General features: G+C 40.1%; 6 protein-coding genes across 6 annotated transcripts in view; 3 read left to right on the forward strand and 3 right to left on the reverse strand.

Annotated features, from left to right (window-relative positions):
• Window positions 1-2,425: 2,425 nt before the first annotated feature.
• nfatc4 (nuclear factor of activated T cells 4) lies at window positions 2,426-19,098 on the forward strand. Its single transcript, XM_031748294.2, has 13 exons — window positions 2,426-3,137; window positions 7,904-8,070; window positions 10,072-10,584; window positions 12,373-12,548; window positions 12,662-12,824; window positions 13,052-13,152; window positions 14,300-14,401; window positions 14,650-14,837; window positions 15,334-15,474; window positions 17,110-17,165; window positions 17,264-17,390; window positions 17,539-18,261; window positions 18,830-19,098. The coding sequence occupies exons 1-13, from the start codon at window positions 2,945-2,947 to the stop codon at window positions 18,898-18,900; spliced, it is 2,721 nt and encodes a 906-aa protein (XP_031604154.2). The 5' UTR covers window positions 2,426-2,944; the 3' UTR covers window positions 18,901-19,098.
• Window positions 19,099-25,970: 6,872 nt separating this feature from the next.
• Window positions 25,971-27,219, reverse strand: LOC116326646 (myeloid-associated differentiation marker homolog). Its single transcript, XM_031748003.2, has one exon. The coding sequence runs from the start codon at window positions 27,104-27,106 to the stop codon at window positions 26,198-26,200; it is 909 nt and encodes a 302-aa protein (XP_031603863.2). The 5' UTR covers window positions 27,107-27,219; the 3' UTR covers window positions 25,971-26,197.
• Window positions 27,220-30,873: 3,654 nt separating this feature from the next.
• On the reverse strand, window positions 30,874-34,682 carry LOC116326637 (myeloid-associated differentiation marker homolog). The gene is made up of 3 exons (XM_031747989.2): window positions 34,645-34,682; window positions 33,234-33,317; window positions 30,874-31,829 (listed from the first exon to the last, which is right to left on the reverse strand). Exons 1-3 carry the CDS (start codon window positions 34,652-34,654, stop codon window positions 30,931-30,933), a joined length of 993 nt encoding a protein of 330 aa, XP_031603849.2. The 5' UTR covers window positions 34,655-34,682; the 3' UTR covers window positions 30,874-30,930.
• Window positions 34,683-35,463: 781 nt separating this feature from the next.
• On the reverse strand, window positions 35,464-42,606 carry LOC116326852 (myeloid-associated differentiation marker homolog). Its single transcript, XM_031748282.2, has 2 exons — window positions 42,449-42,606; window positions 35,464-37,978 (listed from the first exon to the last, which is right to left on the reverse strand). The coding sequence occupies exon 2, from the start codon at window positions 37,895-37,897 to the stop codon at window positions 37,016-37,018; it is 882 nt and encodes a 293-aa protein (XP_031604142.2). The 5' UTR covers window positions 37,898-37,978; window positions 42,449-42,606; the 3' UTR covers window positions 35,464-37,015.
• A 10,580-nt stretch (window positions 42,607-53,186) lies between these two features.
• On the forward strand, window positions 53,187-58,439 carry pex19 (peroxisomal biogenesis factor 19). The gene is made up of 8 exons (XM_031748269.2): window positions 53,187-53,297; window positions 54,715-54,803; window positions 55,734-55,896; window positions 55,987-56,072; window positions 56,154-56,327; window positions 56,410-56,580; window positions 56,669-56,713; window positions 56,907-58,439. Exons 1-8 carry the CDS (start codon window positions 53,234-53,236, stop codon window positions 56,991-56,993), a joined length of 879 nt encoding a protein of 292 aa, XP_031604129.2. The 5' UTR covers window positions 53,187-53,233; the 3' UTR covers window positions 56,994-58,439.
• A 1,552-nt stretch (window positions 58,440-59,991) lies between these two features.
• Window positions 59,992-70,041, forward strand: part of copa (COPI coat complex subunit alpha) — a 12,172-nt gene continuing 2,122 nt past the window's right edge. Inside the window, exons 1-25 of the mRNA XM_031748257.2 lie at window positions 59,992-60,207; window positions 60,530-60,643; window positions 60,739-60,812; window positions 61,028-61,108; window positions 61,644-61,720; window positions 61,892-62,001; window positions 63,693-63,802; window positions 64,360-64,459; window positions 64,656-64,874; window positions 65,153-65,303; window positions 65,523-65,589; window positions 65,696-65,771; window positions 65,939-66,021; window positions 66,320-66,545; window positions 66,669-66,807; window positions 67,197-67,359; window positions 67,526-67,672; window positions 67,824-68,013; window positions 68,099-68,194; window positions 68,307-68,395; window positions 68,558-68,681; window positions 69,276-69,365; window positions 69,494-69,597; window positions 69,689-69,835; window positions 69,960-70,041. The exon at window positions 69,960-70,041 is cut by the window's right edge and continues 59 nt beyond it. Coding sequence (XP_031604117.2) covers window positions 60,168-60,207; window positions 60,530-60,643; window positions 60,739-60,812; window positions 61,028-61,108; window positions 61,644-61,720; window positions 61,892-62,001; window positions 63,693-63,802; window positions 64,360-64,459; window positions 64,656-64,874; window positions 65,153-65,303; window positions 65,523-65,589; window positions 65,696-65,771; window positions 65,939-66,021; window positions 66,320-66,545; window positions 66,669-66,807; window positions 67,197-67,359; window positions 67,526-67,672; window positions 67,824-68,013; window positions 68,099-68,194; window positions 68,307-68,395; window positions 68,558-68,681; window positions 69,276-69,365; window positions 69,494-69,597; window positions 69,689-69,835; window positions 69,960-70,041 — 2,899 coding nt within the window. The 5' untranslated portion in view covers window positions 59,992-60,167. The remainder of the gene's footprint in view (window positions 60,208-60,529; window positions 60,644-60,738; window positions 60,813-61,027; window positions 61,109-61,643; window positions 61,721-61,891; window positions 62,002-63,692; window positions 63,803-64,359; window positions 64,460-64,655; window positions 64,875-65,152; window positions 65,304-65,522; window positions 65,590-65,695; window positions 65,772-65,938; window positions 66,022-66,319; window positions 66,546-66,668; window positions 66,808-67,196; window positions 67,360-67,525; window positions 67,673-67,823; window positions 68,014-68,098; window positions 68,195-68,306; window positions 68,396-68,557; window positions 68,682-69,275; window positions 69,366-69,493; window positions 69,598-69,688; window positions 69,836-69,959) is intronic.

Raw genomic sequence — 70,041 nt, forward strand, 5'->3', positions numbered from 1 at the left:
TGCAAAAAAAAAAATCATTCAGAACGTACACGTGCAGACTGATTAAGTACAATTAATGCTGTAATGCAATAAAGGAAGCATAAACTCCAAAGGAACTCCGAAATTATGCTTATCCTCTAAGTGACAATATACAATTCACATTTAGTTTTTTATTTTATATCTTTATCAAAGTCTTAATCTATCTCATAACAGAAAGAAAACTAAAGCTGTTGGAAATAAATACCTGTAAACTCACCTGAAGTGAAAATGATGTAGAGGAGGAATGAGAGAGAGCAGACTGAATATATATTTTTTGTTGCTTTCCACACGACAAACAAGAATAAAAGACTTTCCCCACCCCTAACCTCTTTTCTTGGATTATTTACTGCATGAAAAACACAAACCCTTGGATTCATTTCAGTGACACTTCTGTGTGAACGCAGTCCTGACAGCTCCGGCACTGGATTGACCCAGATACATGCAAATGCACATTGCAAGGAGATTACTATGTAATAAAAACATGTGGTATTTTCATTGTATTGAAAAGCTAGAGGAAGTAATTATAAAATGGTGCAAAACTCTGTGTTGTTTTGTGGCCAAATGGGGGTTTCAAAAAGCAGGTTTATCTTACACTGTAAAACCCCCGTACAACCTTCTCAACAGCAGTTTGTAATTGCATCAGGTGTATCGAGTAAGTAAAGGCATTCCTTTGTATTTAGAAACTCTGTTGCACTCAAGTATAAGCATCTTTTGTCCAACTTGATATATATTTCCCATAAAAACAGTGGCTTCTAGGGGCTCTAATAACTGTGGAGGAGCTCAGGGTGGTTTGATGGGTGGACGTAACCCTGAGAGAGTCCAATATTTATTTAAGATGTTAAATAGAATATCTATCACTGTTATCTAGGGTGGTCACGATGTCAAATTTTATCCTTGTCAAAAAGGGTCACAACATTTGTTTAAATAGCAACCTAAAACTAAACTGGATAAACAGCTGATAAAAATATTATAATATGGATTGAAGGTCGTCCTGTGTATCCTGCTATCCTATGCCATTTAGTGCCATGATATTGATGTTTCATTTTTAAATAACATGGTTATCATCAGTACTCAGTTATAATGGCACCACTGTTTCTAATTCTGGGTGCTCCAAACAGGCCATTTGTTTCATTAGGAGGAAATATTTAGCAACAACTAAGCCCTATGCAAGACCTTTTGGAAATACTCGTTTCAACAGCTGGAGCAACTGGCTTCACATACTTCTGCTGTTGGAAAGGTACTGGAGGACTTTAAATATTAATCACACTGTTTGAAGCATGCTTTCACTTGTAGTTTGGACATTTTCTTGTCTCTTAGGAAAACAGGAAACTAAATGGTTGATTAGAAAATTTCAACCATCATGAGGTCACCAATCAAACCTCTATGATTTTTTTTTTTCTTTACCACAGAGAAAACTATTTCCCTGATTATAACCCAGTGGAGTCAGTGGGATTTTTTCACCGTGGTTGTGTAAAGGTTTATCAAGTCTGAGGCTTGTTAGGGCCTCAGAAATTCTTCTGTCTGCCTTGCTGGTAGCACTTTTTCCTCTCCCCAACCACACTGCAACATCTTGAAATCAGTCCAGCATCCAAGGCCTGCCCACACAACCCCAAGAGGATGACATAGAGAGTGAAACAGGCCCCCAGTTACACACCAGTATAACATACTCCTAATGATTGTGAGAACCAGAGGAGGCCGAGGAAGGAGGACAGAAGAGACAGAGTGGAGGGGAGGGGGCACTGAGAGCTGAACTGAGGCGGAGAGAGCCAGAGAGAGAGTGTTTATTTAAGTTCTTCGTCTCCTGACTCAGACAGAGAGCAGACTACAGAGGATAATGAGAAACAGACCTTTGGTGGAGAGGAAGAGGAGGGAGGCAAGACTCAGGAGAAGGAGGGACAAGGAGGATTCGGTGGGGAGAAGAGGGGAGAAAGAGCTGGGAGGGAAAGAAAAAAATGCAAGAAAAGAAAAGGGGAGGAGTGACAGCCAAAAAAGGGGCGACTGTTGTGTTCATCGCCACAGGAAATAGGCCCTCTTATGTTCACTAACTGACAGTTAACATCACAGCCCTGGTGGCCGTGCAGGCAGCCTATGGCAGGTTTCAGAGATAATGAACTCCTTGCCATGTGTCCTGCTCATGATTGGAATAATAATCACATTGTTTTGGGCGTAACTGTGTGAAAATCTAATTGATGATAAGGATGATGAGGACATGAAGTTGATTTTAAAAGGAAAAACAAAATGAGATGATGCAAATGATGCAAAATGAGACAAGAAAGGAGAAATTTGCATGGGATTGTTATAATAAGTGAATGTTAAGTGAATGACTTCAAGAGAAACCTCCAGAGTGAGCGAGGAAGGGGGAGAGGAGGGGGGGAGGAGGTTGGGCAGAGGGGATTCATGACTGACAGACATGAGGTCCTATGGGGAATGAGTAACGGACCAACTGGAGCTGGGAAACCCACCCAAAGGCAATTAAGGGTAAAGGACGACAAAAATATTTGATAAACTTTTTTTCCCTCCTCCCAGTCTCTTGAAGAACTAGAAGAAGAAGCTACAGGGATGACGATGGAGCTAGAATGAAAGAGCCGACGGTATTTTGGAAATATGATTCGGAGAAGACTGTAAATTATCCGGAGCGAAAATTTGATTTGGATCTCAAGACATCAAGTCTGGAAAAACTTGCAAACAAGGAGACAAGAAGCAGAATTTCTCGCGTAGAAACTTTCTGAAGCAAAACTTTCCTACATATCCCAGATGAGGAGGAATATTAGCGCAATGACACGCACTTAGGAGAAGAGTTTGGGGGATAAAGTTTCTTTCTTTTGAATTCTTTTTAAAGGCGCACCAAGGGACGTTAAAATCGCCTGACGCAGGGAGACAAGATTGTATCAGTGTATCTGTATCCTGTCCTTGCTGCCGGAGGGCGATGGGGGCCGCGCCGGGCTCGGGCTGGGAGGAGGGAGAGTTCGAGTTCAAGTTGGTGTTTGAGGAGGATCCGCCGTCGCGGCAGAGCCAGGGTCCATCCCCGGCGCGCACTGCCGAGGCGGAGAGCTCCGCTGCCGGGGAGGAAAGTGAAGGCGCCCTGCTGCAGCTGGACTCCTCCAGCAGCAGCAGCCTGGGTTAGAGTCACTTCCTGAATAGCTGAATGTGTTAAAAGCAAAGGGACACACTGGATAAAGGGGGTCTGAGCGGCCTGACGGGGTGGCTTCTATAACGCATGGGAACTTCTGTGCGCGTGCGTGCCGTTGCGTGTCGTTTGATGGGGCTTTCATCTGCATGCCTGTGCTTATGTGATGTGTATGTTTGAACGTGCGTGCGATGCTTGCGTGAGCACGAGTATATTTTTACTGTGTGTTTGTTTTCTGTGTGGTATGCATCTGCGTGCATATCTTTGTGCATTGTGTGCTTGTGCGCTTGTGCATGCGTGCGTGCAGGCCCAGACTCAATGTGTTTCTAATCAGCTGTGCGTGTGAGTAGAGTTAACAGCTGCCATCTGGGAAGGAACCTCAACCTCTGTGTACTGAACATACACACACACACACACACACACACACACACACACACACACACACACACACCTCCCTCCCTTCTTCATCCGAGCTCCACAAATACATACACACACCTCACATCCTCACATCTTCTCACTCATTTGTTTCCCGCCCACACTGGCATACATTTGTATTACCCCACCCAAGGTATGAACATTAACTACAGGAGAAAAAGGAGAGAGCAAGCCTTCACGTAAGGTGTGTTTAAATTTTTTTTTTTTTTTTTTGATGTTTCAGAGTATGTAGGTTTTATTTATTTGGGTAAAAAATCTCCATGGATATACCCATAAAATATGTTAAAGTTGGGCTTTTCAAATCGAAGCATTGCAGAAGTTAAGTATGAATCCAATATCTATCAAGGTAAACAAATTGCAAATTTAGCTGCAAGAAGATTGTTGTGGTGGTAAAAGTTTGTTCACCAATGTGCCATGAGTTGAATAATTTAATTGTCAGAGACTTTTAAAAAATCCATTATTGCAGAAATACTTTAGGTGAATCAGTCTATTATGCTGCTCCAGATCTGTTTTGTGGCCTCTTGTTTTTACCCTGAACCTCATGCCGGAAACCATCTAATTTAAGATCGAAGTTTGTTAAAGAGCTGAACTCTCGCATTGAGATTCTCTGAAGTATATTAGATCTGTTAGACTGGCATCTCCAAAAGAAACTGATCCAATGATAATTTAAATTATGGGGTTATTTTAAGATTAAGAAGAGAACATGAAGAGATAAATTCCCCATTAAATTGATGGAGGCAAAAAAAGACAACACTTTAAGCTTAAGAAGAAATCAATCAATCAATTCCATTTCGTTTGAACCCTATGAGGCTTAAGTCATCATAGGTAATGCTCCTAACTCCAGTACTTTATTTCAGAGAAAGGGGGAAAAATTACTGTATATGCCATATATTTACAAGGGAGCAGACTGCAGTATTATGCCATTTTTGCTTTTCTCTTCCCTCGATGTCTCATGACCCTTCTCATGTACTTTTCCACCACTTGTGAGGCCCCACAGACCCCCAGGTTGAGGTAAACATTGCTTTTTTGAGGTTCAGTTCAGGACATGGAAACAAACATGAAAGTATATTAGATCAGTGAGTCTTTTTTTTTCCCTGTTCGATAAGTGTTAGTTAAATTCTCGTGGCTCATAAACTCCTGCTGGTCTACACATAAACCTCTAAATCACTGATTCATGTGAAAAATCCACCAGCAGAAGAGTTGCCTCAGCACTGCAGCTTTAATCACTTGGAAATATTTTTGTTGCCAGGAAACATTTGAAGAGATTTTTTTTTTTCACCCAGCGTCTTAATTCGTTGGCAGTTGCTGTTGTGTGTCCGCATTGCCCAAAAATTACCCGCATGGCCCGCCGCCACTACAGAGCGGCAGTGATCAGTCGGAGCCTCGTTCATTAGAGAGTAACTACTGTTTGACTCCATGTGAAGCCAGACCACACCACACTGGGAAAATGTTGTGGCAAGGGATGTGGCCTTAAGGAGTCAGTTTGGTGGCTTATGGGCAAAATCCAAAGGAGTCATGTTGAGATTATACAATGAAAAAAGTCTCTATATAAATGTCAAGATCAGCAGTGGAGTTGGGTGTGTGGTTCCTCATGCTGTGAAATGAATCAGTGGGCCAAAAGTAAACTTCATGATTTGGTTAGAATTCCCATTTCACCCTTTATTGCGCAATTTGTAACTATAATACATGGAAAAATGTACGAAATAGTTCAAAAGTAGAGCTGAAAGTGTTGGAGGGGATTTGATAAATTGTTGCCATACGACAGAGCGATTATGGATAAAACCAAATCCCACTTTAAGGCAAGATTATCACAGTCTTTTTGGCCCACATTTAGATTCATCTGGACATCTACATTGATGTTTTTGAACTGAATGTGGAAGCTGGCAGCATTTACCATTCCAAGTTTGGTTCCCTGTTTCCTGTTGCCTTTATTAACAAAAGAATAAAGACTAAGACTAAAAAATAGCATGAAGAATTTTAAAATGAAAACCAACTGTTGTCCAAGAGTCACACAGAAAACATGGCTGATACCAAACTCATGTCTGCCTTTTAAATATGAAGCCATAGCTGGCTGCCAATTAGCCTAGCTAGCATAAAGATTTAAAAACAGCTTCAGAAATAATAATACGTTGATTTTTATGCTTCTGACTAGCTATTTCCTGTCTTTGTGCTATAAAATTAAGCTAGTTGTCTCCAAGAAATACTAGGGTGCAGTGAGACACAGTGTAGATATGCCTTGGGATTCACCTCAGTCAATGGTCATGTTATGGTGGTGCAGCGGTTTGAGTGTCCCGAGTGATCCCCGGGGCTATGTTGTTGGGAGCTTTTCCCCCAGGTTGGGTCTCCCAAGGCAAATTGGTCTGTGACTGAAACTTGGCTCATTCCAAAAAAAGCTCTGAATGTGAAACATTGGGCAGCATTTTTTTTGTGGACTGTGTAAAACTATCTGATAAGGTCCCAGACAAACTATATCGTAGGATAAAACAGCAATTCTTAGAGTGCTGTGATTGGTTCTTCCATGTAGAGTCGAAGTCCAGTCAGACAGAGCTAGAAATATTGATTAGGTTGTGGCAATAGAGAAAGCATATGCATGTATCTTTTTTAAATACATTAACATTTTACTGGCAACTCTCAGCCGCACAAAGTTCACCTGCATACACAAACTACTTTTCTTTTTAAATATAAGCAACGCATTTAAGGCATATACATTTGTCTACATGTAAATTCTGTCTCATTAATTTCATGGACTCTTACATGTCTATATTATGACATTTGTCACCTTCCTAACCCCAGTGTCTGCATTATAACCCTGTGATGTGACGAGTTCAGAGTCTGGCTCAGGTTGCTCAGTACCACCAGAGACAGAGTTCAAAGCACGAGGTCAGATGTTAGAGGTGTACTCGTGGAGTATGTGTTCGAATTGCTTGCTTTTCTTTTGGTTGAGATTTAAGAGGGACATCCAGCAAACAGCGAGGTTCCCAACTCCAAGTTTCATTTTTTTAAGCAAGGAAATGTATGCTGTGATGCTAGTGGAGCTTTTTACTAAGAACACAAATACCGCTGTAATGCTATGTTCCTTCAGGCGATGTAATCAGAAGAAATTTTAAATGACAGATGTATTAGAGGCTTCCAAATACCACTATTTGCCTCAAGATTTTGGCTGGCTATCAAGTACACCTTATACACAAAATGTTTTAAAATCAATCAACAATGTTAAGCAGCTGTTTGCCTCAGATTTTCTAAAAATGTCAAAAACTACTCAATCTTCTGTCAGTGCAGCCAGTTGTTTCTTATCTATTTGCTAGGCTAAGTTCTTAAACTGTTTGCAGCAGTTTTGCATTTTCCTGAAAATTACTCCTATTTCCTAATTTATATTAAAAGTGACAAAAATGCTGTATTTGCTTTTAAGACATTACTGCAGTAAAATTCCAGCGTGTGCATTGTCCATATGGTAGCAATTACAGTAAAATGAAGGGAAACTGATGTGTAAAGCATGATAGAAGCACACTGATGATAAAAAATGAATCTTTACTCACCACAAATTGTGTTTACAATATTTTGATTGCCATCTAATGAGTCTCTCTCACGCCAGAGGTACAAGAGCAGGACAGTTGCAAAGCTAGCTATTATCGATCGTGGCTTAAGAGTTGGGAGTTCGCCTTGTAATCGGAAGGTTGCAGGTGTTTCTAATCAGCTGTGCGTGGTTGCAGGTTCGAGCCCCGGCTCGGACAGTCTCGGTTGTTGTGTCCTTGGGCAAGACACTTCACCCGTTGCCTACTGGTGGTGGTCAGAGGGCCCGGTGGCGCCAGTGTCCGGCAGCCTCGCCTCTGTCAGTGCGCCCCAGGGTGGCTGTGGCTACAACGTAGCTTGCCATCACCAGTGTGTGAATGTCTGTGTGAATGGGTGAATGACTGGATATGTAAAGCGCTTTGGGGTCCTTAGGGACTAGAAAAGCGCTATATAAGTACAGGCCATTTACCATTTATATTTACCATTTATTGTGTGGTTATGAAAAAAGATTAATAGGAGGCCACATAACCTCCCAAACCCACAACATATGATATATATATATATATATATATGTATTAAAAGGCACGTTTGAGCAAGGGGATGAAAAGCAGATGAATAATTATTTATTGTCATGTGGATGAAAAGGTGACAGAACAAAGTGCTGTTCTTTGGCAGCATGTGATTATAGTCAGTTTAAGCAAGCAGGCAACTTGCCAACAGGAAAGAGCATTGTAAAGATTTTTCAATTCATATAATTTGTGGGTGTGCCCTTCATGTGTCCGGACATTCATCCGAACCTTTATTTATTTTCAGTTACAGACAACCACCTGGCTGCTTCTCACACAGGTCACTCAATCGACATCCCCAGCCCGCCACCCGCGTCCAGTCAGCGGGCAGGGATGCATTCCCCACCTCCACGAAGGGATCACTTCAATAAGTTCAGCGGGACCTATGAGAGCCTGCCGGCACGCTCTGTACAGGTGAGACAGCCCATGCGCAAGTATTTCATATAATCTGCAGTTTCAACCTCAACTGAACAAATGACCTTAGAAAGAATCAGCTACAGTAGCTGCAGCAGCCGGCTGATTGGTTGACCTGAAGTTTGTTCCAAGAACATATTCAGCTTCTGTAGACGCGCCAACGATTGCATGTAAGTCAGACAAGGAAGAAGGAGGGTTCCTCAGCAGCTTTTTCTTGGGTTTCCGTCCATTTTCCAATCAGATTAAGGGGTTTTCCTTACTTGGAGAGTTTTTCTGTATCCAAACCAAGGGCCGAAAGACTGAGAGTATAGAAGTTTTTTGAGGCAAAGAAAACAGACTTTTTGGAAAAGAAGCTCTGAACTGCAAATTTAGAAAGTGAAACAGATTTTAAACACTCACAAATTTAGTGTTTCTACTCATGCAGTTCAGGAAACATTATGCAAGCAGTGGACGTACTGCTTTTCATTTAGACAGTTGTTTCGATTCATCTCAGCACAGCCTGAAAATCAACTCACAGTGACTTGAAAACTGTTTGAGACTGACAAACAATAGCATGAACCAATACTTGGTTTGATTTTTTACATATATTATTATTGGTAGGCAAGTTGTTTCTTTATTATGCATTCAGCTACTTCTTAACTATGACTTGAGCATTTTGCGGGGCAGCTGCTGAAATATGTTGTAATACTGTCTCAGAATATAACAAGGTGAGCGTACATATACAGTTTTCACTGAATTCTGTGGTTTACTGGGTAAAAAAGATTGGTCTTTTGTGCCTGAAGGACCCAAAATGTTGGACTGCAGACAACACAAGGTAAATGAAAAATACTATTTGATTAGGTTGAAAATCCATTACAAAAGTTGAAAATTCCACTGCTGCACAGCACATGGGGGAATAAACACAGAGAGGAAAACAGACTATCAAAATAAAACAGGATGTAACTACACAGGGAATCACATGACAAAGAAGAAGAGTCGACAGCAAGAGGGTACTGGAGAAGCAAGAAAAAAGTCCTCAAAACATAAAAAAAATTGCACAAATAAAACACAAAACCCAAACCGGAATATATTAACTTAAACTCTAAATTATAAAAACCACAGGACGTGTCAAACAAGAGGTTTTAAACACAGCCAGAAACCCAGCCTGCTTTCTCCTACAGTCCTGGAGTAATGTTGAAAAAGTCTGAGGGCAGCTAAATTTCACTGTGGCAGTCTGATATATATATAAAGTTTCAAATTAAGCTAAAGAGGCATTCAGGGAGCACATACTTAAAAGGGGCCAGTGCCAAGAAAAGGATCCAAATCCACACATTAAAAAAAGTTTCTTTTCTCATAGTTTATCTCACCACCATGTTTAATGAAATTCTTAGTACATACAAACAAAAGGTAGTGATCACTGGCTCAGTGCTCTCTAAACAGAGAAGGGAATAAATAATGGCTGTTTGCCTTGAAGTTAACAGATGTCCCCTTTAACTACTTTGTGGAGACCACAAGAACTTTTTATACATTATTATTATTATTATTAACTCCACCAAGAGGTTGTGTTTTTGGTAGCATTTACATGTCATTCTTTCTCTCGGTAACACAGTTGCTCGAACAGTTTTGAATGAGTTCTGATAAAACTTGGCAAAGGTGTAGAGTGGGGTCAGGTTAACAATCCATTAAAATTTGACGTGCATCCACCAAGGTCTTCAAGGTCAACTTCATTATTTATTAATTGAAAATTGTCAAAAAGCCGTATAACTTATAAACTATGATTCTTACAATGTTTGTAGAAAGTAACATAGAGAATCTTAAAATACCATGTCACATTTGACCTTTGACCTCTCCTTAAAGGTCAGTAGATTGATCTTAAGGTCAAAGTAATAACAATGGTATTTGAGCTTTTTAAAATTACTCTTTTTACTGCCATTGTTTGTATTGACGACATATAGTCATAGAAATATATATATATTTTTGTGTGTGACAAAGTTAGTGACGAGCCTCTTATCTTTTCTCCAGGTTTCTGAATCTCGTGTGGTCGAGTGCCCCAGCATCCAGATAACCACCATCTCGCCTGAAGATGACCCAACACCCACTATTTCCAGTTACTGGGACATGGGCAACAGCGGCGGGTGGGACAGAGAGCGCCTTTACCTGCCTCTACTGGATCCTTTTAGCTATCGTGACAGATGCCCCAGCTCCCTCAGCCCCAGCCCCGCCTCTAGCCCTTCCTCTCGAGGCTGGCTCAGTCCCGCTTCCAGCTGCGACTCTCTGCTGGTGGAGGAGGAGGAGCTGAACGAAGGCAGCATCAATTTTGGGCACTCGTCATCCTCAAGGCCCACCTCACCTAGTGGGAAGAAGCGTAGAAACTCCCCGCTGGCGTCTCCATGTACATCGCGCAGAGGCAGTTACTCAGAGGAACTGCAGGGGTGCAACCTGGAGGGTGGAGAGTCCACCCCTCAGTCTCAAGGTCCTCCCAGCAGCTGTGAGCTCAGCATTCCTCAGAAAACCAGGAAGACATCATTGGAGCAGGTAAAGTGCTGTGTGCGATCTAATACCTTTATTTTGGTGCCACCCCCCAGACCTGGAGCAGGCATCTCAGAGCAGGAGTATAAAATTTCTGCGTACTGTTAGACCTCAAGCTGTCATGCCTGTCTAGTTTTTTGCTTTTTAAATTAAAACAGAAATTACAAGAGAGGGTTTAATCTGACTGACAAACCAAGGACACTGCACAGTCACACAGTAAAAAACTTGTGAAACTCAAGGTAGCCATGCCATAATGAAAGTCCAGCTTCATGATTTATTTGAGTCTATATGTGACCATCATATATCAAATGAACACCAAGCTGTACTGAAGAAGACTTGAAACCAGTGATCAGCCCAATAAACCTATCAGGAAAATGTTCAGTGAGGTAGAACATTGAGTGAAAACTTGATTGATTTCCTCATTGACTTCTATGTAATGACACTCACAATGAGAGGAGTCGCCCCCTGCTGGCCATCACAAAGAATGCAGGACCTTTATTTCAGAGCCATCTATACAGTGTAAGCTTATATTATGTAACTTTTATTATGCTTCTGTCTAGCATCTGCACTAAATGTGCATTTTAGCAAATACAAAATCTGAGGCAGTTTTAGTCTGAAAACAGTTTTCAAGAAAGCTAAAAGCTGTGACTTTTTTTTATGATACAGACATCTACGTTTTAATTCCTGATTGGAGGTTTTAATTCTCAAAGATTAAGCTCATTTCAGTTATGTTTTGAGATTTCATTGTTATTGTATGGATAGTCCTTTCCCAATGCCATAGCTTCCTCTGGTGATGGATAATGCTATGTTGCTGTAGTTTACTGTGCAAAAACTCCCAGTGTGTGTGTTCTGGTGCTGTGGCTGCTTTATACTTGTATTATTACTGAACCCTGATGTATCCATCAGAGTGTGAGAGAGTGTGTGTGTGTTTGTGTGCTTAGAAACCATGTAAAGGCATGGAATGTGTGTATGGCTGGGTGAAAAAAGCTCTCTGAATGCTCAGTTAGAACAGAAAAGTGCTCTATCTATATCTAAGTATCAGTCCATTTACTTTCAGCAATAGTTCCACATGATTGCCGGTCCAAACAGTTTTGCCATTACTATACTTCCTCTGTAATTTTTTTTAGAGATAAGCAGGCCCCTCTGTGTAGCGGGCCTGGCTATAATCCACGTGCTTGGACATTATTGCATAAATGTTGCTAATATTGCATTAGTGTATTAGTGTAGATACCTCCAAAAGCTGACCATGCAGTAATTTTCAGGCTGTATTGGCATGTTTTCTTACTCCTTTATTTTGTGATCTGTTCCTTAGTTGTGTTGACTTTGCTTTAGAGTACATTAGGATTCCCTTACACAGAAATAAGGAAAACAACATTTACTTCTTTCTCTGAATCTATAAAACAGTGGTTTTTGGATAATCAAACATGTTGTCGTGATTTTGAGTAGTGTCAAAGAAAGTCTTTGATTCTGGTGTGTAAGGATTTTTAACATTTGATTTTTAATATGTTATATGGGCATGTGTTTATTTTACATATGTTTCTGTCTTTTAGCCATCCTCACATGCCTCTGTATGTGTGGTTTTGTTGGTTAATTTAATATGTTATCAATCTGCCAGGGACTACAGATGAAAATTAGCCCGTGAGGCTAAATCTGGCACATTCTCATGATGAATTGTTTAAATAAACATAAACATAAACATACAGAGGAGACTGAACTATAAAATAAAGATAATAGAAATAGAAAAGCAAAAAAAAATCTGTGGAGAACTAAAGAGGTGAGATTTTTGTGTTGCAGTTATCTCCCAGGGAGGTGGACCAGGAGCAGGCTCTGGGCCACAGCTCTCCCTGCCCACTGCCAGAGACCCAGCAGACAAGGAGAGAGCCCCCATCTGTGGGCATGGACTACCTCTCTGTTCCCCCTCCTCTGGCCTGGGGCAGAACGCGAGCCAGCGCCCACAGCCCTCTATTCAGGCAAGGACAACATCACTTTTCAACATTTCAATCCTGTAAATTTACTTGCTTCTCTCCAGGTGGTTCTTTCTATTCTTACTACATCTAAAATTCTCACATCTGATTTATTTCAGGTCTAATGCCCTGCCGCCACTTGATTGGCCTCTGCCATCCCAGTTTGACCAGTATGAGCTGCGTATTGAGGTCCAGCCTCGGCCACACCACAGAGCCCACTACGAGACGGAGGGCAGCAGAGGAGCCGTCAAAGCTGCACCGACTGGACATCCTGTTGTCAAGGTGAAAATGAAACCCGCAGAGTCACGTCAGAGTTTTAGTGATTTCTCAGATTTTTTTCCACCTTTAACTGTGTTATATGATATCAGATCTAATTTAAGGTTAAAATGTCTTTGATCATGTTCACACGACACTGGAACAAATTCTTTGGCCACACGATCGCGGCTCACTGCTGCAGGCCTCATCGCAGTTTGATTTCACACTGCGTCTCTCTCTCTCTATCTTCACAGCTGTGTGGTTACACAGAGAGGAAGCCGCTCTCTCTTCAGGTTTTCGTTGGAACAGCTGATGACCGATCAATTAGACCACATCCTTTCTATCAGATACACAGGTACTGAGCTGCAGTATTTTTCTATTTAAAAACTTTTTCTTCATGCCATAATGTTCAAGGAACACAAAATTCAGGGGACCCATTACGTGACTGTCGTAGCTTTAACCATTGTGCAATAAACCACCAGCTGGTTCTCGTGTTGGTCCAGAAAATGTGTTACAACAATTGTTCTTAGTCCCTTCCCATAATCCAGAGAATATATTTTTGATTATGATATCCTATATCGAGCCAAGGAGAAGCACAGAACTGAAGCAAGAGAGCACCAAACACTGTTAGAGCAATAAACACAAACTGAGAAAAAAAAACACAGCCACACAAATTTTGTATTTTAAACACAATATTAAGATCACTTCCATTTTTGAAAGACATATAATTTAAAACTGAGTCAAGAATTCTTAGAGATTGGGTGAGAAGTTCAGCCATCTGGGAGGGGCTCAGAGTAGAGCCACTGCTGCTCCACATCGAAAGGAGCCAGTTGAGGTGGTTTCGTGCATCTGACAAAGATGCCTCCTGGGTGAGGTGTTCCGGGCATGTCCCACTGGGAGGAGGCCCCGGGGCAGACCCAGGATACGCTGGAGAGATTATATTTCTTGGCTGGCCTGGGAACGCCTTGGTGTCCCCCCGGACAAGCTGGAGGAGGCTTCTCTGCTCAGGCTGCTACCCCCGCGACCGGATAAACGGAAGAAGATCGATGAATAGATGGATGGATGGAGAATTTAAAATTATATGAGAGAGATTTATTTATCATTCAGAAGGGAATGTAGACAACTCTGCACACCTTAAACTGTCACCCAATACTAAAAATATCAAAGTAGGTCTACGAGGTCAAGTTGGATGAATATTTTTTAGTGGTCAGTGAAATTTTCCAGCCATTGTATATTACAAAGTTTTTTTTAAGTTAATAACACAAATATAAGACTTTAACTAATGCTCATTATTTTTTTAAGTCATTAGAAAAAAAGTGAGGCTGATATGAGTGATTAATGCACTCATGTGTTCACAGAACTTGAAGTGACATGAAAAGGAGTATAAATCCTCACATTTCGGAAGCAATTTCACAGTTTTTCATTCATAAATAACTTTTGTTCTGCTGGGATTTCACTTTATTTTTCTCAGCTGGTAAATTCAAATGTATGTTCCCCTTCAGAGTGACTGGAAAGATGGTGGGCACTGCCAGTCACGAGAGCGTCCAGGTGGGGACCAAACTGCTGGACATTCCCCTCAGCCCCGAGAACAACATGACTGCTCTGTAAGTCAGAAAGATGCCGTCACTGTGTCCTGCTCATGTGCATAGAAAAAGGATTTTTTTAACATATATGCCAGAGTTGCTTATTATATATGCTCAGATGGGCTGCTCATGTTTGATTCTTGTGTCATACTTTGTAACTGGTCCACTTTAAGTTTTAAATAGCTCTTTCCCTAAAGTTTCAGTTTCAATGTTGAGTGAAGCTTTTGCTACTCAAATTTATGTCATTAGACAAATCTTGTGTTTCTCAGCATCGACTGTGCCGGGATTTTGAAACTGAGGAACTCAGACATTGAGCTGAGGAAAGGAGAAACAGATGTTGGAAGGAAAAACACACGTGTTCGTTTGGTGTTTCGTACCCACCTCCCTATAGTGCCCCCTTCAGCACCCCCTGGACGGGTGTTGGCTCTGCAGGTTGCCTCTCTGCCCATCGAATGCTGTGAGTGGCTGCTTTATGGAGAATTCATATTATGATACAGAATCCTCTTATAAAGGAGTCACATTTGAAATATGCAGTGTCACTTGGATTTGTCAAAGGTGGAGATTTTCTATAATTCTGCACACACTGATTACAAGCACTTTGCTTTATAAACATTATTTTATTTTATTTTGTTTTTCACTTACAGATCTTATTCGATTGATTTGATTTTATTCTACTTTATAATGTCATGTCTTTTTAACTAACTTTATCCTGTTTTACTTCTGCTCCACTACTCAAGCTCTTAACTTCACTGATTACTCTTTGCTGCTTTTTTACATTTTATTTTACTTTATATTTTATGGATGGATTGATGTTTTATTGCATTTTGCTCTGTTTTATTAATGGCTTGTCTGTCATCTGTGGAGCACTCTGAGATGCACTAACCTTGATGAAAGGCAGTGTATGAATAAAGTGTGATGACTACATATGCATTTACCGTTTCTCTCCACCACAGCCCAGCGTTCGGCCCAGGAGCTGCCTGTCATCGAGTCGGTCAGCCTCACTTCCTGCTCTGTGGAAGGAGGGGAGGAGCTGCTGCTGAGCGGCACAAACTTCCTGCCAGTCTCCAGAGTCCTTTTCATGGAAAGAGGGACAGGTAAGCGTCCAGAGGAGCCTCAGCGCATTTTAATTTACAGAACTGGCAGTAAAAGGTGTTTGGGAATACAATAAGACAGAAAATAGATTTAAATCAGTTTTTAATATTAGGGAAATGATACCTCAGTCCATTAGATTTAGGTTAAAATAATGCTGCAGGAATTCACAGTTAGAACTTCTTAAAGTCACAGTTTTGGATGATTTTCACCAGATTTTACAATTCTCTAACTATTAACTTCTCCAACTACTTAAACATGCATGGGAGAGTTAACAGACCCACTAAACATATACAGAAGGACAATCAGGGGACACATACGCAGCTGGGGAAAACAAGACACAGATAATCAAGGCAAGAAAGGAAGTAAAATTAAATGCAAGGCACTAAAGACAAGGAACTAACAAAATAAAACAGGAAGTGAGAATCATAACTAGATGGAACAAACACTGAGGGAACAAATTAAAACTGAGTCAAGAACTGAGCACTCCAAAATGTTCAAAAAACATAAATATCAATAAACCAAAATAAAAATATCAAACAGCCTAAAACAGTTCAAAAACCACATTAAGTTAAAATACACACAAAAAATGATAATTTTCACTATTTCATAGGGAATAGTCCTCTTCTGTCAAATCATAAAAACTGTTAAAATGCACATTTCCAGGTTCCCACACATAGTTGAAAAGCATGCCAAATTTCAAATGCAAAGCTCTAAGGCTTTGATGCAGTGCTTGTGCAACTAGGTCTAATAAACATAGAAGATGATGTGGGACAATATTTTTATTACAAAAAACAATAGCCCCCTTTAAATGGTTGTTTTCACATATTTGTAGTTCATTATATGCTGATAATTTTCACATTCAGGTCTGTGTAATCCAGGTATTAGAAACTTATCTCACATGTCTGTCATAATGTGAGAGAACGTGGACTCAGATAGAAACTCAAGAGTTATAAAAAATCAACAAACAAATCTTTATTCAAGCTGAACATCAAAATTCAACCCAGAAGACACACAAAGAAAAACAACAGAGTATGAAAAGTATATAAAACATACATAACAGTACATAGTAATGTCAAACTACTTCTAGATTAAATGCTGACATATTAGTTCAGATTATATGATGATTATTTGATTAAATGATGGGTTCAGTTGGTAACAAGTGTCCATGTCATTTTGGAACACTGGAAGGACTCCCACACTCCAACGCTTAAAATGTGGAAAGAAGGAATGATTGGGAACGTTGCTTGCGAAAAGATGTTGGGAAAGTTACATCATGTGACGGAAGTTTCAGTGGAACAATGGGGCAATTTTTGCACCTACATGTTTACATGACTTGGACATTTGAGCTTAATGCAACAGATGTTAAAACCTCACTGTTTTTGTTTTGTTTTGTTTTTTGTTTGTTTGTTTGTTTTTGTTTTTTGTTTGTTTGCCTTTTGCTTTTGGTTGTTGCATTTTTGTATTTGTTGTTATGAAATGCAAAATCTAATAAATACTTGAATGATGAGTTCAGAAGTAGAAGGGGGATACTAGAAGTCTAACAGACATTTTAAATTAAGCTTAATTCAGATGCTGCACTTCTGTAATTCACTTGTGTTCATTATGTCAAACCTTGCTCTTGTGCTCTTTTGCATTAGATGGTAAATTACAGTGGGAGGAGGAGGCTCATGTTGACCGTGACAACAGCAATGAGGTAAATTTGTTAAAATTCAGCAGACACATCCAACACAACTGGAGATGCTCTGATAAATGATCTGTAATCCCCCTGTATGTCGTCTTTATGCCGTCCAGTGTCTGTTATGTGTGAGGGTCCCAGCCTACAGTGACCTTTCCGTCAGTCGGCCTGTGTCGGTCAATCTTTATGTTTCTAATGGGAAAAGGAAAAGGAGCAGCACTCACTGCTTCAAGTATTTACCCAGTGAGTATCTAATCCCACAAATAATTTCGAAATAAAGAGATTTCTAGTTTGAAATCTAATATAAATACAACACTGATATGTGTCAGCTGGACATGCTTTACATAAACATCAGTTATGCATGACAGTTATTCTCGGTTTCTTCCCTCAGTTATGTTCAAAGAGGATGATCCCCTGCTCTCTCGACCCCCAATGCTGCCTCTGGATGGCGGAAACATGTGTCCTGCAGGGGGTCCACCCAGGATAGACAGAGGCTTCCATGTGAGAGGGGACCAGATGTCTGATGAGCGAAACCTGAGCTTCCACCTACCCCCCTACCCCTCCACCTATTCCTCTCCGTGCCCACCCATAAACTACAATGAGGAGTACTGCTCTAAACCTGATGCAGCGGTGGAAGAGCCCGGCGGGACCAGGCCAGCCCTATCCGAGCGTCACCCCAGTTTTGAGAACCTAGAGCTGGGCTTCACCGAGCTCCTTCCCCCTCTGTACCCACGTGGTCCGCAGCCTCCCTCACCCTCACCTTCGCCATGGCTGGACTCACCCTACTTGTCCTCTTCACCCTCTCCTTCCCACTCATCCTCTCTCAGCCCTTTCCCAGCGGGAAGTCCTATCTCAACCTCCCCTCTGCCTCCCATCCCCAACTCCCCTTACCCACAGTACTCTGCTTATGCTCAGGAGGTGTGTCCCTCCCCTCCTACCAACCCAAACCCCTATCAGGATATCTGCCCAGCATCCTACTCCCACTATGAGGGCTGGGACCCCCAGGGAAGGGTGCTGGATACAGGAAATGGGGGAGAGAGGGATGCCAAAATCCAGGAGTGTCCATTGGAGTTTACCAGCTCTGCCTCTATGCACCACATTACCTTTGAAGAAGGTGAGACAGTTTTTTTCAAAAAATGTGATATTTGATAAAACTGATTTCATAAAAGTGAAATACGTGGCCACAAACACAGATACAGAAATGTTGCAGGAAGAAGTACAAAGAATTTTTAATATTCTGGATAGAAGAATGAATGGTATCCACTGAATGGACAGTGCATTTTGGCTGCCACTCTCTATGTTTTGTTTTTTGTTTTTTTTAATCAAATAGCATACAAGTTGACAGATATCAGTCAGTGTAATGTTTGTTAGCATCTTGTGGTTGCTGGTGTTTGTAGATGTTTCAGTCTTCACTGCTTAATTTCCATTACACATTTTTTAAAAAGAAACAAAGCATTAACCTTGGTGGTTAGGGTAAGGACTAGAATTTATTTTTACTGAAGCAAGAAGATGTGGTGTGCAGTTTTTGTGGTGTGCAGGATGTTAAAATATGATTAAAATAAAGCCAATGAATTCTGAAAATATACATACCATTGAAACTGACAGTACAGTATAGGTTAGTATTGTATTTTGCAGCAGCAAACTGCATCCAGCGAATTTGTGATTTTCTTCTCCTTCCACAGTATCAGAGTTCATCGGGGAGGACATCCAGTCTTACCAGCCAGGCTCACAGATGGACAACCAGCCAAACTGAGCTGAGAGGGCCCCCGTCTGATATTCAGCCTCATTTTAAATTCCTTATGCACTCGGTATTAAGATGTGTCGCTGCAGTTACATGTAATATTGAAAGGGGATTACCAGGACACTGTTGTAATTATGACCACAGGTAACTGTTTTATAAAGGGAAACTAATATTTGTAACATGTTTTCAAAATAAATTATATATAAAAAACTGTTTGAGTTTGGTATGTCTGCAAAACAAAACATAGTAGACCATAATCTTTTTTTCAGGGGCCGTCTTCATTGATGTTTTTCTTTTGGTCCTGAACTGGGCTTAATCCACAACTGGGAAACCAGCTGCTACTCTTTCTCAGTATATATCGGCTGGTGTGGGGGTGATATTTGACCTCTTGAAAGGATGATAAGGCAGGGACTTTTAAAACAGTTTGAAAGGTTCGTAAGAGATATAGTTTGTTAGAATACCTTAAAGTAGAGCAGGTTTGTTTCAGAATGGTGAAACATGGAGGAGTTAGTGGGTGACTCAGCAGAAGGATGCCTCAGCAGTCTTAAATCAGCAGCTGTTTGAAAGAGTACTCATTGTCCTGCAACTCTTTACAGTGTCCTTTTTTCTCCTCTTAAAGAACTGTGGCTACAGGAGAGATGGATGAAAAGTCTTTAAGTCTTGCAAAACATTCAAGCTAATAAAAATCCAGCAGCCTAACAAGAAGATCTTAAAGTAGCACCAGATAGTTTGTTGACACTTTTATGGGTATATATGCTTCACTGCAACCAAACATGGGCATGCTGTGAGCTTGAGACCAAAATCACTAATGGTACAGGATAGCTACAGTATAGCTGCTGTGGAGCTCTGAATGTAGCTCTACTGAAGCCATAACTCCTTCATGACACTGACTTTTCCATTTCCATGTCCTACTTTTCTCTCTGGCTGCAGCTCAGGAAATGTTGTTAGTTACACATGGAAAGTTCATGCCAAGCAAACGTGCCAAAAATAAATAAATGGAAAGCTCGCCTTTAAAGCTGCAAATAGCATTTTAATTATAGCTGAAGAGCACAAAGGGCTGAGTTTAGGAATCAAATCACAATCAGATAACAGGACAGTGCAGTCGTTGGTATTGATTAGTGCAGATGTAGAATTGCGTGGGAGAACTATTTCATACTGGAGTGATTATACATCGATTGGCACACAGCATTAAAACAACCAGCACATGAGGTAAATAACACTGATCATCTTATTACAATGTTCAGTCCCGGCACTTGTGCGGAGGTTACTTTGACACATACCACCCATCTGAACCCCCCCTCCCACCTAACCGCTGCAAAGTCATGCACCAGTGACAGTGGCAGTAAAATGTGGCTCGCCACACTGCTCAAGAAAATCTTCCAGAACAAGAAAAATAGCTTAAGCTGTTAGCCCGACCTCCAAACTCCCCAGATCCCAATCTGATGAGCAACAGTGGAAAGCACAAGAATCAGACCAAGGAGTCCCCACCCAGCAAACCACAGGAACCAAGGGGTCCACTGCCAACATCCCAATGTCAGACACCGCCATTGTATACATGTATGTGTAGGCATGTTCTTGGGAATATTTGTGTTTTGTTTTTTTGTTTTTAAAGATCCACTGTATTTACAGTCCGCAGATACAAAGTAACGCTTTTGTTAATTGAAAAAATGAAGAAAATGCAGAAAAAAGCCTCATGAAACCAAAGAATCAACCTCAGCACCTTCTCGTTGCTAACACACAACATGTTCTCCTACTGGCAAAAAACACTTTGGTCCAAACTGTGTGACTGTCTGTCAGTTCAAGGTTTAATAACATCTTCAGTGTGATAAAAGCACAATCTGAAGCCACATTGTAGATTATGACTTCCACAATCTCTTAATTTTGTCACTATCTCATCAGTATCGCATAGTTTCTCATCCTATAAATGGATAAAAAAGGTCGCCCTGACTTCAAGCTGCTGAACGACCTTGTAAAACTGAATCCATGTAGGTTTTCATTAAGTGTTTTAGTAGGCCAGAAAATAGTGCTTAAATGTTTTTGTTAAGCCAGAAAAAGTGTTTTGCTTTTCTGTGCACTAGTGAATTTTTTGTATATGGCACTATCTGTTTACTCACCCTTGTCTCTCATTTCAGGCCCTTCCCTTCTTGCCCTTCTCTGTGTTTTCTTTTTCTCATTTGTCTGTTATCTGTTTCCTTCTCTCCTCCTTCCCATTGACTATGACAGTGGACTTTATCTCATATGGCATCTTGAAGGATGTTTCCATTTCTAAAGTGCATCAGGAAGGGAGAGAAGTGTTTTTACCCTGTGAAGTCATATATGTCCTTTTTTTCACATTGTGTGAAGTTAATTAAAAGTAAGACAAAATATAGAGGTTGTCTAAACACTGTCACATCTGAGATCATAAAAACAGACAATACAGCTGTTCCACAAAGCAAAATGTAATTGATATTGCTTTAAAACGACTTCCCGAAAGGAAGGATGTCTCATTTTGTTCTGTTGCTTGCATCTATGATGGGAGGGACCAAGATGTGAGGACAGGGCGTGAGGAAAGGAATGAAAGAAGTGAAAACTGAGAAATGAAAAGAGTGGTATGTGCTCCACCTGTGTCCTGTTGTCTTCCCCTGTCATCTGCCACATTGTCCTCGTTATTGTGCACGCACTGTTTTCCGGCAATCCTCGTCTCATGTTAGACTTCCTGTGTGTCTGACCCAATTTTGTCTCTCTGTTTTTTTATCTTTGCTTGTTTCTCTTGGTTTTATCTGCCTGGTTTGACCGATCACCTGTTTACTGTATACCTGGACTCAGCTTTACTACAGTAAAGGGTTTGAACTTTCACCTGATCCCTGGTCACCACAGATAATATCCATTACAGTGACTCTTGTTTTGTTGTTCTACAGATTCATCTTGTCACATGAAATCACACAGATATTCACCAGGGGGAGGTATAATCTCAAACATAAGAGACTGAGCTCTGGCCAGCCTGACCGACACATGCAGGTTCACATAGCTTTTGTCTTTGTAGAAATCCCTAGCCGAGTTCATCAGTAAACGCAGCTGCAATCCAATTTTAGGATCCTCAAGTATGTGAGAAACAAATATAGCAATTCGCCTGCTGCTGCCTGCTGTTAATGTGACAAAGCAGCCTACTGGCTCTGGTTTTAATGCCAATAATGCTTCACTGACTATATTTATAATCATGCTAGTTCTTGTTAATCTATTTCTGGCAGTGTGCTCACACAGAGAAGGCTGATGATTAATAGGTTTAATGTTTACAAGCTTAGCTAATATTTGTGAGTAACAATAATCGTGACTGAGGCTCAGAGTTGCATAAACTCTTACTAAAGTATCACAAAAGTCAGATTCAGCCTCTGATACACTGTAAACCACAAAAGTTGGCAGAAACCAAAACATGAAGGTAGCTGATTAAAGTGGAAAGTTTTGTTTTATGGTCCTTTGCATTTTTTAATATATTATTCAAAAGTAGTGTATCACTGTGATTTCGTTACTGTGGACAGGCACAAGTAACAACTATGCAATCTCAGATTAAATACTGCCTTTACTGATACAGAAACATGTTTTTAGCACACTAATTTGCTATTTTACTAATGCTGATGCTAATGATAGCCTTTTAGATCGGCGTCTGCACTGGATTGCAACGGACAGTGAAGACAAATCACATTAGACCACTGAAGAAAAACCATTTTGCATCTGAGACAGCCTTATCTTACCTAAGCTTTATTATGGCAGAAAGGTAAAGGAGCAGGCATCCGAAAAGGATCTACCTATTCAGCTGATCTGCAAAATGGACTAATAAAGGAATGCTCTGTTTTCAGTGTAAAAGATATTACAATAGATAGATTTAAAGAGGACCAATTATGCTCATTTTCAGCTTCATATTTTTACACTTAGACTCCACTAGAGTAGCTCTGAATGAGTCAGCGTTTAAATATTCTTTGTTTATCTTATGCTGGGCCTTGGTGGAGCCCCTCTCCACTGTTCACTTGCAGTTCATCAACCTTCTGATAACAACAAATGTTAACTCCTTTTTCCTCTCCGTTTACCCGAATTTCCTTCTCATTGGCAGGGGTGTTTGGCACACAATATGTTAACTAATCTCCCACAAACTTATAAGGTTTATACTTACATCATAAACCTTATAAGTTTATAAGGTTTATAGTGTAAGTATACATCTAAAAGTCTCCAATTACTCTGGACCTTGGGCTATAATCTGTTAAATGCTCTTGCAAGGCTGACCTATAAATAAGAGACTGCAGACATCAGTCTCTTTGTTTGGCATAAAACAAAAGTAACAAAATGAGAAGAGAATATTTCTAAAGATTTTTGATCACCATCTTCACTTTTTTGTTGAGCCCCGAATGGAAGTAAGAAGAGATCAAATTGTGGTTTTATGAGGGGGGTCTCGTGTTTGACTGTTTCTTGACTGACGTCACGTAACCTTTGATAAAAACCCAACTTGGTGCTTCAAAGGCTCCATATCAAGCTGATTTTTATGTGTGGTGAAGTGTTGAAGGTCCTCTTTAAAATAAAAAGATTATATAAGACTGTGTAGTAAGAAGCTAAATTCAACACGGCAAAGGGTCAGTGTAAAGTCAGAGGACACAAACGTGTTGAAAGCAAATGAGCATATTGGGAAACTCACTTCTTTAAATTACTTGTGTTACACACACACACACACACACACACACACACACACACACACATAGCTTGACCAGCTGTTAGCCATTAAAAATCAGGAGGAAATCAGACTCGGGCCAAGCAGGACGTTGTGTACAAGGGGTTTCAGGAAGATGAGGATGTATGCATGTCAGCAGTGCTGCACATTTCAGGCTCTCAGCACATCTGTGCGTCTCTGTTAATTAGCCACATGGTTTCAGTTAGGTATTGTGCTGTCATTCAAGTGCTTGTTGTTCCACATTTAACTCTTGGCAGTGTTTGGAACAACACGTCTGCTCTTCCAGTGGAAACATGATGCTGCGTAAGAGACAGAGTTCTTTCTATGGCCTCTTTCAGTTGAGATTGTATCAAGCTATTGTAGTGCTGCTGACTTACTCTTTGTTCTTCCTGTGATTCAGAGTGGGATGGCCAAGAATTAATTTAGTAACTTAGGGTAGGGAAGCTGATCTGCACAGGACCTTTGTCCCTATAAATGAAACTTATACGAGACGGAGTAAAAAAAACGCATACACACAAAAACAAGAGAGTTAAGATGTGTAATGTTTAATTATTGCAGTAAGATTGTACAATATTTCTTTTATTAAAGTGAAAATGTGCAAAAATGTACTTTTTTAGACACATCACATAATGAAACTTTTGTTAAATCAAAGTAGTAAGATGGGTCTGATTTATTTTTATCTGTTGATTTAAAACAGATTTTTAAGAATTTAAAGATTTTCCTAAGCCATTGCAGCAGAGGTGGGGTTTTTTAATGCAGAATAGTACAATTATTCTGTTCTCCTTCATTTAAAATCCAGACATTGAAAGCACATCATCAGCTTTGGCAATACTGGCTTTAAGTTACTACGTCATGCTGGAAGTTGGACCAGGATTGGCCTCCAGTCGAGTCGTGACTAGACTGGTAAACATCTTAACCTCTTTTTTTCCATGAGCTCAGAGTAATTTTCCACTTTTAGCAGACGACCTAGTTAAGAGTCTTTTTTTGTTAAATTCTGTGCAAGTGAAACATCGAAGTGACATGACAGAGAAAATACACAACAACATTTTGATGATCATGAGTTTCAGTATAATTGAAATCCCAAAAGGGGACATTTCTGGTATAAAGTGAACATAAAAAGTCCTCTGTGTTCTGTCCACGTTAATGATGATATACTGCTCAGGATGTTAAAAGTGTTTAATCACACAAAGCTGTTAATTTTGCCTCATATCATTTATCCACCGACCACTTTTCTCATATATGTGCTGTAAACCAAACTTTAAAAACTGTCTAGGCTGGCTGAAGCTGAGTCATCGTGTTCCTGATTTATGGTAAATCCCTATTAGTTCTGATCTTGCCAGCAGCTGCAGCACCACATTCCCAGACCAGAATGTCCAACGTTTCCTTTAGAAAAATAATGACAAGTCATTGTGTCACGATTGGGCGTCACCTCTGTCTTGTTTCCTGATGGTAGATTTACAGGCAATTTAAATATTCATAGTTTCCACTCTGCCCCCCTTGTAGCCTCCAGTGGTCAAACATTTACAGTTGGTGTGAATCACAGATGTCCCTGATTCACACCCTGGAGAGAATCTCTCTGAGAACAGAGGTGGTGGGTACAAGTAAACAAAGTGGTGAGAGGTAAAGTAAACAGGGGAGTATAAATAGTGTGCACTGAGCTATGCTAATTTACAGTCAGTTTACATTCAGGCCAAATATTTTTTTTCTTTTAATTAATTAATTTATGTCATTTGTGAAGATTCACACAGCACAATTAGAGATCAGAGGAAATCAGGTTTCAAAACAGTCAGTAGGAAAATGTGGTGCTTTGCATCTATTTCAGTGGACAATCCTCAATTTGATGAATTAAATTCAGTTTTAACAGTCCAGCCTAAGGAATCATAAACTGCAACACTCACTGGACACTTTATTAGGCATACCTTGCTAGTCCCAGGTTGAATGCCCTTTGTCCTTCAGAACTGTCATAATTTACATACATACATACATACATATAAAGATAACTTCAACAAGGTGCTGAAAACATTCCTCAATTTTGGTCCATACTGACATGACAGCATCACATCAGGGTGGCTGTAGCTGAGGAGGTAGAGCAGGTCATGTACTGCTCCCTGGCTGCTCCACTCTGCATGCCAAAGTATTCTTGGGTATCCATAGTGTATATATAAAAAGACAAATTACCTTTTTATATATACACTTTTGACATACACTCTGCAAAAAATATCTAACAAAAACTCAATGTTATCTTTGTTTTTATTCCTCTCTCTTATTTCCATGCACACAGCATTTTTGAGTCTTCTTTTGGAAAATCTGTTGATAGCTTATTACTATCCAAATAATAAGCATTCCTGCAAACATGAAAAATGCATTAAAATGGAAGCTGATCTGCCATAAAAAACTCCTTCTGTCTGGTTCTAGCAAAATTCAAATCATGTTATTTTCAGGGCAAATTTCAAACAAAAGAGACACACAAGATTTGTCTCAGCTGTGCTATCATGCTAAAGTTTGCTTTTTCGCCTCCCATCATGGATTGTCCTCTAGTGATACCATTAAAGTATCCATTTGCTTGCAGCAGTATAAGAGACAGCAGTTCCATAGACAAAGTAACCAAATTCAGTTTTATTTGGAGCATACTGCTACCTTTACTTCTTGTTTCTCAAATACCAGGCGGGTGGAGTAGATCAGGTCTGCCAGGTAGAGGATAAAGTTGACACCAGTGAGTACAGCCACTGTCATGCCCTTATCCCACGAACACAACCCCAGTTGTGTGCTGCAGCTGTATGGCCTATTTTTATTCCCACGGTGCCTGGGGTCAAAGTTGAAGATAGGCCAGATGATGGTTGCTAACAGGTAGAGGACCACGGCCAGCATGGCATAGGCTGACAGGAACCGGGGGAATGGGAAAGGCAAGCACCCAGTACACTCGCCTATACAGAGCAGGATGATGGCTGCTGACAGGATGAAGCAGATGCAGTAGACAGCCATGCAGTACTTCAGTGCATTGTGATCGTTGTACAACACAGGATCAGTCACAAAGACGAAGATGATGCAGGCCACGAAGGTCTCACAGACTTTCAATAGTCCAGGTCCTGTGGCCATGTAGCCGACCACCTCGCCCGGACGCGCCTTGCTGATGCTCACCTCACTTATGTAAGCAACGGTAGCCAAGCAGGAGAAGACGGCTGCCATGATGCTGTAGTCACGGATCGTACTGGGGCCCATGGAACCTTTGAGGAAGTAGAGTGGGAAGATGATAGAGGCGGACAAACAGAGTAGGGCAGCGTAGCAGGCAAAGGTGATAGGGAGGTTCTTCCAGGAAACAGGGACTTTCATCTGCAGGCCGAAGAGCTCCACCAGAATCACGAGCAGAGTGCTGGCAAAGCTGAAGCCCCAGCAGAAGATGCACCAGTCTCCAGTGCCGGGGATGGTCCTGGCACCATGCACGGCCACAGAGAATGCCACACAGGAGAAAGCCAGGGCTGCCAGCCGTGTCCACAGCAGAGGGTTGAAGTGGAGGACTATAGCCATGATGAGAGGTGAATTGACTGGTGATAGAAGCAGAAAAGATTCCTCTTATTTGTGGGAGTTTCCTCTGTCAGTCAGACAAAACTGTATGAAAAAGAAAATGATTAGTAAGTGGTGTTTTAGAGTCTGATGCAACTTTTTATGGCTCTAGATGAAATACAAGATATAACTATGTGAGGCCAGCAGTCTGTGCCCAAAGAGAGTCAGTCCTCCTACATACTCATTTCTGAGTGAAACAATGATGCCTTTGTATTTTCATGAATGGCTAAAACAAGTGAAATGGTGAAAACACAAATTGAAACTGCAAATATGACTTCACTGTGGTCAAACACATCACAGCCCATTTACATCTGGTCGAATCAGCTGGTGAACACACCATCTTTTATTTCTCTGGTAGTTTATGTCTCATACAAGCTCCAGACTTGTTCTCGTAACAGAATTGAAGCATCAAGTGTAGCCTCCAGTGGTCAAACATTTACAGTTAATGTAAAATAAATAAATAAATAAAGTCTTTTTGACTTTGACTTTGACTTGATACCTTGCTAGTGCCTGGTTGAATGCCTTTGTCCTTCAGAACTGCCATAATTTACATACATATATATATAAAGATAACTTCAACAAGGTGCTGAAAACATTCCTCAATTTTGGTCCATACTGACATGACAGCATCAGATCAGGGTGGCTGTAGCTGAGGAGGTAGAGCAGGTCAGGTAATAATCCCTGGCTGCTCCACTCTGCATGCCAAAGTATCCTTGGGCAAAATACTAAACCCTATGTCATGGTCCCTCAGTCTTCCCTGACTGACATATTTTGGCTTGTATCTGTCTCTGCCTTTGCTTTCTCTCTCTTCTCCCCCATATCTATTGCTGTTGTTTTTGTTGCCTGTACTCGTGGGTGGGACTCATCCTGGTTTCCCGCCTCTGGCCCGACACACCTGGAATAATCACTCACCTGTCTCTGATGGCCAGCCACCGGCCCAAGAGGCAGCTAGCTAGTCTTTGCTGGATTATTGAGCTATACAATTAGAGAAATCCAGGCTCCTTCGGCTCTGTGTTTGTGCTCTGATTGTGATCTCTTTGGATTCTTACCGTGTGTTTCCTGTGCACAGATTTCCTGGATACCCTTTCCCTGATGTGTGGTGAGCCTACCCTGAGTTGAAAGAGAGAGAGAGAGAGAGAGAGAGAGAGAGAGAGAGAGAGAGATGTGTGGACGTTCAGATGTGTGGATTTCCTTACAACAATACCTTTGTTGTATTCAATGGTTATTTGAGTTACTGCTGCAGTCCTATCAGTCTGGCCATTCTCCTATGACCTCCTCTAAGGCATTTCCACTCAGAGAACTGCTGCTGGATATTTTATCATTGTCGGATCATTTTCTGTAACCCTAGAGATGGTTATGGAGGAAATCTCAGTAGATCAGGAGCTTCTGAATGATTCTGACCATTCTCTCTGCCACATTAACCATGAAAGTTCAAAGACAATTACACATCTTTTTTCATTCTCATGTTCAGTTTGAATTTCAGCAGGTTGTCTTGAGCATGTCTAAGGCCTGAAAATGCTGAGTTGTTGCCATGTGATTGGTTGATATTTGCATTGAGCAGCTGAACAATAAAGTGACCAATTTTACCACCCACACACCTGAAGAACTTCTTGGATGATTTGTTAGTATAGCTAACTGGATATCCAGTCGTTATGCTTGTCAAATAATAAAATAAAATTTCTTCAAAAGGCACCAGCACCATATACATCAAATGGTCAACAAGTCCAGGGTGGCAATTCAGATTAAGCTGATGCCTAAGGAATAGTCAGGACTAACCCATAGTAATGCGAAACTTTAAGCTTGAATTAAATTCAAATGTAGTTACATAGTTACCCTGACCAAATGTTTTGCACCAGGCTTTTTGTCTGTGTAGGTTCTCAGTCATCCAGGTCATCGGAGTCTAAGGAGTTTAGAAAGAAAGCGACTGGACTTGTTAAAGTTTCTTGATGGCGTTGCACCTCAGTTTTAAATAGAAACTCAAGAAACGAAAAGAAGTTCAGTTGCTTTCTTTCCAAGCTCTTTAGACCAACACGCTGTTTATTTTGGCTGGAAAGGTGGAGGTATTAACATGAGAGTTGGTTGTGGGACTCATTTTTGGAGCCAGCCCCGTGTTGCCACTGAAGGTATTGGATTTTTTGGCCTCTTGTTTTAAACCATGGCTGTTTCCATTTGGACAGGTAAATGTGTATATTTATTGACTCATATTACCAGTTATTTTCCTATGTGTGTGTGTCACACACTTAATATTAAATATCTATACCAGATTTTGCAGCTTCTAATAAACTTTGACATATTTCAGTCTTGACTTACAAGGGGATTGACTCACATTGTGACATGACAAAGCTACACTACCAGGGTGGTAAATCAAAGCATAAAAACATGAAACTAACACACAAACATCTGTTTATCATGTGGTTTTATTGAAACACTGGAATACATTTTCCTTCGATACTGATGCGGTTTCCACACTTGAAACAGCAGAACATAGAAACTGTAAAGACTACAATCCTAAGAGCATGTAGACGGAGTGAAACCTTTTTTTTTTGATAGATTTCTTTGAGTAGTACCACACAAACAGACGTAGTGAATATAACTTTAGCAGTGAGGGACCAGCATTAATAGGTTCTTTGATATTTGGAGACACCAGAAATATGAACACACAATGAAAACATTAATACGTGCACTTTGACTAGATGTTTTTCTTGTTTCTTTATATCCATATATGTTCTTACAATAGATTATAGCTCACAGACACACACATTCCATAACAAGAGCAAAAGCTAGCCTACCAATCATCTTTAACATCATGTAAACAAATGTATCACTTCTTTAAGTCATTGAATTGTTGGGATATCATGAACTTAAAAAAGACTAATTGCTAGAACCCAAAAACTCAACATTATCTTTGTTTTTATTCCACTCTGTCTTATTTACATGCACACAGCATTTTTGAATCTTCTTTTGGAAAATCTCTTGATAGATTACTACTATCCAAAGCATCCCTGCATACATGAAAAATTTATTTTCTGTATTAAAATGGGAACTGATTAAAAACTTTGAGTAATATCAGCAGATTCCAGCAATCACATTCAGGTCTCTATATAAAAGATAAGAGTCTATTTGGGTGACTGGAAGCAAATATTTGCCATTTACATGCCACAACACATGAACAGAAAGCCATATTGTTGTATGTGTAGACACAACCACTAACTTGCCTCTTACTCCTCCCTTCTCTCCCTCTCTCGCTTTCTCTCTAAGAAATTCAGTCATGCAGTATACTTCACACAAAATTAAATCTGGCAAAGTTTCAGAGCTAATTTTTAACGTTTCGGGCCAAAAAGAGCACAAGATTTGTGTTTTGACCATCCGAATATGTCAATCTATGCCTATGAAAAGCTTCATTCATGGCTTGAGCACACTCTCTTTTATGTTTTTTTAAAATGCATTTCCATATTTACCACTGCACAGTTACCTTGGGCTGTAGGGCATGCTTTTCTCCTTCTGTCTGGTTCTAGCAAAAGGCAAATCATATCATTTTCAGGGCAAATTTCAAACAACAAATTGAGTCACACAAGATTTGTCTCAGCTGTGCTATCATGCTAAAGTTTGCTCTTTAGCCTCCTATCACGGCTTGTCCTCTAGTGATACCATTAAAGTGGCCAGAGTGCTAGACTGAGTATGCCACCATTTGCTTGCAGCAGTAACAGTGACAGCAGTTCCAAAGCCTTTGACAAAGTGGGCAAATTCAATTTTATTTGAAGCATACTGCTAGCCTGACTTCCTGTTTTTTAAGCATTGACAAATACCAGGCGGGTGGAGTAGATCAGGTCTGCCAGGTAGAGGATGAAGTTGACAGCAGTGAGTAGAGCCACTGCCATACGCTTATCCCACGAACACAAGCCTGATTCTGTGCTGCAGCTGTATGGCCTATCTCTATTCCCACCATGCCTGGGGTCAAAGTTGAAGATAGGCCAGATGATGGTTGCTGACAGGTAGAGGACCACAGCCAGCATGGCGTAGGCTGACAGAAACCGGGGGAACGGAAAAGGCAAGCACCCAGTACACTCGCCTATACAGAGCAGGATGATGGCTGCTGACAGGATGAAGCAGATGCAGTAGACAGCCATGCAGTACTTTGGTGCATCGTGACGGTCGTACAACACAGGATCAGTCACAAAGACGAAGATGATGCAGGCCACGAAGGTCTCACAGACTTTCAATAGTCCAGGTCCTGTGGCCATGTAGCCGACCACCTCGCCCGGACGTGCCTTGCTGATGCTCACCTCACTTATGTAAGCAATGGTAGCCAAGCAGGAGAAGACTGCTACCACAATGCGGTAGTCGCGGATCGTACTGGGGCCTGTGGAATGTTTGAGGAAGTAGAGTGGGAAGATGATAGAGGCGGACAAACAGAGTAGGGCAGCGTAGCAGGCAAAGGTGATAGGGAAGTTCTTCCAGGAAACAGGGACTTTCATCTGCAGACCGAAGAGCTCCACCAGAATCACGAGCAGAGTGCCGGCAAAGCTGAAGGCCCAGCAGAAGATGCACCAGTCTCCGCTGATGGGGATGGTCCTGGCACCATGCACAGCCACGGAGAATGCCACACAGGAGAAAGCCAGGGCTGCCAGCCGTGTCCACAGCAGAGGGTTGAAGTGGAGGACTATAGCCATGATGAGAGGTGAATTGACTGATGATAGAAGCAGAAAAGATTCCTCTTATTTGTGGAAGTTTCCTCTGTCAGTCAGACAAAACTGTATGAAAAAGAAAATGATTAGTAAGTGGTGTTTTAGAGTCTGATGGAACTTTTTATGGCTCTAGATGAAATACAAGATATAACTATGTGAGGCCAGCAGTCTGTGCCCAAAGAGAGTCAGTCCTCCTACATACTCATTTCTGAGTGAAACAATGATGCCTTTGTATTTTCATGAATGGCTAAAACAACTCAAATCCTGAAAACACAAAACTACAAATAATGAGTTTACTGTGGTCAAACGCATCACAGTCCATTTACATCTGGTCAAATCAGCTGGTGAACACGCCATCTTTTATTCTCTGGTAGTTTATGTCTCATAGAAGCGCCAGACTTGTTCTCATAACAGAATTGAAGCATCAAGTGCAGCCTCCAGTGGTCAAACATTTACAGTCGTTGTGACAGTTGTCACTGATTCACACCCTGGGGTCCACGCAAAGCTGAAAGGAATCTCTGAGAACAGAGGTGAGGGGTACAAGTAAAGAGAGTAGTGAGAGGTAGTTACTTTCAGGTCAAATATTGTTTTTCTTTTAGTTAATTAATTTATATTTATTTGTTCTTTAACAAGATGCTGAAAACATTTCTTAATTTTGGTCCATACTGACATGACAACATCACAACATGGTGACTGTAGCTGAGGAGGTAGAGCAGGTCATGTACTAATACTTGGCTGCTACACTCTGCATGCCCAAATATCCTTGGGCAAGATACTGAACCCACTGATGCATGTGTGTGAATATATGTCATGGTCCCTCAGTCCTCCCTGACTGGCTTCAGCCTCCTCCTATCTTCCTGTTGCCTGTACTCGTGGGTGGGACTCATCCTGGTTTCCCACCTCTGGCCCGACACACCTGGAATAATCACCCACCTGTTTCTGATGTCAGGCCACTGCCACAAGATGCAGTCAGTCAGTCTTTGCTGATCTCCTTGGATTCTTACCGTGTATTTCCTCTGCACAGATTTCATGGATACCCTTGGAGCATGATTTCCCGCCTTCGCATTGTGTTTAACATTGTTTAATTTTCAGTGTGTAAATAAACGCACTGAACTTTGACTTCCTGAGTCTAGCATTTGAGTCCAGCCTGCCTGAACAAACGTGTGTGGCGGTTACAACGTGCGCAAATGTTAGATAGAAAGCACTAAGTTAGAGCCTGTATGAATGAAAAGTGCCTGTATGAATGAAAAACCTGAGACCTGACAACTTTTTTCCTGAGACCTGAGGATGTCCTAAAATGTACACCGTACCAAGGTCTGGGTGAGCCCATGAGCGAGTTGATCCTGAGAGGTCCTGATGATGAGACAGGGAGGTGGGCAGGTGGAACAGAGTGGAGAAATTCGTACCTGAGCTGTGGTGGAATTGACGGCAACCAATGATCGAGCTGAGGTTCACTGTAGGCAGACCGTGAATGTGATCGCTGGACTTGACTGGAGACAGAGAAACAAGATTAGTACAAATATTAGCAATAGCAATAAGCACAAGCTTATTGCTATTACGTCAGCTAACACTGGTTAGCTGATGTTCTGGCGAAGAGTAGTTGTGATCACTGGTCTTAAGTAATGCCGTGATAATCAGCATCAGGTGCGGCTCCCTCAAGGAATATAAGTTCACCCAGAGGAAGAGACATGAAGCATGGCAGGAAAACACAATGCTATTCACCCAGACCATGACAGGTTTGTTGTATAAAGCACTTTGAGAGCTCGAGTAAAAAAATAATAATAATAAAATAAGGTTGTGTACATGAACCAGTCTACATACCACAGTTGATGTGTCCTATTCAACCATGTTTCAAAGAGGCTCTCTTCCATTGAGGCCTTCTTAGTACAATGGAACGATTCTGATATGAATGAAGCTTTTTGCAATATTGTTGAGCAAGAGGTTCATAAGGTTTGACGTGTTCTGCAGGGATCCTCTCTGCATACCTTTGTTGTAATCAATGGTGATTTGAGTTACTGTTGCGGTCCTATTAGTCTTGCCATTCTCCTATGATCTCCTCTGAGGCATTTCTGCCCAGAGAACTGCTGCTGGATATTTTACCATTGTTGGATCATTTTCTGTAATATTCAGACCGCTCTCCCTCTCTCTGCCACAATAACCATGAAAGTTTAAAAAGAAACTTAAAAACCCTTTCTTCATTCTCATGTTCAGTTTGAATTTTGCAGGTTGTCTTGAGCATATCTAATGCCTGAAAGTGCTGAGTTGTTGCCATGTGATTGACTGATATTTGCATTGAACAGCTGAGCAATAAAGTGACCAATTTTACCACCCACACACCTGAAGAACTTCTTGCATGATCTGTTAGTATAGTTAACTGTATATCTAGTCGTTATGCTTGCACTAACCCTAGTCATGTGTAACCCATTTGTGTGTGTTACGCCTGTGATGTATTGTGTTCTGGTATTTAATTAACAGACAGGAGACAGCACTGGATCTCTGGTCTCTTTACTGTCAATCCCTGCAATATATAGAAATACAGAAAACCATGAGCTGTGTGTGTTGTGCATCTGCTAGGCCAGCTCTCCTGATAAAATAATTAAATCCATGTCATTAACAAAATACAGTAGAGATTTCTTTCACTTGCCATTAATGACCAGGCTAACTTAGCATGCTAGTGTTACAGTTCTATCCTCGAGCTAAACTCATTAAAAACTAATTATTAAACAAACCAAAACGTGGCAGTTTGGTCATATTCAACTTACAACTAACGGCCTTAAGAAACTTTTATTTCCTGAGAGCAACCTGACAGTGACTTACCTCGGGCCATGCTGGAAGGAGCTGTGACCAGGGCACACATGCACACACCTGTGTAATCACGCAGTGCACAACCACATGAACACACACAGACTCAAAACACATAGGCAGGAGATTAAAACACAAAATAAAATATTTAATTAAAAAAGGGTGTTTTGGTGAAATTCATAGGGATTTCACACATTTGATACATATGCATAACTTCAGCTTTAAATTAAATTCAAATGTAGTTACATAGTTACCCTGACCAAATGTTTTGCACCAGGCTTTTTGTCTGTGTAGGTTCTCAGTCATCCAGGCCATCGGAGTCTAAGGAGTTTAGAAAGAAAGCGACTGGACTTGTTAAAGTTTCTTGATGGCGTTGCACCTCAGTTTTAAATAGAAACTCAAGAAACTGAAAGAAGTTCAGCTGCTTTCTTTCCAAGCTCTTTAGACCAACACACTGTTTATTTTGGCTGGAAAGGTGGAGGTATTAACATGAGAGTTGGTTGTGGGACTCATTTTTGGAGCCAGCCCTGTGTTGCCACTGAAGGTATTGATTTTTTTGGCCTCTTGCTTTAAACCCTGATTGTTTCCATTTGGACAGGTATCTACTTACTTTACCAGTTATTTTCCTATGTGTGTGTGTCACACACTAAATATTAAATATCTATACCAGATTTTGCTGCTTCTAATAGACTTTGACATATTTCAGTCTTTACTAAGAAGAGGAGCTACACCACCAGGGTGGCTAAAAAAAAGTTTAGAGTTAAATAAAATATTTAAATTGGATCTTATGGGAACTAAACCAAAGCATAAAAACATGAAACTAACACACAAACATCTGTTTATCATGTGGTTTTATTGAAACACTGGAATACATTTTCCATCAACACTGATGTGGTTTCCACACTTGAAACAACAGAGTATAAAAAATGTAAAGACTACAGTCCTAAGAGCATCTAGACTGAGAGAAAACTTTGTTAATAGATTTCTATGAGCAGTACAAAACAAATAGATGTAATGAATATAACCTTAGCAGTGAGGGACCAGCGTTAGTAGGTTCTTTGATATTTGAGGACACCAGAAATATAAACACACAATGAAAACATTAATACCTGTACTTTGACTATATGTTTTACTTGTTTCTTTAAATCCATATATGTTCTTACAATAGATTATAGCTCACAGATACACACATTCCATAACAAGAGCAAAAGCTAGCCTACCAATCATCTTTAACATCATGTAAACAAATTTATCACTTCTTTCAGTCATTGAATTGTTGGGATATCATGAAGTTTAAAAAAACGACTGACTGATGCAACCCTGTCAGCTGCTTTGTGTACTGCAATGAAGTTTAATGATGCCATTAAAAAAAAGGTCACAAAAGTCAGTCACATGGCACTGAATTATTTTCTGTAACAGTTAATCTGAAATGTTCACTGACTGTCTTTATATATATACACTGACATACACTCTGCCAAAAGTATCAAACAAAAACTCAACATTATCTTTGTTTTAATTTTTCTGTCTTATTTACATGCACACAGCATTTTTTAAGTCTTCTTTTGGAAAATCTCTTGATAGATTACTACTATCCAAAGCATCCCTGCATACATGAAAAATTTATTTTCTGTATTAAAATGGGAACTGATTAAAAACTTTGAGTAATATCAGCAGATTCCAGCAATCACATTCAGGTCTCTATATAAAAGATAAGAGTCTTTTGGGTGACTGGAAGCAAATATTTGCCATTTACATGCCACAACACATGAACAGAAAGCCATATTGTTGTATGTGTAGACACAACCACTAACTTGCCTCTTACTCCTCCCTTCTCTCCCTCTCTCTTTCTCTCTAAGAAATTCAGTCATGCAGTATACTTCACACAAAATTAAATCTGGCAAAGTTTCAGAGCTAATTTTTAACGTTTCAAGCCAAAAAGAGCACAAGATTTGTGTTTTGACCATCCGAATATGTCAATCTATGCCTATGAAAAGCTTCATTCATGGCTTGAGCACACTCTCTTTTATGTTTTTTTAAAATGCATTTCCATATTTACCACTGCACAGTTACCTTGGGCTGTAGGGCATGCTTTTCTCCTTCTGTCTGGTTCTAGCAAAAGGCAAATCATATCCTTTTCAGGGCAAATTTCAAACAACAAATTGAGTCACACAAGATTTGTCTCAGCTGTGCTATCATGCTAAAGTTTGCTCTTTAGCCTCCTATCACGGCTTGTCCTCTAGTGATACCATTAAAGTGGCCAGAGTGCTAGACTCAGTATGCCACCATTTGCTTGCAGCAGTAACAGTGACAGCAGTTCCAAAGCCTTTGACAAAGTTACCAAATTCAATTTTATTTGAAGCATACTGCTAGCCTGACTTCCTGTTTTTTAAGCATTGACAAATACCAGGCGGGTGGAGTAGATCAGGTCTGCCAGGTAGAGGATGAAGTTGACACCGGTGAGTACAGCCACTGCCATACGCTTATCCCACGAACACAACCCCCGTTGTGAGCTGCAGCTGTATGGCCTATCTCTACTCCCACCATGCTTGGGGTCAAAGTTGAAGATAGGCCAGATGATGGTTGCTGACAGGTAGAGGACCACAGCCAGCATGGCGTAGGCTGACAGAAACCGGGGGAACGGAAAAGGCAAGCACCCAGTACACTCGCCTATACAGAGCAGGATGATGGCTGCTGACAGGATGAAGCAGATGCAGTAGACGGCCATGCAGTACTTCAGTGCATCGTGACGGTCGTACAACACAGGGTCACTCACAAAGACGAAGATGACGCAGGCCACGAAGGTCTCACAGACTTTCAATAGTCCAGGTCCTGTGGCCATGTAGCCGGCCACCTCACCTGGACGCGCCTTGCTGATGCTCACCTCACTTATGTAAGCAACGGTTGCCAAGCAGGAGAAGGCGGTTACCACGATGCGGTAGTCGCGGATCGAACTGGAGCCTGATAAACCCTTGAGGAAGTAGAGTGGGAAGATGATAGAGGCGGACAAACAGAGTAGGGCAGCGTAGCAGGCAAATGTGATAGGGAAGTTCTTCCATGAAACAGGGGCTTTTGTCTGCAGGCCGAAGAGCTCCACCAGAATCACGAGCAGAGTGCCGGCAAAGCTGAAGGCCCAGCAGAAGATGCACCAGTCTCCTGTGCCATGCTCGAGTTTGGCACCATGCACAGCCACAGAGAATGCCACACAGGAGAAAGCCATGGCTGCCAGCCGTGTCCACAGCAGAGGGCTGGAGTGGAGGACTATAGCCATGATGAGAGGTGAATTGGGCGAAGAGAGAAGCAGAAGAGATTCCTCTTATTTGTGGGAGTTGCCTCTGTCAGGCAGACAAACCTGTAAGAAGAAAAAGAAAATGATTAGTAAGTGGTATTTTTGAGTCTGATGCAACTTTTTATGGCTCTAGATGAAATATAAGATATAACTATGCGCGACCAGCAACCTGTGTGCAAACAGGGTTCATCCGACTACATGCCAATTTCTGAGTGGAACAATTCTGCCGTTGTATTTTCATGAATGACTTAAACAACAACTCAAATCCTGAAAACACAATTCGAAACCGCAAATAATGACTTCACTGTGGTCAAGCGTGTCACAGCCCATTCACATCTGGTCAAATCAGCTGATGAACACACCATTTTAATTTCTCTGGTAGTTTATGTCTCATACAAGCTGCAGACTTGTTCTCATAACAGAATTGAAGCACCGAGCGCAGCCACTTTCTTTCAGACATTGCTCAATAGTCATGTCCTCAGAGATGGGTGTGGTGCTACAAACTCCACAGACCCCTGTCTGTCATCGTGTTGCAAACGTGGCCTATTTGTTCCACACCCACTCCCAGTGTCGCAAGTACAGCGCAATTTGGAATTTAAACTATGAATATAGTCTAAGGAAAGCTGAAGTCTTTTTGCCCTCTCCTTTTTTGGGTAGAAAATTCAGTGTAACATAGCACCGAGCAAGATTATATTGCTCCTAATATCTAGTATCTTTAAGGTGTTTTAATGATTTTTTTATATTTGACTAGAGGATTTAATGTTTAATGTTTAAAGCTCGAGCTTCAGATAGCTCAGGCTCAGAAGCCCCACCCACTAAATGTTCAAACCTTCTGTTTGCAAGGGAAGAGAGTGGCTGTGTGGTAGAACTCAAACAGCTTTTCTATTAAATTGACAAAGCTACAGAGCTGGAAATCAGCTAGGCACACTTTAAAATGTCAGAAAACATCTAAAATTGCCATGACAGAGCTGAATGCAACGTTTTCACTCGAAAAGTACTTAACTTGATACAAACTGACACAAAACACAGCATCGCTGTTTTTGCCTTATTTTTTTATCGTCAACAATTTTTTATTTATTTCATTTTAAACTTCAATAACAGAACTTAAAAATAAATACATAAATAAATAATTTTAAAAAACAAACAAAAACAACAACACTAACAACATCAAAAAACAAACAAAGAAAAAACAAAACAAAAACAAAGGGAAGTTATCCTATTCTTTCTTTGCACACCAATCCCCACACCACCACTCTATCATTACTCCTCTGTTCTTCAAGTTACAGAAAGCCAGCTTGTAAAGGGGGACCAAATACAATCATATTGATGCAATTTATCTAATAAACCATAAGTCACTTTTTCGTAAGATGCCAACTCAGCCATTGTCATTAGCCACTCTTCATAGGGAGGGGGGTTCTTTTTCTGCCAATGTCTTAGCAGGACCCGTTTGGCCGTAGTAAGAGCCAGAATAATCCATCTTTTTGTATAACTGGAAAAATCTCCATCAGAAAGTTCTGTGGTTATACCAAGTATGGACAGTTTTGGTGAGATACCAAATCTCCTTTTCAAAACACTGAAAATTACCTCCATTATATCTTGATGCATTCTCAATCATCCAGGAAAGTAAATCTCCAAAAGTTGAATCTGTTCATCTGGACGTAGCGTTTGTGGGAGAAACGTTTACGTCACTCATCCAAGTGACTTCTTCAGTCTCAGCTGACTGCAGGTTTCCCAAACCTTATAAACAGTACATTTGCATAATGACTGAAACCAGCCCACTGAAGGAACAATGGGCTGTGAGGTCAGTTGTTGTTGATCAATGGTCATGGGAATTTGCATAATTATGATTAAGGAACTGACCTCACAGCCCATTGTTCCTTCAGTGGGCTGGTTTCAGTCATTATGCAAATGTACTGTTTATAAGGTTTGGGGAAACCTGCAGTCAGCTGAGACTGAAGAAGTCACTTGGATGAGTGACGAAACGTTTCTCCCACAAAACGCTACGTCCAGATGAACAGAATCAACTTTTGGAGATACCTCCATTATGTTTTCCCACCAATCCCGAAGTGCCAAACAGCTCCATAAGATATGTAAAATAGAAGCGTTTTGACCATCACATCTCCAACATTCGTCCGTAGGGGCCAGGTTCCATTTATACAATTGTTGCGGAGTTCGATGCCACCTATGGATTATCTTAAGTTTAATAAATCTACTGCCTGTTTCTTTATACATAGTATTAACATTTTGAAAACATGAATCCCATTCATCTGAAGATATGTCCAATGCCATGTCCTGGGCCCAATAGCCCTTAACTTTAAGGAGAGGGTCAGCTGACCGTTCTTGCTGTTTTTGCCTTATATCTTTTGGTACACTTATCCCTCATCCTTCTTACCGTTTGCTCAATTTCATTGCTCAGCCTTCCATCCAAAATAATTAGTACCAGTGTTATCTCCAGACTTACCAAAAATTACTTACAAAATGCTTTTAGCGATCTGTATGCAAGTATTTTCCAGATAATATAATTTACCCCAAACTGCAACTGGTTGGGCAGCTGCACTGCACTGCAAGGTTGACAAGATTAGTCAACTTACAGAAGAGTTCATATCCTGTCATTGTCCTTGCTGTAATGCTTTTAGGAAACTTCTATATAGCAGCTTATCTACAGTGGTGTTTTGGGGGGTTGGATTTTTTTCCTTCTTTTTTTTTTTCCACATCTAACATTTTTATAGCTCAGATTCACTCTGGCAACACTGGCTGCCTTTCCTCCCTTCCCCTCATGACACCTACTGCCTGATTGGCTCCACAAGTGCTCCTCTCCTTACACAGCTTACACAGAGAGACAGTTATAAACATAGAGAAAAGGCCTGTTTACATTAGTCCTATTAAACATCTATGAAACAGTCATGGTTGGGGAGGTGAAAAGCTAAACTGGTGGTGAGGTATCAAGACAAAGAAGTGAACAAAAAAGAGAGAAATGGAAAAAAAAGACCATGCAAACTGATTCAGGATGACTCACTTCACCCTAGGAGGGAGGGGAACACGGGGGAAGCCCTGTGCCTTGGCCACAGAAGGACACATAGTTTAAACACAGTGATGGAGTGGAATAGCAAAAGGTTGAGTCACTACAAGGCCTCTCGCTTTCACCACTCCCCCTTCCTCTCTCTCTACCTCCTCCCCTATTTCTTATAAAATTTTTCCAAGTTACTCATGGGTTCCAGATGTGCTGCAGTCTGGTTGCTGCTGAACAACTGGTAACTTTGTCATGTTTGCCAAGTTTTGTCTTTTCTTCTCTTTTTCTTTCCTTGCTTTCCTCCTCATGGTCTCATTTGGTGGCTGGCTACTCCCTCTCTTTTCCATCAGTTGTCCTCTTTCTCCCTCCCTGTTCAAAAGTCCCTACCCAGCCTGGGAGTTAGAGTACCAATTATGCTTTGTGTAAACCACTCAAAATAAATGAATATGGAGGGTCGTAATGGAAAAATCAATCCCGCTACTCCTACTGCCATTGCTTTGCTACTTGTGGAATTGAATCAGGAAAGAATAAAGGAGAGGAAAATAGTCATGATAGAGAAAAAAGCATGGAAAAGGACTTCCTTAATTGCAAGTGATGCTGAAAATAGAAAATAGATTATATCAGGATGTGAAAGCATCGTGCTCCTCTGCACAGTCGCTTTACACGTATCACACACGCACACAAATATCAAGATGTACTATCATGTCAAGATGTTCAGGAAACGAGTGTTTCAGTGTCCCAGCAGAGAGGTCATGTGGGCTCCTTGTTTTGTTGCCATGACACATCGTTAGTTACTCAATTTCACCTATAATCCACTTACAGGGATGGAGGCACAAGATGAACAAGATGAACTCTGTTGGCAAACCATTTCAGTATGTGCAAGTCAGAGCATGATGCCAGTGTATTCAAACCTGAGCACTGCGTTTTGAAAGGTTGATAGGCATTTGCTGAAAAAATCCTAAGTAGTCGAGAACTTTTCGAGGCACAAAATCTCTCTGATAAAACGTACAGTGACGATCACATTTTGATTCTCTGAGACTGACCCACTCAACAAAAGCCACATTTCTTAATAAAAATTAAAGGAAAAACTTTAAAAAATAAATAAATAAATATTTAGGCATATCAGGCTAATATCAGGTAAAGGAGAATGTAACCCCTTTGTAAAGTAAAACATGTAAGTTTGACAGCGGTTCATTCATTGACAGTCAAAGTGGGAGTGCCACTTGCCACACCCTGCTCCAACCACAGAAACACACCACACTGCAGTCTTTTAAAAACATCTTGTCTCAAAAGAATGTAACAAAAATTTTGTTTTGAAAAATCGAACTACAAGATAATATTTAGTAAAACATGTGGATATTTAAAGTTACTCCTCATGGTGGAAAATTCTAATTCGTCGAAAGCCTGTAGATTTTCAAAATAAAAGCGTAGACTAAGTAATCAATTCTTCTCAATAAGCACGTTGGTAGGCATCGTGCAGCATGTTTGGAAAGTCTTTCCTGTACACTTCTCAAAACGCCTACCTTGATCGCAAAAACACCACACCGGGAAGTTTCCTTTCTGTTTTCTCGTTGCTGCTGCTCTCAGCTCCTGAGAACATGCAAGTGGTAGGAGAGCCGACGATTACAGGTCCTCAGCCCCCTGGCTGGATCTTCTAGTAGCTCAGACGAGCTGCTCCCCGCCCAAAAAACCAAATTAGGCGTCAAATGTCTGCACCGTTATTCTCGTCTGACTTAAATCATCCTCCTTCTCCTCCTCCTCATCTCCCTCCTCTATGCTACCCAGGCTACTGCTCTGTTACACTGAGCCCTCCTATCTAATCTTCCGAATTAGTTTAATACTATTTATTGATGCTAAACTAATGAAAAGCAGGGAATCAAAATAATGAAAAGCTTCTGTGAGTGACTGCGGCTTTCTAAGTGAAGTCTGTTAGCGTGATATGCTTATTGGAAATGCAGAGTTACCCGAAAGTTCACTTTTCATTGTGCCACAGTCATTCTAAAAGTATGACTTGCCACTTGGCAGCCATCTTGATATTTACCTATTTTGAACATTGATCTAAATTAATTTCAGTATCACTTAAATAAATCTTGGGCTGACATTTAAGGAGATTTCACGAACGGGAAAGATGGTGGCAGAACCCAAGAAGCTGATGCTTCTCAATAAGAGAAAATGGCTGGAAAATTAGCAATACCTTGCTATAAGCTATGGAAGCTTGTTTCCAACTCTGATTTGTATGTGCGTGTTTGTGTGTGTGAGAGAGAGACGGATTTATTTATTTACTTATTTTTGCCATCTGCAAGACAGAATTGCAGGTTATTAATCTCAAAATCTCGACTTAATATCTCTTGTTTATTTTTAAATTGCATTGCAACATTTTGAGTTAGGACAGCTCAGATTAATCCCAGTAGCAGTAAATAAAAACAAACAACTAAAATAAAATACCAAGTTTTAAAAAAAAGAGTAGTGGAAACAAGCTTCCATAGATTGTATGTCACATTTGATTTTAAAAAAGGTTTTTGTTTTTTGTTTTTTCTCCTTCTAATCAGGTATTTTTTCACACGTTGTCATAACCACATAACTATTACTGAATAATTGTACAGTACTGTTATTCATAATGTCACCGGACAAAAGCATAGATAGGGCTGGTGATAGAATATACCCTAAGTAGTTCTATATTCTACTTTTATTTTACTTGCAAATCTTGTAGACTGCTGCTTATTTTAAAAGCTGTAGTTAGATATTATATTGTATATTGTAATACTAATCAGAAATATATAGTAAGTTAAATAATCTCCAGCTGCAAAGTAAAAGTGATGTACAGGTTAATGAATCAATAATTATCATCTAATAACATGATGTTAATAATACGTACGTATAATGGTATCCTAAAACCTTTGTATTACTTAAGCAGGGTCATGACTTTTATATGAGAGCAATTATATAAGTATGTGTTTCACTACTTGGAAAATAAGTTGCTTAATGAAAACTAATGTTTAAACACTTGTCATGTGATGCTGTTCGCCTGAAAATCATCCACCTGCTTTCTACGCTGTATTTATTTGTGATTAAATGTTTAGATTTCCCCACAACGTACCATCCTGGAAACATCCTGAGTTGCCCGATATCTGATTAGAAAATCAGACGTTAACGTTTTAGAAACCCACACGTGAAGTGTGACCATTAAAAAAACACAATCAATGTTGTCATTTTCATCAGCGTTACTATGGCTACGGGCCGGATGTGCTAAACATTTGTCAGCGTTTCCCTTTGAATCTTTGCACTCAGAGTATATTTTTCATGCTGTTGCTTGGCAACGACACCCTGACAACCATATTTATTTGTACACTGTAAAATATAACTTGTTTCAACTTAAAAATATCAGGTAAAGGGCTGCCTTAAAATTTTAAGTTAAGTCAAGAAATAGAGTTTGTTCTTGTAACACAACCAAATGTTATGTTGATGAAAAATCACATGTTGTCTAAACTTTCGACTTAGTTTAGTTGACTGAGATTTGTTAGTCAGTTCAACTCCTTTAATTGTCATTTTTACTTGGGAAAACCCTTTCAGCTAAATTAAAATAATCTATTGTTTAAACTCTTGTCCTAGTTCAGTTGACTTGGGTTTTTTAGTTAATTCAAATACTGTAGTAGTTCTTTTAACTTATTAATTAACTGAGCTCCTTAAGGTGGCTGAGTGAACTTGTAAATCAAGTTTCATTTTAATTATCAGAGTTGATTGACTGGATGTAAAGAAAAATGTGTATTGAACATCTTAAGTTTTTGTTTTTGTTTGGTTTTTTTTTAGCTTTCTAACATCCATTTCAGCAAAACTACCTGTTAGGTTTATCTTAGATCTCAGGTTTAAATATCTACATTCCTTTAAATTAATTTTCTGTTGTTTACAGAAAAAAAATAAACCCCCACAGATTCCATTAAAGTGTATCTGATCATTTCAGGCAGAAAGTTTGTTTTAAGAACATGACAAGACAATTACTCATGAGCACCCAACATTCACCATTTATTGTGCCATCTTAGTCATCTGAGAAACAGAAAAATCAGTGACGTAGCTCATCAGGCTCACAATCCATCAAAACTCAAAGGTTGCTCCCTGTGAAACAATAAATTTGAATTTGGTCTTGAGCCCAGTTTGGGTGAAGATTAAATTCTGACCAATACTCTAGGAGCAGTAGTGATTCTTGTGAAGTAACAACATAAAGTCTGCATTAATGTAATGTATCAACGGGACACTTGCTATTTTAGAAAAGTTATTCTTTACATTTGCAAAATTTTTAAACTTCATTGTGCTCAGTCACACCTGTTAGCATAAAACTTGAAATATTAAAATAGTACAAAACATTTGATAAGTGACAGTAAAGATCAGTTTATAACAACTAAGACATCAAACTCTTGTATTTGTCTTCGTTTACAATTGCAACAAATTCCACAGACCCAATATCTCTGAAAATGAGTGCATGCTTCTGAAACATTTGATAATATGAATATTTCAGAAACATCAGTTTGAGTCTGCTCAATTGCAAAACAAAGGAAAAACTACTGACTTGCATGAGATAAGCATCTGCAGAGTCCACCATTATATTGTTGTTCACATAAGTTTCTTAAACCATGAACAAATGAGTAATTGTCTAATCTGGAATGTAAAGTGTAGTCATTTAGTGACATACAAAAGTGAGAATGAGAACTTGCAAGAATAAAAAAACAAACATTAAAATAAAAACTGTCCTTAACACCAAGGCAATTGTATGCTGTGAGCATACAATTACAGTTCTGCATGGCTTCCTGCAAGAGTCTGTTTCTTAGACCATGCACTGCCTTCCACCAATGTTCATTAGGACGTTCTGAATGACTTCAAAGATGCCCTTAAGTTCCTTTGGATAGTCTATGTTGAGGGCAAAAAGAAGGCCCATCAGCATGGAAATGGCACTTGAGACATCCCTCAGATTAGACAGGATTACTGCCGCCTCAAGGACAACCAACACATCGATGATGTCTTCTTCTTTCACCATCACAATGCCAACTTTCATCCTCTTAGAAAACGTGTCTTCAATACCTGTCGGCTATAAAAGGGTTCAAAGACAAAAAAATGAATAAAATTACACAATTACAATTACACAATATCCCTTGTGCTTAAGAATTCATGTCTTTCCAAAGAAGAGCCATACTGATGCCTTGGATGATGGTGATTGGCTTTGGGTAACACTTATTAGTTGTTAAAGTTTTTTTCAGAATGAGATATGCACCCCATGTTACAAATCCATTTCTTGCTTTAAACAAAGATCATGTTCATAAATAACTGAGCATGTCTTCAATTGCAGAATTCAAACAAAATTTTCAATTTAAATGGTAAATGGCCTGTATTTGTATAGCGCGTTACTAGTCCCCTAAGGACTCCAAAGCGCTTTACACATTCAGTCATTCACACACATGGGTGGATGACTGAATTGTGGCTCAAGAGTTGCCAGTTCGTCTTATAATTGGAAGGTTGCCGGTTTGAGCCCCGGCTCTGACAATTTCAGTCGTTGTGTCCTTGGGCAAGACACTTCACCTGTTGCCTACTGGTGGTGGTCAGAGGGCCTGATGGTGCCAGTGTCCGGCAGCCTCGCCTCTGTCAGTGCGCCCCAGGGTGGCTGTGGCTACAATGTAGCTTGCCATCATCAGTGTGTGTGAATTTAAATCTACTTATGCTAAATATTGGCTGTGCTCTAAACCAAATCTGGCTGAGAATACATGAAATGTGCAAGCTGCAGCTACACTACAGGATCAGATTGTGGCTCCATAGACAATGCTTCTTTAATCAGTTTATTGATTAAAGTTTATTTTCCCCTATATTAACAGCATGAAAAAGAGCATATAGACATGGCTGAACAGGTTGCATAATTGGCACTGAATATCAACATCCACCTTTACCCAGCTGCCCAATGACTCTGGGCCAGTAACCTTTAATTGCTTACCCAGTCTACAGTCTCTTTTCCAGGGTCCAGGACATTTCACCAAAGTATTGCCCCCACAGCTGTAGCAGCCACTGCAGGCCCTTAAATATCCTAATATCTCTGCCATTACAATATACAATGTGAGAAATCAAACGTAAAGCTGAAGTGAACAGTACAGCAGCGAAATGTGAAAGACCCTGGTGACATCTATTGTTTCATAGATGCCACATGTTTCATCCACCACAGTGGATTTCATTTAAAATCCACTGTGGTGCTGTCATTATTAAATTTACTAAAAGAAACAATGCTAACCTTCACAGTCTTGAAAGTGTGTGAGGGCTCTTCCTTTAGAAAATGAGGTCCTCTGTCCTCTTCCTTTGTGTAGGGCTCTGGTCAAAGAAGTCAAAAAGAAAACAAAAACACTTTTTAAACAGTGTTTATGAAGCATGTAGACAGCTCCAAATTCACAGCTTTTTGATACATAATTCCATCAATATATGATTATCATTGGAGATTTTGAATCAGGCTTATCAGGACATTCAAGTAGAATATGATATCCAACCTACCACCAATATACACAGATTCTGTAAAAGGTACCACACTAAATGTCCAGTTGTGAAATATGATGACAGACTTTACTTATCAGCTTTCTTTCAATGAGTTCATCAGTTGAACTGGATAACCTAAAACTTAAACAAAGGATTAGATTTCGCAGTTGAACACTTACATCATCACCGAAGCATTTTATGAGCCTAGTTAGCCCTGCTATGCCGCTCTTGATTTTGTACAGCTCCACAAACCTCTCCATAATGGTCAAGCACAGCAAAGGAACCCTTTCAGGTCAACAGATGTAAGACGGGCAAATTCTGCTTCAACCTGAGCAATAGAAGAAGAGGGGTGAGAGTACAGGCAGAATAAAAAAGATTCTTTGAGACCCAAATTTAAGCAAACCGTCATCTGAGGCCCATTAGAGAAAACAAACACACAAAAGCAAACAAACAAAAAGATGCACTTTACCTGCCGTTCAGCGAACAAGGAAGTTCAGAGAACAATAAGCTCTGTCTCGAAATCTTTTAAAGTACAATGATTGTGAAAATGACTTATGTGATGTAAAACTTTAGGAAACGTGCGATTAAAAGAACACTGAGTAAAAGGACAAGTAACAATTTCCTTATTCCTCAGATGTTTACCTTGATGAGCAATACTGTTTTAGTCCAACTGCCTCATTAAAGTTACACAACAGGCTTTTTACATTAAAGCCAGCAAGTCCATTACATACTCCCTTTTTAGATCTGAAATACTGTGCAGATTCTGTGTATATGTAGTGGACAGCAATTTACCCAAAAGAGTGCAAAGTTTGCAAGTCCAACTCATTTAAATGACAAAGTCAGATGTGATCATCTAGACCTGTGAAAATAAATTAATGACAAACCTGCAGTTATGGATGTTATTACAACCACAAGAACCTAAACAGTCTGCTCCATTGCTTTTGTTAATGAATCATTTGTTGGTAGCACGTCTGAATATTTAGTTTATGCCACCTGCATGCGATCATCAATAGTGCAATATTACTTCTTAAAAGTACCCTGACACTACAATCTTTATATCATTTGTTCTACAGAGCTATTAAGTTACAATATAATCTGTGGTGTTTCCAGTATGACAAAATGCACAAATTGTAACTTACCATTCGACTCCACTGACAAAAATATATCCCCAGCATCAAGTTTGGCTTCACAGACCTAAAATAAGTAAATTAAAAATATACGTTATAATTATATTGTTTTCGCCATTTATTCATGTTTGCTAGTTTTCTGACATATAAACAATGTTAGTTTTGTTACAATACAGGGAATGCAGTTTAATTAAAAGGTAAATTATGCAAAAAAAAAAAAAAAAAAAAAACTTCTGCAGTATACCATGCCAAAATCAGTGTCTCTTATGCCAGTTATTTTATCACTACAGCTCTTTTAGTATGGAAACTCACACAATCTAGTCATACTGATCACAAGAGTTCAAAATAAGTCAAAATAGTGAGCTGTTGTTAAGCATTAAGCATTTCAGGGTAACAAATAACTGCACAATATAATTAAAGCAAAAATAAGCACACTGGAGGACTATCTGATAAAAACTAATATAATGCTGGTTTGTAGACCATATTTTGTCTCAATCCTCAGCGCACTCTTGCAGCTTAGCATGCAGCAGTTAATAACAACTTAAGTGATTACATAGGGGTAAACAGATGACAACAAGCATCAGAGTCCTGCCAAAAAGTTCTTTTTGAACCCAGTCAGTTATTGGAAATATTGCCAAAATGAACTTCCATCAAAATACAACAGCCTGTGAACATGAAAGAAATTTACAAGTACAGAGACAATATGAAATAAGCTTTATTAATTAGCTGAGTTAGCTTGCTAATACCGCAACAGTGGTTGAGTGCACAACCTTAAAGCTAGCGGCACAATACTTGTGATTTGGTCAGTGCCAAATTAAACCCATAAAAAAGGACATATGTCAGTTTATTAGGTCAAGTTTGGTCATGACACACAAGCTGGACCTTGTCGGCTAAAGTTACATTAGCTAAAGCAAACATTTCGGTAAAAGAGAAAACCCACGTCATGCCATAAATTCAAAACATGTTCCAACTTTTGTAGCTCTCTTTCCTTATAGTTATAACCAATGTTACGCACCTTGAAAGCATATTCCAAAGAAGACGATTAGAAAACGTCCAAGTAAAGTGAGCATGTCGTTAACCGCCAATTCCCCATGATGCACCTCGATAGCAGTCACGTGGGACAGTTTTGAATCCTGCTGTGCTCAACTTCCCCACATCGTCAAGTTCACATAAGTTGCTGATTTAGCTGGACATGAGTTTTCAAGTTAGCTTTTTTTGGTGTAATTGGGACGTTTTAAACTTGTAATTCTATGTTATAACAACAACTTCAGTCATCTATCGTCAAACTGATATAGAATAATATGTTGAAATAACAAACAGCTGGAATTACATTTTACAGTGTATGGACTGTAAAACTGACGCGTTTCCTGAAAATAGAAAAAGGAAACCCCCGACATCTGGTATCACATAGGCATTTATACAAGACTGATTTGACTTATTTAAATCGTTCACATTTCAACAATTAAGGCCTGTGGGGCTAATAACTAAATAGACATTTTTTTTAAGTGTATTTTACTACGTAATAGTAGTTCTTCATGACACAGCTCAGGGGTTTTATTATTGAATTTCTAAATAAATCAATTTCCACATGACATTAAAAAGGAAGTTACACTCCTTTACACACTATGTCTTGCTCATGTACGATTTTACTGGTTCTGAAAGTATTTATAGTTCTCGAAGTCCATTTAAAAGTAAAATGTTGATGCCTAACAATATATTTTCCAATATAATGACAAATGTGAATGTCTGTTCCATGATCTATTATATAGGCTAGTGCCCTGTGTGTTATAATGTCTCTGTAAAATTCATCTTGTGCTTTGTATTAAAAAAAATCTGGTGCACTACAGCTGTATCACAAAAATTGTGGTACAAAGTGTCTGAACTGGAGAGGATTCTAAGAAGCACAAAGAGATTAAAGTACTCAACTAGTCTTTCTAATTCAAATTAAAGAGAGTTTTTCCACTTTGCACACAGGAGTGCATCTGAACATAATGATATAAAGTTATAATATTTCTAATCTCTGATATTTGGCACAATGGCTGCACAGTTAAGGGGTTAGATGAGGACTAAATGAACTAACTATTGCTCAGAATTCAGTAACCCACGTTTTAAGAACAGCATCTTACATGTTCATATCATGTCCAAAATTACAACACGTGATATAAAAAACAAGGGAAAATAAATCAGGTTCTCTATCAGCTTAAAACTAAGGATAATAACCACTATAAACTGTAATGATATTGATTCACTTCATGTTTCAGAGTTTTCCTCCTCTTCTTTTGCTGCTCCCTTTAGCAGAGTTCACCACAGTCAGTGTTGGGGAGTAACGGAATACATGTACCGCCGTTACGTATTTAGAATACAAAATATGAGTAACTGTATTCCGTTACAGTTACCGTTTAAAAAGGTGGTATTCAGAATACAGTTACTTTGTTGAAATAAATGGATTACACGGCGGTACTTCCCTGTTTCATATTGTCGCGGGTCAGGACTGTTTGGGTTTGTTTGACAGCTACGTAATGTTGTTCCAGGCAGCAGCGTTACGGTTGCCATGGTTACAGGGTGACGCTCTCTCTCTCTCTGTGTTTCCTGGGTGAGAGAGCGCTTTTTTGTTGTTGTTGTTGTGCTAAGCTAAAAGGCAGAATGCTACAGGCATGGCCCTAAAGAATGTAGCATCATGGGCAGTGTAGTCCGTGCTGCAGCGAGAATGGACTGCCATACACGTTATGTGTCTGTGAGCGAGGGAGGGAGAGAAAGGAAAAGTCCGAGCTGTCACGGAGCAAAAACGGGAGCTGGAAGCATGTAAATATAATAATAACCACTGCAGCCAAGAAGAGTGCCTGACGAGCCCAGCTGTAAGTAAGCTATTAAGACTGAACTGTACACTGTGTTCGTGTAAATAAGTTCCGTTGGAGCAGTCTTTCAACGCCTCTCTCTGTCTCTGGCAAGCAAAGTTGACCCAGACAACAAAGTAAAGCTAGTTTTCGGCTACCAGCCCGACACGGAACCCACCGTATTAGCCAGAGGTCCCTTTACTACTGTTCGGAGCCGCGGACCTTCAGTATCAGTAATAAATCACAGCAATAGTATACAATAGTATATTCACGTAGTTGTAAACAGCACGATAATATATTAAGTAATCCAAAGTATTCAGAATACGTTACTCTCATTGAGTAACGTAACGGAATACGTTACAGAATACATTTTGGGGCATGTATTCAGTATTCTGTAATGGAATACATTTTAAAAGTAACCTTCCCAACACTGACCACAGTGGATCATTTGCTTTCATCTCAGCCTCTGTCTACCATGTCAATTAATCTTTCTGTCTGGCAGCTCCATCTTCAACACCCTTTGTCAAATGTATGCATTATTAGTATATCTATTATCCATCTTCTTTGCGTGATCCAACCATTTCAGCCTTTCCTTACTAACTTTGTCTCCAAGCTATTCAACCTGAGCTGCCCCTCTGATGTAACCATTTCCAGTGATGGTGCCATGATCTCCAAGATGACATCATAACAGGTGATCTTGTAAGCCTTAAACTTTTTTTTCACTCTTGCTGCTGTCCTTCTATCATACATCACCCCTGATACTTGGCTCCACACACTCCTCCCTGCCTGCACTCTCTTCTTCACCTCTCGTGTGCACCATCCATTGCTTTGGATGGTTTACGCAAAGTACTTAAAATCAACTACCTTCACTATCACCACTTCTTGCAGCTTCACTCTTACACCTGTCTCCCTCTCATTCAAACACATGTAATCTATCTTGCCTTCTACTTATTTTCATTCCTCTTCTTTCCATTGCATACCTCCATCTCTCCAGGCTCTCTTCCACATGCTGCCTGCTCTCAATATAGATCACAATGTTATCCACGAACATCGACGTCCACAGAGACTCCAGGCTGACCTCATCTGCCAACCTGTCCAAACAAGAAGGTGCTCAGAGCTAAACCCCGATATAATCCCACCCCCACCTTGAACCCATCTATCAGTTAAACTGCACACATCACCACTGTCCTTATACGTGTCCCGCACCACCCTCACACACTTCTCTGCCACTCCTGACTTCATTCTATCACACGCTTTGGCTAGATCCACAGTTCAAGTCCTTTTAATCTTCCCTATACTTCTCTATCAGGACTCTCAAATAAAACAACTGTAGTTTAATGTTTGCGAGTTTTAAACTGACTAAATGTACAGAGCAGTGTGGTTTCTTATCAGTGACATTTACAGATACAGAATTTGTCCATTGTAATAATAAGAACAACGAGGTGAAGATGGGATAAACACCATGTCCAAACAAAATCTGTAAAATATTTATAATTGAATAAAAGTAGGATACTTTAAAATAAAGACAATCTCAAAGAACAATGAAATAAAGGCAAATTGTACAGTGAAAATGACACAAAAGAGTGACCACAATTAAATAGAAAACATTTAAAAAGTCACATAAATTCTAATAAAAACAGAAATTAAATACAGGAAGTATTATGTAAACATTTGTGCTTTTGTGTGCGCGTTTTCCATAACACTAAACAACACTCCAGAGTAAAATATTTAACCGGCCACGAGGCGGCGCTACATTTAAAATCAGACTCGGGTGAGTGACGTAGAGGTGTTCGCGACATTTTTACAGCAGAAGCGGCAGTTTCCGCGCTGGGTTGGAGAAGGCAACATCATGGCGTCAGGAACAGGAGGGTCGTCCGATGGACACGATGCAGAGCTGGAAGAATTATTGGACAGTAAGAGTCGGCATTAATATTTTATCAGTGTGTGTATTTCTGAACACAGCAGTGGGATTTTCGTGCAGCTTCGTGGTGTCGCTGTGTCCTTTTTTGTTGTTGTTGTGCTTCCACCGTGTCAGGGCTTAGCTCAACGTCAGGTGCTCCTGCCCGGGTCCCAAAGATCTGCAGAAGTAATGTTCAAGAAGAAACGTCAGCACGAATCGCTTCATGTCTCTGCTGTCAGATAACTTTATCCGGGTTCAGTTTGTGCCCTTCATCGTGTATCTGCACAGAACACGGAGTCAATTTCCTTAACGACATATTTTGTTCAAGGCAAATTTTCAAAACAACCCAGCTTAGGATTTAAAGTGTTTTATTTTTCCAAATATGTATAAAGGCTAAATTATATACAGTTTTATTTTCTCAACAGTAGGTTTTCAATATAAAAGACATTCATAACAATAATAAAACAATCAGAAAAGGGCTAAAAATCTTCAAACCACTTTATATATTTTTCCTTCAATTTAAAGTCATCATTTGTCTTACATAAGACAACATATTATTGTGTTATATGCACCAAATTCTGACCCTTCCATCCAAATGTTGCAGCAGAAATCAAGACTCATCAGACCAGTCAAACCTTTTCTAAGCTTCTAGTGTTCAAATTAGTTCTTCGTTGACAGGAATTTCACCTGGCGTGGTTTTATGCCCCTGTAGCCCTTGTACTTCAAAGTTTGATGTATTTTGCATTCAGAGATGCTTTTCTGTGTTGACTGGTTGCATTGAGTGGTTATTTAAGTTAATGTTGCCTTCCTGTCAGCTCGAAGCTTCCTGGCTATTCTCTGACCTCTGACATCAACATGACATTTTCACCCAGAGAACTGCTGCTCACTGGATCTTTTCTCTTTTCACACCATTCTCTTTAAACCGCAGTGATGGTTGTGTGGGAACATCCCAGTAAATCAGCAGTTTCTGAACAACCATTTCATATTCTAAGTTACTTAAATAACCTTTCTTTGCCACTCTTGTGGTCAGTTTAAGATTAAGCAGGTTGTTGTGTTTTGCTAATTAAAGGTCAAAATGAGTGTTTGAAGAATGAAGTGATTGTTGATTAATTGATTAGTAAAAAAAAAAAGTCACTGCCTTTGCGTTTTAAAATGTGAATATATTATGCTTTTGCTAATTTTCTTTAATAATGAAAATAATCCTTTTTTGTTTTGAACTCAGAATGAGTTGATTAAAAACAAGAATGACAATTTTAAAGTTCAGAAAAATTGTCATATGCTGACATCCAGCCCATCAGTTATCCCAGTTATCCCATAGCAATGGGACAAACCCATAGCAATGGGATAACTGGATAATTATTTGTCAGTGAATATGAAACCATTAAATGCATTTTGACTGAATTGGTTCTAATGTCATCGCTTTCTTTCAGGTGCGTTGGATGACTTTGAGAAGGCGTCCGTCCCTCCAGCCCCTGAACCTGCAGCCGCTTCGTCCTCAGCCAGCAGTAGTGCACAAAAGGTGCTTGCGAAATAATTTAGAATAGAATGTTTAGAATAGAAGACCAGCAGCAGCTTCCGGTTCAGATTTTTCTGCCTCAGGACACGGAGGAAGTGCGGCCGCTGCTGGGCCTTCTTTACCGGGGTGATGGTGTTGTGGATCCAGGTGCCCAGAAACCTGAAGGTGGAGACAGATTCCACCCGTTCTCCATTTATAATCAGTGGGGAATGGACCTGTCTGTGCCTCCTGAAGTCCATTATGAGTTCTTTTGTTTTAAGGACGTTTAGCTTCAGGTTATTTTCTAAGCACCAGAGGGACAAGTTCTCTACATCCGTCCTGTATGGTCTCTCATCTCCATCAGAGTTGAGTCCAACCATGGTGGTGTCACGGTGGCAAATTTTTAAATAAAAGTTTGGCTAATAGTGAATACCAATACTTTTTTTTTTTTCAGTTTTTTACTGTTGTGTATTCCCCATAATGTTAGGAAAACTAGGAAATGTTGCTTTTAAAGAAATAACTGAGACAATTTGAAGTCTTTTCAGTCCTCCATCACTTTTTTTTAACATTTCACCACCAAAAAAACTGAGGTCACACAACAGATAAACATCGCAACTTTCTTATTTCCTGATATCAGTAAATATCAGTATTTGCAGATGGCAATATTTGACTGATAAAGCAGTGCTTTTCTGTCTTTTTCTGTTAATTTTCTATCCAAAACTGCAAACTAGAAAGTGTCAGTGTTATTTTAGTGTTGAGCTTTCAAATGTTGGTTCTTTTACTATTAGGAAGCAAGACTGCTGCAGGTTTACATCAAGTGTAAGCTAGAGTCGGGTCTAGAACATAAAAACAAAACAGTTTCAATTCAGATGGAGTGAAAAGAAGAACATCTCCCTCAGTTTTTCCTTATTTCTAAATAAGGTATTTTGGGGTTTTTTTCTCTGCCTGTCTCAGCCCCCTTTGCTTGAGGACTGTAAGCTCTTCGAGACTCTCTTTGAAGGGGACATGGCTGCCCAAGCTAAGGAGGAGTGGGAGAAGGCCATGACGGAGCTGGCTCAGGAGGAACCGGAGCTTCTCCAACACTTTCAGAAGCTATCAGAGGCTGCGGGAAAAGTTGGTAAGATATAGGCTTGTGTTGACTATGGTTTACTTCTAGTCCTCTGCCTATTTTGGCTTTTTGGCAAAATACTCTGTTTATTCTGACCAGGTACTGACACTGCCTCCCAACAAGAATTCACTTCCTGTCTTAAAGAAACCCTTCAGGGGCTGGCCAAAAATGCAGACAACCTGAAGGTGGGTCAAGCTGAAATTGTGCAAATATGATGAAGATTTTGCATATGAGAGCAATTTCATAGTCTGATTGTTTTCTTGCAGTCTTCGGGACTAGCTGGAGATGACCTTGTCAAAGCACTAGAGGGCCTAGGGTTGGAGGAGGGTGAAGGTGGTGGTGGTGATGATGGAAACATCCTGCCCATCATGCAGTCCATCATGCAGAATCTTCTCTCTAAGGAGGTGCTTTATCCATCCCTGAAGGAAATCACTACTAAGGTGTGCTTTTGGTTTTATAGCAGACATTATATTCTGCAGTATCCCATTCAGTAATTGTATTAACTGTACTTAATTCCTGCAGTACCCAGAGTGGCTGGAAACCAACAAACCGAGCCTTAGTCCAGAGGACTACCAGCGCTATGAGCAGCAGGCCAAAATCATGGGAGACATCTGTAAGCTCTTTGAGAGGGAGGAAGAGGGTGCAGCAGATAAAGAGAGCACATTTGAGAGGATCATGGACCTGATGCAAAAGGTGATGCAGCACTATCTCTTATCTCATACAAACACCAGTTTATGTGTAGAGTGAAACTGGTAACTCATCCTGTTTCTTTTACCAACAGCTGCAAGACCTTGGACAACCACCCAAAGAGCTAGCAGGTGATGCGGTAAGTAAAAACACCATTGTGTGTTTGACCTCGCTGTACAACTAAGATTTCAGGGAAAGAAAATGTGCTGTAATTTGATTGTCCCTTTCATAACAGAACTGCGGTTGATGTTTTAATCTGAATTTTATGTGATTTTAAATGAGCACAAATATTTATAGTTCTTCCTCTCTTTTTTTTTTTTCTTCCTCTCCAGCCTCCTGGCTTTAACTTTGACATGGACTCACTCAATCTCCCTGGAGGCCCTGGGGCCGGGTCAGCCGAGCAGTGCTCCGTCATGTGATGAGGGTAGTGGCGGTGTCCATCTGAAGCACTTGAGCCGAAGGGTCGCTCTGTGTGTGTCAGCAGCGGGGGAGAGTGACAGAATGAGAAGCAAATGTCAGGCAGGAGTGTGACTAATCCGTCATCACCGCTCTCCTCCTAAAGAGTAAAGTGTGTGGAAACAGAAGCAACATAAGGAATCACAAACAACACAAACACACATATTCTTCTCCATAAAAATCATGGAAGGCACAACTAAGAACATTTGGACATCTTTTCATTAGCAGCTGCCACAATTCCTTCACACTTTAATTTTAGCAGAGTTTCTGTAAGAAGAAAATACCACTGGCCTTCTCAGTGTTGTTTTTACATACTGTTTAACCTTATGGTAATTTACATCAAACCACTTCACGGGTATAAACGGTGCCTTTTCAAAGTGACTTTAAGTTGTTGTTTTTAGGTTTCATTAGAACGTGAAATTTCATCTATTATTCAGCTACGATCGGAGTTAAAATGGTCTGAATTTGCAATAACATCCCAAGTGATTGTTTTCCAGCATTTCACTTAAGCTAAAAGCTTTAACTTAGAAAGTTTATGGTTAACATGCTAGAAAACTATGAAAAATGTGTACATTTGTTAGTTATTTAAAAGATTAAAACAACTAAAGAGGAGTGAAGCCCTCATAAGAGATTTCCTTTACCTCTTAAAACTAAGCCAGCTAATTTAATAAGACCCATTTGCTATTCCTCATTCCAAAATATTGATTTGAAGTGATTGATGATTCCTGGATGCCTTTGCTGTGGTTGAAGTGATCATTATAGTGTAGAGTAACTGTGCAAAGTGCTTCCCTGTGATTCCCAGTGTTTTCAATGTGCAAAATGGTGTTTTCCTTTGGTATGGGGTCCCCGCTGGGAAACAACAATCACATGAGGGCATGAAAATAAACCCTATAAAAGTGCGTCATGTTTGTTCCAGAGAGGGCGACAGACAGTGTAGTAAACATCACATTGTGTTACGTGAAAGGACGAGAGAAAGAGGTGGCTAATACATGGAGATGCGCTATTGGGTAAGACATCAACAACCTGATGTTGGCACTTTCTGGCAGTGGCTGTCGGGTTTGTGTAGTGGATAACAGTTGACTTCTGTAACTGTAGAGAGAGATCTAGATATCACACGACCACCAGCCCATCAGTGACTGTATAATAAAGGGTTCTGTGAAAGGAATCAGTCAACCATGCACTGAGAAGAGATGCGATTTACATCAGCTGAGGGGAGTGCTGCTGCAGAGGTTTACAGAGACCTGTGGTTTCATCCCATTGTGGGGTGGGACTCAACTCTCAGGGCCAATGCCAATGTTTCCCACAGCACCGTTAAAAATAATAAAAAATAATGATGATAATAAAACTTGTTTTTGACACTATTCTTCTGTAAATATATAAAATAAAACTAATGATATACTGTAATTGTTCCCGGTGTGATTTTTGTCATTATTTCTTTCATACTGCTTATGGAACATGAGTAGAAATATTGTGTCATAATCAACTGCATTAAGAGAAGTTTTACTATAAGTTTACTGCACTTCAGTTTGTCTATGCTGTAGTCATGACTAAAGCTATGGTCATTTTATGAAATATGCTGCATTACTGGAGAAAATCTGCAGTAAATGAAGTAAAGGATTTTTTTTTATTTAAATTCTCAAGTAATAAATAATAAATAAAATAAATTTATATACACTCATTTTGAACATGTCACTGTAATTTGGGGCTTTTAATGACTTCTTTTACAATGTCTTTAACATGACAAAACCTGTTAACGTCTTATTAGTAATCTTCATTGACTACAGCTGGTAGTTTCTCTTTGTCAGCATGCCACTCAGATAAAGATTGAGTTATTTGGCCACAGTGATAAAGGGTTTGTTTGGGGGATTAAAGGAGAGTCTTTCAAAACACTATACCAACTGTCAAGCATGGTGGTGGTAGTATCATGCTCTGGGGTTTTTTGCTGCCAATTGTATGAGTACACTGGACAAAGTGGATGGAAAAATGAAGAAAGGGAACTAGTTCTAAATTGTTCAATGTTACCTCAAATCAACAGCTAGACATTTGAAACTTGAAACACGGTTGGATTTTCCAACAGGACAGTGATCCCAAACACATATTAAAACTAAAATAGATACAACAGGCTTCTGGAATGGCCTTCTCAAAGCCCTGACCTCAACACTCTTGAAAATCTGTAGACTATGATTATAAGCACATGCCATGAAACCAGTCAGCATATATAAATTCTACCAAGTCTGACAATAAGAGTTCCATCCAGTAAGAATTATTCTGACTGTTTTTAAAGTCATTAAAGATGTATGATGTCCTATAACCCAAACCTGGAAAAAGAACAGGTCAAAGAAATCACTAAAAGCCCCAAATTACCACAACCTTCATGCCTACGAATGCGTGTGTAAACTTCTGACCACAACTGTATTTTGAGACGTTTAAAGAGGAAAGAATTGTGTAGAAGTCCACTTTCTTTTTGTTGCAATCCTAGATTATTGATTATTTTTTTTTTTTTAATCCAGTGGAAACGCATTACTTCACATTACAGGCGCCCGCGCGTGCCACGTATTGTGCCTGCAGCAGATGACGTCATCAAATTATAATTTGCAGTCGGATTTAGAAAAAAGGAATTTTAGAATCGTTTATGAAGAAAACAATCTTAATCTTAATTATTTTTTTTAAATTATGAATTTCTCACTTTAATCTAATAGAATTTGTGAGTTCATGACATTGACATTTTAAAGAATAACCTTTTTGTCTCTTAGATTTTTACCGCTTTTTTAAAGAAACGAACGACTCTTTATCCGAGTCCGTATATTTATTTCATACGTCTAAGGAGTGCTTGGAAATATACAGATTAGATTTGTTATGACGGCATTTAGTCGCAGATGTCTTGTCTATGTGGTACATTTCTATGCGCCGCTGCCGTGGAACTTTCTGCGTCAGATTTTCGTCGCAAAACTTTATTGTTCAAAACCGGAAGACAAAACGGACTACGTGTCAGGAAAAAGGAGAATCAACTAAATGGGCGAAGGTGGTCAGGCCGCTTGATTCAACATATCTGCAGAGTTTAGTCCTTTTTAATTATTTGCTCTGGCTGAGTTTTGTCTCAGCATTAAAAAGAAGACCTTTGCGGTTCACCAGTAACGATGTTAACAAAATTTGAAACGAAGTCGGCCCGTGTCAAAGGTAAGAGTCTGCTAGCTACTTATTAGCAAAGAAGCTAACGTTAGCTAGTTGACGTTATCGTCCTCGGTTGATTATTCATTCAGAGTTGTCTCTTTATTCTTGTTTTTAAATAGATTTTCCTCCGACTGTCTCTAACTAATTTGTCGTTATAGTGTCTTATTCAGATGTAGCGATAAATGGACAGTAGTTGTACGTGTCCTTAGCTGTTCGGCTAACATCACTTTGCATGTTTAAAAAACCGCTGTAAATTAGGATGATGCTGGTCGTCTGAAGTGTAATAGCCTCTTCTGTGAGAGATCTGACGAGCTGTTTTACATTTCAGGCCTGAGCTTCCATCCCAAACGGCCATGGGTTCTTGCAAGTTTGCACAACGGAGTCATCCAGCTGTGGGACTATCGGATGTGTACACTTATTGACAAATTCGATGAGCATGACGGTAAGACGGTGTTTTAGCTCGAGTACGCTGCTTTAGCTTACAGACTGTGCTATTAATGGAAATGAGGTGTGATTTAATGTGGTCTCTCACCACAGGTCCTGTCAGAGGGATTGATTTCCACAAGCAGCAGCCCTTGTTTGTGTCTGGAGGGGATGACTACAAAATCAAGGTGGGACTGCTGTGGCATCAACACTCTCACTAAATGTCATGAAGCTGGATAAATGTTGTTTAAGTGCTTATTTTTGTTTCTTTGGTTTGAGGCAGTATCTCATACTCAGGATTTCTAATATTTTGCCTAAACATCTAAGGTGCTGCCATGTCTTAATGCACTACTGTAAAATGAAACCTAGGTGAGAGCTGCGTAAATGTTCTTTTTGTGTACAGGTGTGGAACTACAAGCTGAGACGCTGTCTCTTCACCCTCCTTGGGCATCTTGACTACATCAGAACCACCTTCTTTCACCATGTGAGTTGTCCTGCCGTTTTAACATAGAAAATGGACAAGTGACAAATTAAAGGAAACCTTGAACCTTTGACTCCTGCAGTGACTCTCCTATTTTGAACTACTTGTGCAAATCAGTGGAGGTATTCAAGATGATCACCTTTTATCCTGTGAAGTGCTCTCTTCCAGAATGGCCTCCACCAATCTGGCAATAGGATTCATTAGATTAAATTATGCAACTTGTATGCTATGGCTTTTCCAGTCACCAGATCTTAGCCTATCATTCAAGATAGGATAGGTTGTCTCCAAGTCCACGAGAGAAATCATTAGTTTTATTTGTGATGGTGGAGCACTGTGCAAATGTAAATGTAAACAACGCTAAAGCTGGGATTCAGTACAGTACTACATATTATGGTAAACACTTTGTCTTTAAGGGGTTTTAATTTATATTGTCACCCCACTGGATTAGTACTTCCTTCTGTTTTTTTTTTTTTTTTTGTAATTTATGTTAGAACAATTTAGACTTAAGTTATTTCATTAATTGTCACCTTGCCTGTAGGAGTACCCCTGGATTCTGAGCGCTTCAGATGATCAGACGATTCGCATTTGGAACTGGCAGTCCAGGACGTGTGTCTGGTAAGACACTGTGTAAAGTTTAAACTGTTGTTTCTCACAACTTGCACATAGTTAGGCTGTTTAACTGAGATTTTAAATAAACAGAGGAATGAAAATTGTTAAAATTTACCATAATGAAAATGAATGGTCTGCCCTAATTTCTTATGTTTCCTATTTCTTTCTTCTCTGCAGTGTGCTGACTGGCCATAATCACTACGTGATGTGCGCCCAGTTCCACCCATCTGAGGACCTGGTGGTGTCGGGCAGTTTGGACCAGACTGTGCGAGTGTGGGATATCTCCGGTGAGGGCCTGGGGATGGCAGACCAGAGGACAGCGGGCTGGGTTTTGGGGGAGGGGTTGGGAGCAGAGTGGTACAGATGAGGAGGAAGAAAACAGGAGCAGGACCGAAGTGAAGTCCTAAACCTCTTCTTCCTCTCTGACTTGTAGAGGATAAAACTCTGTGGGCTGTTTGCAGAAACACCTCTCTTTTGATAGATGGTGAGAGAGTTAGATGCAGTGGAACAAATTTATGGTGTGGTATTTATTTATTTTTTTAATTTAATACTACACTGTAAATAAAAGCTCTGAAAGGAGAAAGGCCTTACAGATCAGATAGATGCACAGTGAAAGGATAAAATCCACATAGATGGATAATTGGAGAGGTGTTTCTGTGCCTGTGCATGCTGTAAAAATCTTGTGGTTTTTCTTTCTCCTGTTTCTTGTCTTTAGACTAACTGCACTCATTTGCTTTCACTTCCTTTCATGTGAACATGCATAAGTTCTAACATTCACCAATCCTGGGTTTATGGAATTTAACTTAGTTTTTGGATTGAGCATGGCTGCATCCATTTGTACTTTTTTTTTATTTTTTAACTTGTCTATCACATGACTTAACTGCAGCATGTGTTTTCATTTTTTATGATAAAGACATAGTATGTTTATGGGCAGGTTTAGCTTTAAGGGGTTACTTTGAACTCATACTCACAATATAGAAAATCCATACTGCTTTGGCATCCAAACAAAAACATTAATTGGTTTAAAAAAAAAGTTAATCTTTTTTTATACACTTAAACTTTCTGGCTGTCCCATATTTCTATATGACCTATGACATTTGCACGACTGGCTCTACTATTAAAAAAAAATAATAATAACATGAAATATACTTCAGGTTTATATTTCCTGTAGTCATTGCAACTTATTGTTATCATCTTCATTCCTAACCAATAATTGTGGCATTTCAGACTATACTAACTGCACGTCATTTAAACATTGTGACTGAAATGTGCATGAGCCTTTAAGAAAGCAAACTCCAAGACTCATAATCCTGATACTCAACGCCCCATCGAGGCTCACCTTTACAATGCTAGCTACCACCCACTCCACCTCCATCAGCCAAGTCCACACACTCCCTGTGTCCTCCTTATCCCATGCTCTCCCTGGAAACATCCACACCTGCACATGGGTTCCTAGTGTCATTTCTGTTTCCTGCGTGTCATCTCTCTCTGTGCTGTTGTACTGTCTGCTCACCACATTGTTTTAACAGGCAGGAATCATGAATACAAGCTGTGTTTTCTCCATCTTTTTTCATTTCCTGATCTCACTGAGTCTCTGAAATAATCAGCTACCTTGCTCTGCTATCCATCCAAATCACAAGTGATTCCGATTTCTTCTGTAAGATGATGATTAATTAAACCAATCAAAGCACGGCTGCAGGAATGATTGTTTCCAGACTCAAGCTGGCAGTCAATGAGAAAGCAGAGGTTGTGTTGGTGTGTTTCAAACCTGTGTGTGTGTTCAGTAGTACAACAGTGCGCTGTGTTTTTAAACCCCCCTTTTTGTGGCCTCTCTTCTCCAATGATGATTCTCCAAATTTGATATCTAAATAATATGTATCTTGTTTTTCCCCATGTTCCGATCCTCTACTGTGGTTGTGCCCTGTGTAACTTGATTATGGCTCCCCCCTTTGCATGCGGTGCTCTCTGATGGTTCCAGGTTTGAGGAAGAAGAACCTGTCTCCAGGTGCTGTGGAAACGGAGGTGCGCGGCATCTCTGGTGTTGACTTGTTTGGTGCCTCTGATGCTGTTGTTAAACACGTCCTCGAGGTGAGAAGCAACTTTGTACCTTTTGTAAATGTTGTGGTCATTTGAGTGAATCAGCCTTTAAAGGTTACTGGGGGGAACCTTCATTTGTTCCTGGTATCTCATTACAGGGAAATGTCCATTCGTAGTCTTCGGCTCACATATTGTTTGGATGTCCTTTTTGGTTTTGTTTTTTTTCCTTTTACAAAATATGAAATGCATCCTTTAGAGTGAAAATATAGAGACAAGTTCATTGTTAATGAGGTTCTCCAAATCATCAAAAAAGTCCATGATGCAGTTCTGTCTGTGGAAAACACCACCTTTTAGCCTGAGCTAGCAGTTGAATCTGTGTTTTAAGGGGTATGTGATTACGACTTAAGGTCAGAAATATTCAGTCATAAAAAAAAAACTACATTGCTTGGGTTTTGTTTTAATGTAGTATTTTATGGTTTCTGTGTGATATATTATTTATTTAATGGTACTGAAACAGCTTCTCAGAGAGTAACACAGTTTAGTTTCATATAGAACGATGCTGTGCTATGACAGCTGTTTGTGTGACTTGAGGTTATGTTTATGTTCAGGGTCACGATCGTGGGGTCAACTGGGCAGCCTTCCACCCCAGCATGCCTCTCATTGTGTCTGGAGCTGATGACAGGCAGGTGAAGATCTGGAGGATGAATGGTGAGTGACTTTACATGAGCGTTAGAAGTTGATGTTCACGGAAACGAAAACCCCTGACTTTTCTGTTATGTGCCAAGAAGTAGGTATTTCATCAAGCTAACTACTTCACTAATTGTTTCCTGCTGTAACTGTTTCTGCTTGTTTTTTGTCTTTAATCATGTCTCATTTTTTTGTTTTTCCCCCCGTCTGTGTTCAGAGTCCAAGGCATGGGAGCTCGATACATGCCGTGGGCACTACAACAACGTGTCCTGTGCCATCTTCCACCCACGCCAGGAGCTCATTCTGTCCAACTCTGAGGACAAGAGCATCCGGGTGTGGGACATGTCCAAAAGGACCGGAGTACAGACCTTCCGCCGTGATCACGATCGCTTCTGGGTGCTGGGTGCCCACCCAAACCTCAACCTGTTTGCTGCAGGTAAGTGCTGACAGTGATCTGATCAAAACAGGAACATTAACAGATTTTCAAGTTCAAATATCAATTTGCAACGTAGTTGTTTGGTTAGTTTGGTTAGTTTTGAAGCTGATCCTTTGCATATCAGGGAAAATTTGAAAAAAAAAGATTTTAATGGTTCTCTTAAGTTCACATGGCCTAGTAACAGGAAATGTCTGCCATGTATTTCCTGAGGAGGGGAAAAAATACAGTGTGCACGTGTGAAATTTGCACTGACGGATGGTTTATTTTGTGTCCTTAAGGTCATGACAGTGGTATGATTGTGTTCAAGCTGGAGCGTGAACGTCCAGCCTACGCTGTACATGGCAACATGCTTTACTACGTCAAGGATCGCTTCCTCCGCCAGCTGGACTTCAACAGCAGCAAAGACACGGCTGTTATGCAGCTGCGCAGGTGTGGTGTGCACAAGATAGCATTTTGAGTATACGAATACTGTACATTGACCTCTTTATTTCTGCAATCAAAAAGAAATTGGTCTAAGTAATTGTGGCTAGTGCTTGTTTTTGTCTTTCGTGGGGTTTTTGGAGGGTTTTTTTGTTTTGTTTTTTTAAAATGAAAATCAGTCTAATTTAAAATAACCATTTTACCTGTTTTACCTTTTCCTTAACTTAGTGGGTCTAAGTTCCCAGTGTTCAGCATGTCTTATAATCCCGCTGAGAACGCTGTCCTGCTCTGCACTGTAAGTGTCTCTTAGTTAAAATGCACTCGCACACATTAATCACTTACTGCTCAGTTAAGTGTGTTGGTTTGCTTCTGTTTATTGAAATGCTCTTTACCTCCTGCAGAGAGCAACCAACCTGGAGAACAGCACCTATGACCTGTACTCAATTCCCAAAGAAAGTGACTCTCAGAACCCCGATGGTAAAAAAACAACAACAAAAAACCCACTTTAGTTATGTTTTTTCTCACACTCTGTAAATATTTGTTTTGTTTTGTTTCTTTACTTATTGAATGTTACTATATGCCTCCAGTTTGTATCTCCTTGAATGAAGTAACAAGAGGCTGTCTTTTCTTTTTTTAAATTCCAGCACCGGAGGGGAAAAGGTCTTCTGGTCTGACAGCAGTCTGGGTGGCCAGGAACAGATTTGCTGTGTTGGACCGTATGCATTCTGTAAGTGCATATGAAAGTTTACAAAGTAGTGAAATATATAGGAAATTCCTTTTTAAAAGATTTTTTGAAAAGTTGGTTAATTCTATAAAAAGAACTGAAACTGTTGATCAGTAAATCATTTGTTCTTTACAAATGATCGATTAAAGGCAGTCTGGCACGTTAATCTCCGACTGAAACAATCAAGAGTCCATTATGTGACTTGTGCAGCCTACAAATATTTAAAGAAAACTTTTTACTTTGCTTTTTGTCCTGATCTGTAATTATTTATCACAACGTTTTTTTCATTTCTCCATTGCAGCTGCTGATTAAAAATCTGAAGAATGAAATTGTGAAGAAAGTCCAGGTGCCGAGCTGTGAGGAGATCTTCTACGCCGGGACAGGCTCACTGCTGCTGCGTGATACCGATGGCGTCACACTGTTTGACGTGCAGCAGAAACGCTCCCTGGCCACTGTGAAAATCTCCAAGGTCAAGTACGTGGTGTGGAGTGCAGACACCAGCCACGTGGCTCTGCTGGCTAAACACGGTGAGTGGATGAGATGAATATCTGCAGATTTGACCAACAGATGTTCAAACCTGAAGGTTTTCTCTGCTGGTTCGCAAAGGAAGCTCTAAATCTGATTTTCTCTTTTTTCTTCCCTTCCCTCAGCAATTATGATCTGCAACCGTAAGCTGGAAAGTCTGTGCAACATTCACGAGAACATCAGAGTGAAGAGTGGAGCCTGGGATGAGAGTGGAGTCTTTATCTACACCACTTCCAACCACATCAAATACGCCCTCACGTCTGGGTATGTGCTGCTTAGAAAAGGCAGTGTTTATTCATTCCCACAGGCACAAGTCTCTGGGGAGAGAAACATCTTAACACAGACCTGTAGAGTTTCAACAGAATAAGCTGTCACTGAGAAAGTTCTAAGCTAAAATGTTGCCTTAGTGCTTGTTTTCTTTGATAGTGTTGTGCTCCCAGATGTCTTTTAAAATAAGCACAGCAGTGGCTTAGAATAATTGGAGCATTGTTTTTGCTCAAGTATGTAACTTTATATTTTAAAGACAAATACAACTTTGTTGGCTTTGAATTCTCTGGACAGAAAAGATGAAATCTTTCACAGTTAGAAAGCATCAGTTCATGACTGCATTAGTGCAAAATGTCTAACTTAGAACATTCTTTGTGTTCCTGTAGTGATCATGGCATCATCAGGACCCTGGACCTGCCCATCTATGTGACCCGTGTGAGAGGCAACAGCGTTTATTGCCTGGACAGGGAGTGCAGGCCTCGTGTGCTCACCATCGACCCCACAGAGTACCGCTTCAAACTGGCCCTGGTCAATCGCAAATATGATGAGGTCGGTTCTTAAGGGTGTTGTCCTTGAAGTGATAATCTGAGTATACTGAAGGAGATTAAACACCAGAACTGTGCAGTGATAATCTGAGTTTCATATTAAACACCATTACATTTTTACCAGGAGTCATTTGGTTCCTAATTCTGAGGTCATTCCTGTTACTCTTCAGGTGCTCCACATGGTGCGCAATGCCAAACTGGTAGGTCAGTCCATCATTGCCTATCTGCAGAAGAAGGGCTACCCCGAAGTAGCACTGCACTTCGTCAAAGATGAGAAGACGCGCTTTAGCCTGGCTCTGGAGTGTGGCAACATCGAGGTGAGCTGGCAGCATTAATCAAACACTTCTGTACCTATTCTATCAGTTTTTAAGATGAGGGTGGAGGTCTTGTACATGATGAGCTCTAATCAAATCACGGTGAGACCGAGATCCGTCTGCAAAATTAAAAATCAAATCTCTGTACTTCCAGGTGGCTCTGGAGGCAGCCAAAGCCCTGGATGAGCGCAGCTGCTGGGAGCGTCTGGGTGAGGCAGCACTGCTGCAGGGTCACCACCAGGTCGTGGAAATGTGCTATCAGAGGACCAAGAACTTTGACAAGCTCACCTTCCTCTACCTCATCACTGGTAACTTGGCCAAGCTACGCAAGATGATGAAGATTGGTGAGTGAGGATTTCTATTCTTTATTTGGTTAAGGTGTGTATGTTCTCTTCCAGTATTTCTAATGGCTGTGTTATCTATGTGTAGCTGAGATCAGAAAGGACATGAGCGGTCACTACCAGGCAGCACTCTACCTGGGAGACGTCAGCGAGAGGGTTAGAATCTTGAAGAACTGTGGACAAAGTGAGTTAATTTGTCAACATTCATTCATATTCTGTCGTATTTTGCTTGCCCAGCCTTCATGGGAGTAAAATGAGAAATCATCATGCAAATTTGTTTGTGTGCATCCTTGCAGAGTCACTGGCCTACCTGACTGCAGCCACACACGGGTTGGATGAAGAGGCTGAGGCACTAAAAGAGACGTTTGACCCAGAAAAGGAGACGGTGTGTTCACAAAACATTCTTCCTACACAAATTATGGGAAACAATAACATCCAGAAGCAGTGAACCTATTGTTTTTTTGTAAACAATACAGCAATTCCCATGTTGATAAATAACATAATTATTGCTTAATTTTAATTTTAAAATGGTTTGTGTGACTTTTAGGTGCCAGAGGTTGATCCCAATGCACAGCTCCTGCAGCCACCTCCACCCATCAACCCTCTAGACACTAACTGGCCTCTGCTCACCGTTTCAAAGGGCTTCTTTGAGGGAGCTATTGCAGCAAAGGGTAAGTCAAGAGCCATGATGGACTGAAAAGGAAGAAACATGATACTTTGAAGTTTCAACCATGTTAACTCAGTTCAAATGGAACCAAGAATGGAGACACATAAGTACTTGTGTTTCTTTAATTCAGAACAAGGTTATGTGATTGGTTGGGTTCATCTGTTTGTTAGCAGGTTAGTCAAAAGTTGCATATGGACTTGCAACAAAACTTTATTAGTGGTGCAACTTGGCCCAACCTGAAAGTGATCAACTGATGAATATTTGGAACGATTTTTTAGCATTGCTAGATAGGACAACGTTACATACCAGATTTAAATAAGAAAAACTGAGACATCCCTTCGATGATTTCAAGAAAATGTCACAATACAATCTGGATCCAGATATCCAAAGACTCACATGCAGGGTGTGAGGGGGAGTTTTCTGCCTGGACTTGGATTGCTTTTAAAACAGCTGATTGGTTTTTTTGTAAATCTTTCTAATATGCATAAGTGTTTCTGTTTTTAAAGGTATTCGAAGATGAAGTTATTGTACAGGGTAGTAAATGTAGAAGTGTGGGATTTAATATGGGCAAAGTGAGAACAGAGTTCATGTGTTGTAGGGAAAGCTGGTCAGATGGCTGCCGACTTGGACATGGATACTTCAGGAGTCGAGGGCTGGGGAGATGATGCTGAGCTTCAGCTGGATGAAGGTAAATTCAGAATGATTTTAACAAATCATTTTCTCTCTTTTATTTTTTTATTATCTTTTTTCAAACTTTCGTTGTGCTGCTTGAGCCTGAAACAATTAAATGTGTATCTTTTCCTCTTTTTCTCTCAGATGGCTTCATGGATGCTCCGGAGGGATTAGGAGAGGAAGGATTGGGAAAAGAGGAAGGAGGAGGATGGGATGTTGAGGAAGACCTGGATCTTCCTCCAGAGCTGGTGAGAGAGAAAATGTTTCTCATGTTAAACGTGAAAAGAGTACAAAGTATTGAGCTGGTCAGCTTTACGTTATCTTTACACCAATCAACAGGATGTACCAGTTGGTGCAGGTGGAGGAACAGAGGACGGCTTCTTTGTCCCACCAACCAAGGGCACAAGTCCAACCCAGATGTGGTGCAACAATTCCCAGCTGCCAGTGGATCACATCCTGGCCGGCTCCTTTGAAACTGCAATGAGGGTACGCTCATATTGACAGTGTTTTCCAACACCACTTATTTATTTTTGATTCCCTTTAATAACATATATCATCGTTTAAAAAGGAAGCATAAATGGTTAATTACTGTTGCTTGTTTCTACCATAGCTGCTCCACGACCAGGTTGGAGTTGTGAACTTTGGCCCCTATAAGTCGCTTTTCATGCAGACTCTGTCCAGAGGACGCACAT

This window comes from Oreochromis aureus, linkage group 18 (genome assembly GCF_013358895.1).
Source record: "Oreochromis aureus strain Israel breed Guangdong linkage group 18, ZZ_aureus, whole genome shotgun sequence".
Classification (NCBI taxonomy): Eukaryota; Metazoa; Chordata; class Actinopteri; order Cichliformes; family Cichlidae; genus Oreochromis; species Oreochromis aureus.

Excerpts from the sequence above, each read along its gene's own strand:
- LOC116326637 (XM_031747989.2), bottom strand. Across the intron at positions 31,830-33,233 it reads TCAATTCCACCACAGCTCAG|TCAATTCACCTCTCATCATG; the intron begins GTACGAATTTCT and ends TTCTATCATCAG.
- LOC116326646 (XM_031748003.2), bottom strand. The coding sequence starts at position 27,106 with ATGGCTATAGTCCTCCACTTCAACCCTCTGCTGTGGACACGGCTGGCA.
- LOC116326852 (XM_031748282.2), bottom strand. The coding sequence starts at position 37,897 with ATGGCTATAGTCCTCCACTCCAGCCCTCTGCTGTGGACACGGCTGGCA.
- pex19 (XM_031748269.2), top strand. The coding sequence starts at position 53,234 with ATGGCGTCAGGAACAGGAGGGTCGTCCGATGGACACGATGCAGAGCTG. Across the intron at positions 54,804-55,733 it reads CCAGCAGTAGTGCACAAAAG|CCCCCTTTGCTTGAGGACTG; the intron begins GTGCTTGCGAAA and ends TGCCTGTCTCAG. Across the intron at positions 56,581-56,668 it reads TCATGGACCTGATGCAAAAG|CTGCAAGACCTTGGACAACC; the intron begins GTGATGCAGCAC and ends TTTTACCAACAG.
- nfatc4 (XM_031748294.2), top strand. The coding sequence starts at position 2,945 with ATGGGGGCCGCGCCGGGCTCGGGCTGGGAGGAGGGAGAGTTCGAGTTC. Across the intron at positions 10,585-12,372 it reads GGAAGACATCATTGGAGCAG|TTATCTCCCAGGGAGGTGGA; the intron begins GTAAAGTGCTGT and ends TTTGTGTTGCAG. Across the intron at positions 18,262-18,829 it reads CCACATTACCTTTGAAGAAG|TATCAGAGTTCATCGGGGAG; the intron begins GTGAGACAGTTT and ends CTCCTTCCACAG.